Source organism: Curcuma longa, chromosome 4 (assembly GCF_044706935.1).
Source record: "Curcuma longa cultivar G26 ecotype Majalengka, Jawa Barat chromosome 4, ITB_CL_G26_1.1, whole genome shotgun sequence".
In the NCBI taxonomy this organism is placed as follows: Eukaryota; Viridiplantae; Streptophyta; class Magnoliopsida; order Zingiberales; family Zingiberaceae; genus Curcuma; species Curcuma longa.
This window is the reverse complement of record NC_133864.1, coordinates 2,987,086-3,058,427: the sequence shown is the minus strand read 5'-3', so window position 1 is coordinate 3,058,427 and position 71,342 is coordinate 2,987,086. Positions and strand designations below refer to the sequence as shown.

General features: G+C 35.8%; 6 protein-coding genes and 1 pseudogene across 8 annotated transcripts; 4 read left to right on the top strand and 3 right to left on the bottom strand.

Moving 5' to 3' along the window:
• Positions 1-14,659: 14,659 nt before the first annotated feature.
• Positions 14,660-19,936, top strand: LOC141826392 (auxin-responsive protein IAA25-like; annotated as a pseudogene).
• A 348-nt stretch (positions 19,937-20,284) lies between these two features.
• LOC141827516 (uncharacterized) lies at positions 20,285-27,454 on the bottom strand. 2 transcript variants are annotated; one of them, XM_074714782.1, is made up of 8 exons: positions 27,119-27,454; positions 26,908-27,012; positions 26,404-26,579; positions 25,091-25,276; positions 24,885-24,980; positions 24,743-24,814; positions 24,518-24,634; positions 20,285-21,623 (listed from the first exon to the last, which is right to left on the bottom strand). In XM_074714782.1, the coding sequence occupies exons 1-8, from the start codon at positions 27,384-27,386 to the stop codon at positions 20,532-20,534; spliced, it is 2,112 nt and encodes a 703-aa protein (XP_074570883.1). In that variant the 5' UTR covers positions 27,387-27,454; the 3' UTR covers positions 20,285-20,531. The 2 variants fall into 2 exon arrangements, with proteins under 2 accessions (XP_074570883.1, XP_074570884.1); XM_074714783.1 differs by having other exon boundaries at positions 20,285-21,620.
• Positions 27,455-33,101: 5,647 nt separating this feature from the next.
• LOC141826463 (zinc-finger homeodomain protein 2-like) lies at positions 33,102-34,429 on the top strand. Its single transcript, XM_074713711.1, has 2 exons — positions 33,102-33,454; positions 33,523-34,429. The coding sequence occupies exon 2, from the start codon at positions 33,537-33,539 to the stop codon at positions 34,356-34,358; it is 822 nt and encodes a 273-aa protein (XP_074569812.1). The 5' UTR covers positions 33,102-33,454; positions 33,523-33,536; the 3' UTR covers positions 34,359-34,429.
• Positions 34,430-35,687: 1,258 nt separating this feature from the next.
• On the top strand, positions 35,688-40,822 carry LOC141826464 (glutathione S-transferase zeta class-like). The gene is made up of 9 exons (XM_074713712.1): positions 35,688-35,895; positions 35,980-36,036; positions 36,147-36,232; positions 36,328-36,399; positions 37,548-37,601; positions 37,698-37,773; positions 39,270-39,331; positions 40,039-40,098; positions 40,468-40,822. The coding sequence occupies exons 1-9, from the start codon at positions 35,811-35,813 to the stop codon at positions 40,570-40,572; spliced, it is 657 nt and encodes a 218-aa protein (XP_074569813.1). The 5' UTR covers positions 35,688-35,810; the 3' UTR covers positions 40,573-40,822.
• A 530-nt stretch (positions 40,823-41,352) lies between these two features.
• On the top strand, positions 41,353-50,136 carry LOC141826482 (glutathione S-transferase zeta class-like). The gene is made up of 9 exons (XM_074713734.1): positions 41,353-41,513; positions 41,626-41,682; positions 41,797-41,882; positions 41,977-42,048; positions 44,307-44,360; positions 44,457-44,532; positions 48,527-48,588; positions 49,312-49,371; positions 49,759-50,136. The coding sequence occupies exons 1-9, from the start codon at positions 41,429-41,431 to the stop codon at positions 49,861-49,863; spliced, it is 657 nt and encodes a 218-aa protein (XP_074569835.1). The 5' UTR covers positions 41,353-41,428; the 3' UTR covers positions 49,864-50,136.
• Positions 50,137-52,166: 2,030 nt separating this feature from the next.
• Positions 52,167-55,992, bottom strand: LOC141826481 (RAP domain-containing protein, chloroplastic). Its single transcript, XM_074713732.1, has 4 exons — positions 55,847-55,992; positions 53,708-55,526; positions 53,247-53,329; positions 52,167-52,499 (listed from the first exon to the last, which is right to left on the bottom strand). Exons 2-4 carry the CDS (start codon positions 55,518-55,520, stop codon positions 52,407-52,409), a joined length of 1,989 nt encoding a protein of 662 aa, XP_074569833.1. The 5' UTR covers positions 55,521-55,526; positions 55,847-55,992; the 3' UTR covers positions 52,167-52,406.
• A 1,523-nt stretch (positions 55,993-57,515) lies between these two features.
• LOC141827390 (uncharacterized) lies at positions 57,516-64,613 on the bottom strand. Of its 2 annotated transcripts, XM_074714619.1 has the most exons (7): positions 64,188-64,613; positions 62,838-63,035; positions 60,256-60,372; positions 60,001-60,150; positions 59,098-59,150; positions 58,663-58,721; positions 57,610-57,828 (listed from the first exon to the last, which is right to left on the bottom strand). In XM_074714619.1, exons 1-6 carry the CDS (start codon positions 64,407-64,409, stop codon positions 58,709-58,711), a joined length of 753 nt encoding a protein of 250 aa, XP_074570720.1. In that variant the 5' UTR covers positions 64,410-64,613; the 3' UTR covers positions 57,610-57,828; positions 58,663-58,708. The 2 variants fall into 2 exon arrangements, with proteins under 2 accessions (XP_074570719.1, XP_074570720.1); XM_074714618.1 differs by lacking the exon at positions 59,098-59,150 and having other exon boundaries at positions 57,516-57,828.
• Positions 64,614-71,342: the final 6,729 nt, after the last annotated feature.

The window sequence follows — 71,342 nt, the reverse complement described above, 5'->3', positions numbered from 1 at the left end:
AATAAATATATAATAAAATTAAATAAAAGCTCACAAGCGGTACAAAAAATTATCAAACATGTTCGAGTTTGGCTCAATTCGATAATTTCGAATACGAATCAAATATTATTCGAATTGGCTCGACTCCAAGCCGGCTATCTTCAACAACAACACGATTACCTCAATATCCGTATCTGATGATTTGATCACTGCCGTCCATCAACATTGTCAAAAAACACTGAATATACTCAAAACAAAACAAAGAAGACAGATGAGTTACTCGAATTTTCAGTCTGATTTTGCTTGTTCTTAGGAGTAGTTGGTGCAGAAGTAGTTGCGATGGCTAATGACTATTGCTCGTCGAACTCGTCTTTGCCTCTAATTCCAAGGCAGGGAACTGATGAAGAAGTTGTTGCCATGGGCTTGGATGGAACCAGGAAAGCAAAGATATGGCAGAGGAGGAAGGCTTTCTATCTAATTTAAGCGGGCGAAAAAACTATCCGTGAATGGATTCACATGAATCCATCTACTCATTATTTGATGATAACAATGGAAAGCATGAAATAAACAGTGGAAAACTTTCTGCACAACAAACTTTTCTTAATTTTTTCAATATGCTCCTCTAAGTAAACAGAGCATAAGTGTGCATAAATTATGAGGGCAGAATTCTAAAGTGGAAGCAAAATATATGATGCTCTAATATATGTGCAACATTCAATTTTTTGAAATTTACTGTGACATTTGGAAAAGATGAATTCATAATCTCATTTCTCGAATACAAAATCATTTCACTATAGTTTTTCTTTTCTATAAATTGCTTGATGCAATTTATAGAACAACCTAAAGTCATTTAGCATTCCAGAAAATAAAGACATTATTTTCATAATATGTATGAGTAATGACAAAGAGATTATACATTTGAATTTGATCAAATTTGTAAGATCATTGGATGCAGCTTGAAAGTGTGAATAGATGCTTTTGATTTTATTCATCGTTTCATATACTATTTGAGTTAGTGCAATGAAAATAGATACAAATAATAACTTAAAACAAGAATACAAGTACAAAGCAAGCCAATGAAGCTCAATGTTTAATGTGATTTAGTCATCCTGCAAGGACCTCTTACTCTCCACCACTATGATCCATAAAATTAAAGTAGATAACCCCCATAATCCTCTAATCTCTCTTCCTCTCTCGAACATCTTTTAGAGGTAAAAAAATCTCTTACGACACCTATTATTATAACAACAACAAATATATAAATAAATACAATAATTACAAAGTAGTGAACAATTACAAGAATGAAAGTTTTCTTTTGTTCGCTTGTTACTTGCTTGCTTTAACTTTTTTTTTTTTGCTCAAGGTTGTTGTTAGAATGCAGCGACATTCAGAATTAGTCAACAACCTCTTACAAAATCTTTAAGCTCTCCTCTATTTATAAGGAGTTTGCTATTCTAGATTCTTTCCATTAGTCGATTGGTTTGCATCTATCAATGACTGATGTCTTATCAAATTATCATTGTTATGTTGGTTTGCATCTATCAATGACTGATGTCTTATCAAATTATCATTGTTATGCAATTTTTCATTGATAATTCTAGCTCATCATGTTAGTCATCAGCTGACTAGTATTGCTCCCAATCAATTGGTAATAATATCAGTTGATTGGTTGCTTGAAGCTAGGTTTTTACTCATCTTAAGTTTAGTTCTAAGTTGATTTTCTACGTGACTGTAACTATTAATTGATTAATAATTCATTAGGTATGTAACACCCGTATTATTTTCCCTATTTTTAGACTTTGATTAGATTTAGCATAGAAGGAATTTCATTTGGTAATTATGTTATATATGTGGCGAAAAGATTCGTCTCGCGAACACGAATCCAACAAAACTAGTTTGGATCAAATCAGAGGTCGTTTGGTTAGTGAACCAAGCGAACCAAAATTGAACCCGGTTCGCTACAGTAATAGATTCAATTGGTTAATAAACCGAGGTTTTAATTGGGTTAATTGGGTTTAGCCGGTAATTTAGATTTAATCGGGAGGTTACTGTACACTCCTCGTTAATTAAGCCGCGCCGCTCGCTCCTTCCGCGCCCGCGAGACTCCGTCCGCGCGACTGCGCCCGGCCCGCCGCCGCCCGATTCCGCCGACGAAAAACTCAGAACGGAGAGGGCTATAAGAGGAGGCCGAGATCCCAAACCCTAGCCAAACCCTCCGCCGCGCCCTTCGCCGCCGGCCGCGTGGAGAAGCAGAGCAGGGGGAGCAGCCGATGCCGATCCCCTGTTCTGCCCTGCTCGTGTGAGAAGACCCGCGTCATCCCCGGCGCTGCGTGAAGAGAAGCGGAGCCGCCGCCGTCGCCGCCTCCTCTCCGTTTTCCCCTCTACACAATCCGGTCGCGTCCCTCCCTCCGCCGACGCCACTGCCGCTGCTTTCCTTAGCCAGAGAAGAAGGAAGCAACGCCCGATCGCCCTGCTGCTTTGCCCTCTCCTCTGTCGAAGCCACCGCCCGCGCCGTTGTCCACCGCCGACGGCCTCCGCCGGTGCCCAGTCGCGCCCCCGCCCGTGAGCTGCTGCCCTGTCCGCGTGGAGAAGACAAGCGCAGCAACGAATTATTAATTAATTAGGTTAATTAATTAAGGTAAGCTTAATCAATTAAAATTAGTTTGATTAATTAAGGTTTGTTGATTAAACTAGTTTAGTTAGATTATTAATCTGATACTAATCAGTTAATTTGTTAATTATTAGTAAGTAGTTAGTATTTGATTAATCAAAGATGCATATGTTTGATTAATCTAATTGGAAAGGTTCATTGGGTTTAACTAATTAATTAATTTAGTTGGGATTAGGTTATGATTAGATTAAATTCAGATAAGATATAAGATTGGATTGGGGTTTATTAGGTAGGATATGTTACTTAGAAGATGTTTTGTTGCAAAAATTTGACTCGTGGATCTAGTAGTATTTAGAGGTTCGTATTGTAACAATTCATCAATAAGGTAAGTACATCTCTCACCTGCAGTATGAGTAGTTCCGTTGTTTTCCGTATTTTTCCATAAACATGATTTTGTTAAAGCATATGCATGATTTTGTTAAAGCATAGGTAAATGGTAGAATTGCATGATATAAGTACATCTGCATAGTTATGACATGGATGATGTAATATGAAAGAAAGTACTTTATTTTGATGTTGACAAGTACCGGACCGTGAGGTGTCCAAGGGATGGGCTCCATAAGTTGCCCCTAGGCCGCGAGGTGCCTAGTACGCTCTAATCGACTTCGGTGGCTAGCTACCCCGGACCGGTTAGGGATGCGCGCATTGGTACTTTGTCAGGGCCCAAAGGATGGATGTTTAGTATGTTTACTTATTATGAAATAGTATGTTTTGAAAATCCCCTCACATGTTTAGATATGAACATTCATGTTGCATAAATCAGTTATTACGAAGTTTTCTATGGTTTTTGTGAGTTAGATGATGTACTTACTAAGCGTTGCTTATAGTTTGCATTCCTCATATTGCAGATAAATGAAAGGAAAAGTTTAGGAAAGAGGAGGCAGCTGGAGAAGTGTTTGATGTGTGGTGTCGGCGGAACCGCGGAATAAGATCAAGAATTATATAAATGTTTATTTTATGTCCAAGAATTTATATTTATTTCTTTTGCTTCCGCATGTTAAACAGAAAAAGAAAAGTTTATTTGAGTTATTTTATTTAATGAGTAAAAGTTAAGGAAAGTTTAAGTACGTAACGTCTCCCTATTAGTATAAGAAAGAGGGGGGCGTTACAAATGGTATCAGAGCAGGTTCCGCCCTTCCGCCACACTCACATCAAGCATCGATCCTACTGCCTTCCAAGTAATAAGGAATATGTATGTTTTCTCTTCTTTTAGAATAATTGTTAAGTTAGACATGCTTATTATGACTAGCCTGAAGAATGATTCTTAAGTTAGATATGTTTATTATTAGCATAAAGAATGATTATTAAGTTAAGAGAATTTTTGCATGTTTAACAAAATTTCTGCAAAAGAGGTTAAGACTAAGAGAAGAGTTGATTCAACTTCAACTTGCAAGAATAAAGATAGAGTAAAGTTCTTTGTAAGTTGAAAAACTTAAGAAGAAAATGATTCTTCAAGCTAGTAAATGTAATAACCGCTTTTTCCTATACATTTAGGTTTTTGATTTGGGTGAAAGCACTTAAGGAAATAGTAATAGGAAAAAAATTATATTTCTCCTACTAGAATGTAGATTATGTGTAAAATTTAGAAGATAATACTTGAGAAATACGTAACTAATTAACTTGTTGATGGTATTTGATATAGATCTAAGAAAAGGTAAGGGCAGAGTCATGTAAGAGAAACATAAGAAATGTTTGTAAGACATGAAATTATGATTAAATTGTAAGTGATGTTAAATAAACTAATGCAATGGTGTATTTTAGTTTTGATTCGGATGATACATTGGATGGAAGCCGAAACTAGGATTCTAGGTTCATTTAAACCATTTAACTGGTAGAGGACTTGATATTAAACTTGGAATAGTAAGGAATTTTGGGAGAAGATCCATTTTTGAAAGTAAATATGGATGACATGAGTAAACGTTTGAGATTAGTAGACTATTATATGTTGGAAAGATCGAAAATGAGATTTCACTTTAGAGAAATTATTGATGCAAACAACCAATTAAGGTAGCTATTGACGGAATCAAGGATTCAAAGAAGCAACTCAGGAACGTGAAGAAGATATGAGATAAAAATACCCAGGAGTTATTTTAAGTTTCGAGGACGAAACTTTTATAAGGATGGGAGATTGTAACACCCGTATTATTTTCCCTATTTTTAGACTTTGATTAGATTTAGCATAGGAGGAATTTCATTTGGTAATTATGTTATATATGTGGCGAAAAGATTCGTCTCGCGAACACGAATCCAACAAAACTAGTTTGGATCAAATCGGAGGTCGTTTGATTAGTGAACCAAGCGAACCAAAATTTGACCCGGTTCGCTACAGTAATAGATTCAATTGGTTAATAAACCGAGGTTTTAATTGGGTTAATTGGGTTTAGCCGGTAATTTAGATTTAATCGGGAGGTTACTGTACACTCCTCAAAAATTAAGCCGCGACGCTCGCTCCTTCCGCGCCCGCGAGACTCCGTCCGCGCGACTGCGCCCGGCCCACCGCCGCCCGATTCCGCCGGCGAAAAACTCGGAACGGAGAGGGCTATAAGAGGAGGCCGAGATCCCAAACCCTAGCCAAACCCTCCGCCGCGCCCTTCGCCGCCGGCCGCGTGGAGAAGCAGAGCAGGGGGAGCAGCCGACGCTCTGCCGCCGCCGCTCGCCGAGAAGACCCGCGTCATCCCCGGCGCTGCGTGAAGAGAAGCGGCCGCCGCCGTCGCCGCCTCCTCTCCGCCGCCCCCTCTACACAGTCCGGTCGCGTCCCTCCCTCCGCCGACGCCACTGCCGCTGCTTTCCTTAGCCGGAGAAGAAGGAAGCAACGCCCGATCGCCCTGCTGCTTTGCCCTCTCCTCTGTCGAAGCCACCGCCCACGCCGTTGTCCACCGCCGACGGCCTCCGCCGGTGCCCAGCCGCGCCCCCGCCCGTGAGCTGCTGCCCTGTCCGCGTGGAGAAGACAAGCACAGCAAACAGAATTATTAATTAATTAGGTTAATTAATTAAGGTAAGTTTAATTAATTAAAATTAGTTGATTAATTAAGGTTTGTTGATTTTAGTTTAGTTAATTATTAATTGATACTAATCAGTTAATTTGTTAATTATTAGTAAGGAATTAATTAATCAGTTAATTAATTAATTGTTGATTGATTACTTAATAGGTTAATTTGATTAGTTAGAAATAATTATAGTTAGTTATTTGATTAATCAAAGATGCATAATTAATTGATTAATCTATATTAGATAAATGATTGGTTTAGAATCAATTAATTAAGTAGTTGATTATGAGTAGTAGTTGATTAATATAAGATTGGATTGTGGTTTCTTTAGGTATGTTATTAGAAATTTTTGTTGTAGGTCGTCGCGGAAAGGCAGAGCACCTCGGAGAAATCTTCGATTTCACAAACCTTAGCGTTAAAACCCTTTTGAGCAGAGAAGGTAAGTACATCTCTCACCTGCAGTATGAGTAGTTCCGTTGTTTTCCGTATTTTTTCCATAAACATGATTTTGTTAAAGCATATGCATGATTTTGTTAAAGCATATTTAAATGGTAGAATTGCATGTGTAAATTGTACATCTTTCAAGTTATGATATGGATGATAATATGAAAGAAAGTACTTTATTTTGATGTTGACAAGTACCGGACCGTGAGGTGTCCAAGGGATGGGCTCCATAAGTTGCCCCTAGGCCGCGAGGTGCCTAGTACGCTCTAATCGACTTCGGTGGCTAGCTACCCCGGACCGGTTAGGGATGCGCGCATTGGTACTTTGTCAGGGCCCAAAGGATGGATGTTTAGTATGTTTACTTATTATGAAATAGTATGTTTTGAAAATCCCCTCACATGTTTAGATATGAACATTCATGTTGCATAAATCAGTTATTACGAAGTTTTCTATGGTTTTTGTGAGTTAGATGATGTACTTACTAAGCGTTGCTTATAGTTTGCATTCCTCATATTGCAGATAAATAAAAGGAAAAGTTTTAGGAAAGAGGAGGCAGCTGGAGAAGTGTTTGATGTGTGGTGTCGGCGGAACCGCGGAATAAGATCAAGAATTATATAAATGTTTATTTTATGTCCAAGAATTTATATTTATTTCTTTTGCTTCCGCATGTTAAACAGAAAAAGAAAATTTTATTTGAGTTATTTTATTTAATGAGTAAAAGTTAAGGAAAGTTTACAAGTACGTAACATCTCCCTAAAGGTTAGTATAAGAAAGAGGGGTCTTGGTTATCCCTTTGTTATATTAAGTTGACACTTTGATATCACTTATGTGTTTCTGATATACAGTTTCTAGTTATGATGTGCACATTACTGTGTTATAACATGAATTGTCTAGAAACATTATTGTGGACCATTATGAAATTATATGTTCATTTATAGACCTAGTATGATAGAATGCTGGTGTTTGTGGTATATAAAAGGAAGTATGTTATATAATGTACAACCGCTATAACCCACATTTAGTATTTTATTATATTAAGGTAATTATGAGGTCTTAAGAGGATGAGTTCACTACAACAAATTTGACTTTCCGCAGCGCGCAATTAAGTATCCGCAGCGCACATTGCGTGCTGCATAACTCTAAGCTGTTGAAAGTTATAGTATATCCGCAGCGCGCGGGCCGCACGCTGCGGAAAGGTGCATCCGCAGCACGCGGGCCGCGTGCTGCGGAAAGGTGCATCCGCAGCACGCGGGCTGCGCGCTGCGGAAAGATGCACCATTCCGCAGCGCGCGGCCCGCGTGCTGCGAATACACCTTTTCGCAGCACGCAGCCCGCGCGCTGTGGATAGTTATATTTTTAAAATACAATATACCTACTATATATACAAATATATAATACAAATATAAATAATTATAACCTGCTCAAAATTCTAACATTTATAATCCAACATACACATATCAGATAACATTACATTCACAATTATAAAATCAGAGCTCAAATATATCAAAGATAATCATCTACATTTAGTTAGACAAAACAATCCAAGTTCATGTTCATATTTACTACAAACAGTATATGGATTCGTCCAAATCAGTCAGACAAAACTATAAACATTGATGTCCAAGCTACTGTGCTTCCTATTGTATCCTCAAGAAAAAGCATTTATTCGTTTGGTCGAATTAGCTCCACCTTCTTCACTAAAACTCTATCAATCCAAACTTTCCAATAAGATCCACCAAGAGGAACGTGATGTACTTTTACTTTTGGATCTGTGGATGCAATTCGACCTTCTGCAACAGCTCCATCAACAGACCAAGGAAGCAGCTTACATTTAGCATTAACATTGATATCTCCAACAGTCACCTTCTTTAGTTTTGACTATATCACAATAAATAATAATTAATGATTAAATAAATTTTATAATAGAACATGATATAAATAATAAACGAAAGCATAATATTGTGTTAAGATAGTTACCTGAACTACAACATTGTTATCGCCAATAATATAATTTCTATCATCTCTGTGGGATTCCTTTGTCTAACAAGCTAAACATATAACATCTATGATCTAGTTTGAAGGCAAAAGGTAAGAATTAATATTATAAATATGATTTAATCCCATAGAGAAATTTAGCAATTATGCCTTATGCCAGAAGACAAATCACATACGGGATAGATAATGAGTCTCTTTTTGTTTATCTATACACTAAATCTTATCCTTCTCCACCTATAATGAAGAAAGAACAAAAAGCAACTATCGAAAGCTTACGAGTTTTCATTTGTAGAAAAACTTGAAACCAAGTTCCTGCATGCAAAAAGTTAAATTCTTAGTGGTACAAGTTTTAAGAACATAACTATAAACAGTTTAATAGATAATTATTGAATCTTACACTCCCATCTCGTGGCCAGCAGCTAGATGTTGGTGGAGATTCATTAAAAGAATTATAAGAAACATCCCTGAAATAGAAGACCTTATAAGCTTAATGTTTGTCATGCAAAAGATATATAGTTCTTCTAGTCAGATGGATTAGAGATAGAACTGAGAAAAGATTAGGTGCGTCGTAAAAATCATTATTAACAGCACACTATAATTGTGCACTGTTAATGACATGCTGCGGAAAGTCAAATTTGTTGTAGTGGTTTTTTGATGCTTAAAGCTATAATGCATCATACTTAAGGTTTTAATTTTAGACCAAGTGGGAGAATGTTAGATAATTATTATTATCTAATTAATAATTGGTCTTAAAAATTAAAAGAAAATAACGTAAAGCTAAACATAACTTCATGCAATGGAAGTTACTAATTAAGTAAAACTCATCTATATATATTATAATAATTATTATTAGTAACGAATGTAAATAATAATAATTATTATAACCGATGCATGATGGATGCACGGAAATAATAAAAGTATACATATATTGGTCCTCTCTCTGCCTATAAATAGAAGATATTATAATGATCCATCATGAAAAAAATATTGAGTGTCTTCGGAAAGAAAGGAAAGAAGAGAGAAATCAATATATGCAAAATAATTACATTACAATGGCTTCTTCGTCAAGCTCAGGTATGTAAAACATATAGATTTCAAGATCCGTTTCATTAAATAAATATTTAATGATAATTATAAAATTAACACCTCATGCATCCAAGGTTCAAAACTCAAGAAGTGTAAGGAATTCACCGTCTGTATTTGAATTATTAGGACGGTTGGTCATTATGTGGACTGTCAATTGCGTTTTTGGATTTATCCTAGTGGTTTAGTGGTTGATGAAAAATTTTCGTGGGATTAGACTGGTCACCTATAGGATTAATACATGGATTATCAAACAAAGTATTAAATCAAATTATTTTAACTATTATCAGAAACTTACTAAGCCCACGGTGGTGAGAAGTAAGGATGATTCTCATTCAACGAGAATTCAAATCTTACGTTGGGCATTTTCAAAAAGCCCACTGAGCTCGAATCACTAGTGACATTGAGTGTCATGTTATGACTCATTTGCACTTTTTGAATTTACCTGATGGTATGTCTATGGGATCGGACAGTCCACCTCAAAAATTAATTAATCGAATTGCAATAGCTAGATTCCTAGATTAATAAAAAAAACTAAAAAATTAACTTCAATTGGCGAGAGGTCTTGGCATGTCTCTTCCATGAGGTTGAAATAATTTAAATTGCCTTTTGTATTTTCGATTTCAATCCATTAATGAAGGGGATCCCTAGAGTCTAATTTGATGTTACAACTTTTGAAAGTTTTCATCGTATTTTTTACTTAGAATCCATTTTATCTCTATCAAATATGCTATCAGTTCTTTCCCATTGGTAAGTCTTGATCTTCTATATTTTGCCAAATATTTTTTTAATCAAATGTACGAGTTTGAATTTAGTTCTAATCTCAGCGACCCAATCGATCGAGGAAAGGAATGTGTTTGGATCTAACCGACCATCAAAACTAGATGATCCTAATTTGACACAGTGGATATATAGTAGCTATTTTTGGTCTAGTTTCAAAGCTAGTAAAGGACACAAATCTTCAGCCTTATCACTCAGGCATCATTCAATTCATTTCGGGACCAAAACAATGACAAACAAAGGGCCGACTTGAATCTAAAGTGAATATCATTTATTCTTTACTTGTCGTTGAACCAATTATGTTTGTTTAGCTTCACCGCTTAATTTATCGACATTGTGAAGTTACAAATAAGCACACGCGCGCATAGAATGTTGGACCGATTGAGCAAATATAAAATTACAATGTAATATATAGAATTTAAATCAGACTTATCTGGTCTAGGCGGAGAATAGGGATCTTGAGAACAATGATCCAGGTTAGAGAGCTCAAAGAGTCAAGTCGCAAACATGGTCACTAAGCTGATGGAGGCTGAGTTGTTAAACGCCTCAGGAGGTAGTTAGGAGGCCAAATTGCAAGATGACTCAAAAGTCAAGTCAAAGCTTTGTTGAGCACAATCGAGGCGTTGGTAAATACAAACACTCACTCGAATGCCATCATAAGAGAACATGAAGGTGGGGAAAAAAGGGAAAAAGTTGCTTATTGATGAGCAATTGTTGTCTCGGTACGCTCACACATGAGTCAACTGAATTTAGTGCAATTTGAATTTTGGATTTGCAACTCCTTCCTTCGTTCATTCATTCATTCATATCGGAGCCAATTTCATTAATTTTTCATTTATTTTTCCGACATGAAGCACTCCTTTTCTGAACTCGTGTTCCACCAAGTAGTTAAAAGTGAAACATGCAATATATTCCATTTAGCCTTTAATTTTGAGCGACTTTAATTTCTACATTCACTCTTTTACTTTGTTTTGTTTAGTGTCTTTATCCACCATCCCTGCAACTTTCTTCCCCACCGAGTGAGCAAAAGACGGGAGAATAAAGGATAGGTATGTTTAGAGCGGTAAACGAATCAAATTTGATATTGTTCAAATTTGTTTGATAAGATAATTGAGTCAAATTAAGTTGAACCTAATTAAAATGAATCAAATCGTTGAAATAGTTATTCAAGTTTGATTTTATATATATATATAAACTTAGTTCGTTTAAATGTTATTGAGCTCTTATTTGAGTTGGATTGCAAAGGTGCAAACATAGTCCCACATCTAAAGTACATGGAAAAGATCATGGGGTTAAAAGGATGAAAAATATCTCCACAATGGTATGATATTGTCCACTTTGGGCCTAAACCCTCATGGCTTTGTTCTTGGGCTCTCCTCAAAAGGCATCATACCAATGGAGATATTTTCCATCCTTTTAATCCCATGATCTTTTCCATGTACTTTAGATGTGGGACTATGTTTGCACCCTTGCAACCCAACAATCTCCCCCTCAAACAAAGGACCACAGGCCCCCCTCCTCCAACGTCGTTTTGATGTCTGAATCCTCGACCTACCAGGACTTTTTACCCCTCGGTCTTCCCACCTAGAGGACCAGACACCAAGTGAGAAGTCTTAGTAGGTCGGGTGGACCGATGGGCAAAAAGTTTTAGTTGCGACTAGGTGGGAAGTCCTAGTAGGTGGGATGGACCGAGGGGCAAAAAGTCCTAGCTGCGGTTAGGTGGAAAGTCCTAATAGGTCAGGTGGACCGAGGGGCAAAAAGTCTTGGTAAGTCGAGGATTCAGACATCAAAACGACGTTGGGGGGTCTGTGGTCCTTTGTTTGAGGGGAGATTGTTGGATTGCAAGGGTGCAAACATAGTCTCACATCTAAAGTACATGGAAAAGATCATGGGGTTAAAAGGATGGAAAGTATCTCCATTGGTATGAGGCCTTTTGGGGAGAGCCCAAAAACAAAGTCATGAGGGTTTAGGCCCAAAGTGAACAATATCATACCATTGTGGAGATATTTTGATTCCATCGGTACTAACAAGTGTTATCAGAGCGAGACCGCTCTTCACCGGACTAACCGCCGGATGAGCCATGATCCAGATCTAACCATGTGGTTTGAACCTTAAACAAAGGAAGTGGGTGCTCTCGTGTCTGAATCAAGAGAACCAGATACCAGGTGAGAAGTCCTAGTAGGTCGGGTGGATCGAGGGACAAAAAGTCATAGTTGCGACTAGGTGGGAAGTCCTAGTAGGTCGGGTGGACTGAGGGGCAAAAAGTCCTAGCTGCGACTAGGTGGAAAGTCTTAATAGGTCGGGTGGATCGAGGGGCAAAAAGTCCTGATAGGTCGAGGATTCAGACATCAAAACGACGTTGGGGGGCCTGTGGTCCTTTGTTTGAGGGGAAAATTTTTGGGTTGTAAGGGTACAAATTAGTCTCACATCTAAAGTACATGAAAAAGTTCATGGGATTAAAAGGATAGAAAGTATCTCCATTGGTATGAGACCTTTTGGGGAGAGCCCAAGAACAAAGCCATGAGGGTTTAGGCCCAAAGTAGATAATATCATACCATTGTTGAGATATTTTGATTCCATCGATACTAACAGTTTGATTATTTAAATTTTTTATATTTTAAAATCTATTTAATTGGTTAGTAAACTTGATATTAAAAGTTTATTTGTTCTAATAAGAACATGGTTCATAAACTTTATAAGTGAATATTACCCATGCATATTTTCACAAACAGTTAATGAGCATTACTAAGTGTATTTAAGTTTATTCGTTTAGTTTAATAAGTTATTTAACCTTGTTCATTTAATTGACCTTGCATATTGAATAAACATAAATGAGTTCGTCCCGTGACAGTGACAAGGCTTTAGTAGATCACCCATACAACTAGGGTTTGAAACTCAAGGCTAGCAAGGAATTTGCCATCTTGTTCAAAACTTGGGACATGTGGACTTCTGGGCCATTAGGTAGCTTGTGCTTTCGAATTAATCCGATAGGAGAATCAAGAGGAAGGTTCGGATATCTGTGTTATAAAAAAGAACATATAAATAAATTCTTATCAAATTGAACATCAAACTCACTCATGAATGTTTGATTCACTTACTTACGACCCTAATTATCTAGACTCATTATGTGATTTCAAAGTTTCTCAAACATTTTAAAAGAGGGTTTACCAGAAGAGATGAACAATTCTATATATGCTTGGCAAGTTAAAAGGTTGAGTGTGATGATGGTTGTAGGGCAGTTTAGATGACACCCCCTATTGGTGGGTGATCATTACTCTCATCACCTTTGCACTTTGCCACTCATTCATCATCATCATCACTTTCAACCTCCTCTCATCTGTGATCCACACACAACAAAAGGAATATCTCTAAGTGATTCATTCATTAGTTTTGTCATTTCATGAGTTTACATGACAAGCCAAAGCTAAAGGAGAAGACAAAAGGAAAAGGTAACTTCATCTTGAATGCATCAAACATGTCTCTTCAATTCGACTTATGGGGTTTTGTTTCAAGAGATGCATGTACGTACATGCGCACTATAAAAGAATATACTATACATATGAACTAGGAACTAAGGACAAGAAGATGCATACAATTGTGGGGTGATCATCATTTAATTTGTTGCCTATCTTCTTTTTGTTAAGTGTATACATATCACATCATAGTCCTATTTTTTGTGGCTCAAAAAGAAGATTTTATATAGTAATCTTGATGTTGAAGTTGTTTGTTTGTTGTAATATATATTTGTGCATGATTTCAAAACCACTACTCTTTTTGAGTTGGTGGAAATATTAGGCACTTTGATCTCAGGGATAGTTCTTTGTATGTTGGACCTTTTGGTGCTTCTTCAAGGGATTTTTTTCTCCGGGACTACGATGCAACGGTTAGGTCCTTTAGCAAAAAATTTATCATCTCAAATTTGAGTCTCAGTTGCGGTGCATTACAGGAGATTTTTCCTCTAGTAACAAGCGGGTCTAAAATGCTGACCGTTTGGATGGGTCTTCGTGAGCGCTTCACGATTTAATTGGTAGTCAGTAGGAAACTTCCATGGGATCAAATTTGTTTACCTCAAGATTAATAGGTTCTAAAAGCTGGATACCTGGTACTAATTAAAAAAAATATTACGGAAGATGACTTCGGTGTGATTGGAGGTAGTCAACATCTTTACGTGATAAAGAACTCAACGAATGAGAATGGTGATAAAGGCCACCGTGTGGAGAAGGAACAACAAAAACAATCGATAACTTCTTCATCCACAATGAAGAATAAAGTGTTTGCCTAAGGTTGCCAACCCTAGGCCTCTCTTACCATGACAAAGTTTAAGAGAGTGTTGGAAATGTGAATGGAAAAGGAGGTGGATGGAAGGAGGAAACTCTATTATGAGTGGAGTCTTTAATCCCACGTTGGGAGAATTGTGGCAATATGGTTGATTTATATTGATTCATGAAGGTTGAGAATATATACGGGGAGAGGCTCTCTCTCACACACGCTTGTGCAGGGAGGTACAAATCTAGAGTCCGAATTGCACTGAACTAAAGGCAACTCATGTGCAAGCACGACCTATACGGATCGAATGCTAGACCGATTGAAATAAAATTTGCCCAAGCGAATTAACCTATGTTTTGCCACATGAATCATTTTTGCTAACTGTTTAAGTGTATAAAGGATGCATACGATCAAGTGGCTAACATTTCGAGTCAGGCGGATAAAGGAAATAGTAATGGCTTTTATTCAGCCATTGGCTGGTATTTACTGCTACGAAAGGTCAGAGCTCCTATATATGGAGGCTAAGACCTTTGGCAGAAATATAGATACACATTTCGAGAAGCAAAAGCCTTCCATCTTTGTTCCCTATCTTCTCTCAGCCCGTGCACCCACTCGGCTACTCTTCATGATAACGTTCAGATACTAATTCGATTTGCCATGATTAACTAGTGCTTGGTTAAGTACGTGATTGTGCTATTGTATCCTGAAAAATAAACGTTCCACATAATCTCAAAGCACAGTTAAAAGAGAATGAATCTATTTTAAGGGAACTGTGTTGAATACATACCTTGACTTCTTTATTTTTGAGCACTCAAACTCGGGATTATTTCCTAAGCACTTGATTTCTCATCTCGAGCACCTGGACTCCGCGCCTGAACACTTGGCACTGAGGTGCTAGTAGGCAGTGGGGCTACTCAGCATCTTGACTCGACGCTTAGCATCTCCATTTCCTACTCGGACTCGATAGTCAGGCATGTGGTTCTCGACTTAGCCTCGCTTCCCCCACTTAGTGCTTGAGTAGCAACGCATTCTGACTTAGCGATTTGGTCTCCTGACTCGACGCTAAACCCATTCAGACTCGATTGTCAGGCGACACCACTTCCCACTCGGGCTCGATAAAGTTTGGGCTAGATATCTCAACTGCACTTGGGAGAATTCGAATTTGCCAACAACAATCCACTCAAGCTCAAGCAATTCCAAGAGCGATCGTCTCAAGCCAATGTCGATGATATAACAGATCTTCTTATCTATCGTTAGTTTGAGATTATCAACTAAAATCATTTTAACAAACAAGTCTAAAATTAAAATCTTAAAATTTTTAATTCAATAAATTTCTCTTATCTCCGCCAAAGATTGTCCAAAAGAGAGGACATCTCTTCTACTCACATTGCTACGTGTACATATATAGAGTGTACGTACATGCAACTTCTACGAGATAAAACATAAAAACAAAAACTTTAATTCAACAAGGGCAATGGAGAAGCACAAAGACTTCCGTAAATAATAAATCAAACACTAATAAAATAAAATAAAATAAGCATCGACAAGAATAGCTTTATATCACATAATCTATAATATGATCAATCACCAACATGATCTGTCTTCTGTGCAGGAGATTAATTCCATGAGCAATATTGTTACGCCTTGCATGAATTAGGCTTACAATGATACTAATTTCGTTTGTCTGTCAACGGTGAACTATCACTAATGTCATAGTATATATATATAATTGATATCCTGTACTTCTTAAAATATGTAACTGTGTGCGACATCAAAACCGGAGCGTCCGAAATTCTTTCGGACGTCTGGAATAGTAAATAATATTATTTTTTATTTATTTTTTATTTTTTATTTTTTTTACTTATGGTTAAACCATTTAAGATTTTCTTTTTAAGATTTAGGGGTTAAGTTATAGTATTAAACAAAAAAAGTAAAATAAAAATTATTTATTTATTTATTTATTTGGCTTTCTGTTAAATTATTTAAGATTTTTTTCTTTAGGATTTAGAGGTTGAGTTATAGTATTAAATATAAAAAAATTAAAATGAAAATAAAAAATATATTTATTGCTCCAGGCGTCTGGAATTCTTTCAGGCACCCCGATTCTGATGTCGCGCATAGCTAGTCACGTGTTTTAAGATTTAGGGTTGCATTATTGCTATTGTACAAGGAATGCTTCTTCAATCGAGCGATTTCCAACATAAATGACAACAACTACTTGGTGAAATCGCAACAAAGGGAGGGAGAGGAGTAAACCTAGCTATAGGGAAAAAGAACAATATCCTGAAATAAATCCTAACCCTAAGCTCTTTAAATATATAAATATCTTAAAAATTAATCCTGCACCATATTGTGAATTAAAATACAAATTGAACCAAATCTAGATCACTAACTTGGATTCAATTATATTCTAACTTATACAATTTAACTCTCATTCAAATTCAATTCGATTCTAAACAAGTTAATAGACATTCTCTCTCTCTCTTTTATTTTTTATATCAAATATCCAATTTACATTAATTAATCTTACCTCACATTTTGATTATCAGGTAAATTTTAAAAATTTAATGGCTATAAACATGACACCCCAATATCACTAGCTAATTATTTGAACATCACTAGCTAGTTATTTAAACATGCATCGTGTGTGTATATATATTGCATGAGTTTAGTATTTGAAAAAAAATTTATCTTTTATCACTGTTTAACCAACATTCTCGTATATATATATATATATAAAATAAAATATATATATATATATATATATATTTTCTTTAGAGTTTAGAAGTTAGGTTATAGTATTAAATATAAAAAAATTAAATAAAAATAAAAAAATATATATTTACTGTTCTAGGACTCACATTCTTCTGGCATGCACTCTGATTTTGATATCATGCACAAATGTACAGTCATGTATTTTAAGATGTGTAGGATATCACTCCTCTATATATATTATATTTTTCAAAAAAGAAATATTAAAATAATGTCAATCTCTATAACAGTGCATGAAGGATGAAGGAAATCTAGCTTGTCGGTCGATTCACGTGGGTTATTTAAACAGATAAACAAAATCATGAGACTGCTTTTGAGAATAAGAATTTAATCAGATTTAAACCACTGCAAGCGTTGGATTCTCTGCATCATCATCATCAAGCACACACACATGCTTATCTCATGATTAATCTATATATATAACTTAATTAACCACCACGATCAACAATCAAAGCAGACACACCAGCAGATATATATACCATCCAAGATCTGTTCAGCACTGCACAACAACATGCAGCAACAGTGTCTTAAACCTAAAAAAGAGAGAGTTAATCATTAATTGCCATCATCAGCTCCCAGTAATCCATCCATTCATCATCATGAAACAATATATCTGAATGCTAAAAAATGGTGAGGATTCAGAGATTACTTAGCATTTCTGAAAAAAGTAGAGTTTTCACTGTTAACTGTGTGTTTTTTTTTTAATTTGGCTTTGAGGAAATTAAGGGCAGTGCAGACACGAGTACTACACCATCACGCTTCACTCTCTTGACCACGCAAGTTTCAGTCCGTAGCAGCAATGATTACTGCAAAAGATGAACTCTTCTTGTGTTCTTAACCCAACTTAATTTTAGACCCTTTTTTTTAATTATTATTTTTTTTTCAGAGTATACTATTAGTACTTTCACTGTTGCTGTTCTTCTCAAAGCCATCTGATTTCTTGGGTTAATTTTTAGATTAGGTTTAGTTATGAAACTTGCTTTTATTGTTTTATTAGGATTATTACTCTACATATTACTAATTGACGCATAAAAGAGATAGTAGATTTGTTTCTGTCTTTTGTTGAATAATCTTTTCCATGACTAAGTATCTCTTACTTGAGAGGCCGGCATGAATTAGGTGTGGTGCTAAATGTGTTTGTTTTTAGGGAAAAGAATTAAAGGTGAAAAGTCACTTATAATGTTCAAACTAATGCTTTTAAGTTCAACTCGAAAGCTTAAGACTAATCAAAGTTGTAAAATAATACGAACATGCATCCGGTCAAATCAACTTTTTGATCAATTTAATTAATCGACAAAGTAAAGTTTGTGCTTATGGAATATAATGGGAATCCTATAGAGGGGCCTCCATCGAATATATGCAGGGCCACTTATAGGATTCCCCCTTCATGCTTGTGTTCATCCAACAATATCCAACTTTGCCTCTCTCCCTCCTCCCTCTCTCTTTCTCAAGTCGATATATATCGTAAACCATAGCGATCGAAGTCCTCTAGATATATAGCCATTCCTCTAGCATGCACTTGTTCATCTCTCTAGCCGATCGAGATCCACCATGAAGTCTAGTACCCAATTCAAACTTGATCAATATCCTTCGAGGCAAGAGGAGGGAAGCTTAAAATTTAAACTTCTCCCTTCTCAAGCCGATCTCTCACCCGCAAACCATGGCCTCGAACTCAGCCTAAGCATCACTAGTACTACTGCTGCTGCTGCTGCTTCTGCTTCTGGCACAACTACAACCAACTGCAAAGCTACTTGCGAGACATGGACTATTGCCCCATTGCCTGAAACACTGCTCCACAATGGATTCATTCATCCGTGGAGCCTCGCTGCCCGTCAACACAAGGCAGTCTTGGAGCAATTAGCCCACCGAAAGCACAACCACACTACTTCTAGTTCTTTCTCCACCTTCTTCCTCCTCGGCTTCTCTCTTACCAAGGTAAACTAATGTTATTAACAATAGGAATTTAGATTGTTGGTTGATTAACAATAGGCAAGTGTTAGCTAGTTGGCATGGAGGGTTTTAAATATAATTAAGTGAAGGATTATATTCTTTGTTAGCTAATGTAATCATTGTCAACTTCTTCGACCTAGATATATCCCAATCAATAATTCTTGAGATCATGCATGCAATTATTATGATTGTGTATCTTTCAAATTGTGTACCTATTAGGTTTGATGGATCATCCTTGCTTCCGGTGGTCGGTTGGCCGCCTGTGAGAGCTCATAGAAAGAACAACTTAGACAGTACTGTAAACTTGTTGAAGTTTGATCATGAGATGCAAGAAAGCAAAAGTGATGCGAAGAGACTAAAGTCGAAGGAGATGAACAATGAGGCTCAATCAGTGTTTGTAAAAGTGAAGATGGAAGGATACGGTGTCGGTCGAAAGGTCAACCTTAAGGCTCACGATGGCTATCGATCGCTTTCGTGTGCCCTCAGCAAATTGTTCCACAACTTCCTCTCTGGTATATATGTGAGATTAATGCTATATATATGTTATTCACTCATAATTTGTTGCTAGCTAGGTTATGAAATGAGCACTTGAAGTTGATATAAGTGCACATGGTTAACTGACTTATGTATATGCACTGTAAGTAATGAAAAACATTTTTGTTTTCAGTTAATTATTCTAAAAAGTTAGAGGAGCAAAGTGAAGAGGATTTCAGTGATGACTTCATTCTTCTCTACGAGGATAATGAGGGGGATCAGATGCTTGTTGGTGATATCCCTTGGGAGTATGAATATGTTGAAATAGTTTAATCATTTTCAGATTTCAGATAACTTGTAGTAATGCATCCTTGCATTTTGTTTTTTTTTTTTTTGTTTTTGTTTTTGCAGGTTATTCATCACTTCAGCTAAAAAGCTTTTTATTGTTCAAAATTCAAACAAGGCTGTTGCTGCAGGTGAATATTGAACTTTACAGGTTACAGTTACATTAATGCAGGCTGATTGTACATGCTAATTGTTGCAGAAGAGCCAAAAGAACCTTCTTGAACAGTTGATGATCGAACTGATCTATAGGGAGCTTGCAAAGAATTTTTGATGAAGACTGATCGTCACAAATGGATTTGTATCGTTGGTTAATCGATGTTCAAAGTGATTTGCGCTTGTTATATGTATCTATTGTAAGTACTACTAAACATCATCTATCATAAACTCACAAAGATAAGTGAACAATGTTAGGTAGTCAACGAGTAGAAAGAAACATTTACCCTCGGTACACACCAAAGGAGAGAAGGTTACCGAGAATAGGGAGACGAAGCAACGTTTGCCTTCAGTACACACCAAAGTAAACTACATTTGTTCGCAAAGTAGAAAAAACATTAACCTGATACAAGCATATTTTGCATGTTACAAGACAGTCCGACTGGCATTGTAAAAAAGATAGGCTACATGTCCAAGGCAATAGTTTCATACTGAGTATTTAGCACAGTCAAAATGATCTACTCTGAGCATAGTTAACAAGGGAACCGCTTGGCACAGATCCCAGAACATATGTCGAAAAGCTAAAATCATACATATAGCAAGTAAAGATTTAGCAGTAGTATATAATTGCATCAGTGATGAGCACCATATCCAGCCGGCGGAGCAGCTGTTTGATCATAATAACCAGATGGAGTTGCTGACTGCTGAGCATAACCTGGCTGGCCGCTGGCAGCTGGTGGAGCACCATAACCTGAAGCTGCGACGTTACTGCCGTAAGCTGCTTCGGCAGAACCACCATGATACCCATAATTAGTATTACCTAAGGCAGGGTCGCTGTAACCTGGTTGGGGTGTGGGGTACTGTCCATAACCAGAAGGTTGTGAGGCTGTTGGTTGAGGGTATCCTGGTGCCTGCCCATAAGCTGCCGATGTTGGCTGAGCGTACCCATCTACAGGACCATAAGTCTGATTGTAAGCAGGCTCTGGTTGAGAAGCTGCATTGGATCCATAAGGATATTGCTGAGGGGCAGATCCATACGATGGCGGTGCATGACCCTGATAAGTTGGATCTCCAGGTTGGTTTGCTCGTGGTGGCATACCATAAGTAGGTCCCTCTTGAGGGGCACCATAAGTTGGCTTGTTATATTGGCTGTAACCAGCCTGGGGAGCAGTTCCTTGGCCATAGACATTTGATTGAGATCCCATAATCGACTGGTTATAAAATTGCTGCCCTGGTGCTTGAGAATCATATCTGGGGTCATGATATTCTTGACCATAGTTTTGTTGTGTAGGAGCTGGATGTCCATAGGGAGCAGAATGCCCATAATTTGGAGGTTGAGACTGCCCATAGTTCATAGGTGCAGGAGATGCCCCAGACATCGGATTGGGCATTGGTGTTTGTGTTCCTGAACGAGTACCACTGTGGCCATAATAATCATATCCACCAGTTGGAGCATTATGACCAGAGGCTGCTGATCTCTGGTCCCAACCAGCATTATTGTTAAAGCCACCTCGTGGAGCAAACTGCTGCTGCGAGTAGCCACCATAAGGTTGAGGATACCGAACTGACTGTGGTGGTGCGTATGCACCTCGTTGCTGGTAGTCGAGGCCTACAGGTTGTGCTGGAGAATTTGCCCGAGCTCCCCAATGGGGCTGAGCATTTGAACCGCAATGATGATAACTTTGTTGGTTGTAACCTGATAGAGGTGATGGTCTAGGTGCCTGCTGACATCATACTCAGTTAAGATATAAATATTAACAAAAACAAGGTGTGATCCCAATAACCACCAATTTGTATCAGAATTAATAAAAAGAATGTGCTACTTAAGTACTAACAATGTAGGCAATGCCAATGAGTTTACAGACAGTATAGTGCAGATATAATAGGATGAATCAATCTTAAACACTATCAATATGATATAAGATAATGCAATAAGGTGCAGACATAATGGTCAAAGTAAAAAATTCTCAACAAATTATAAATCAACTGAAAATTCATGAATAAGAGATTGCTTAAACGAATGTTTAATCTAACAAATAAACAACTTTTGTGGACAGCATCATCAAGGATACTGAAGATGGTAGAAAGTCAAGGGCTTGCAAAATGCATAGAATCAAATAAATACAAGCATCTAAGATGGTACAGCATAAGCAGCAAGCACTCTAAAATATCTACTTGTGGATACATTGGAGTTAAACACAAAAATAAAACACAGATGTAGCTCAGGCAAATCATACTGCAACTAAAATAAAGTATCTAAACTAATTAGTGGTGATTTCTGTTAATGCTCAGTAAAAATTCAATCAATCTGTAAGCTATGAGGCATAACTCACTCATTTTGGATCAAAATTACAGATCAAAGCCAAAATAAATCTGATATAGAGGAAAAGTACGAATTGAGATAAATAACTGCTCAACACAAGGCATGCATGAACATATGGAAGTTGTTGCAAGCTATAAAATTATTTGAATTATCACTAGAAGGATTGCTATGTTGATAACATAAATGGTTGTGAGAAACTAAAGGCTAAAGAGCAATACAAGAAACAAGTTTCTTCAAGGTAAATTAGCTATCCTTTCTGTGGCGAACATCCATTATCACTTTCTTAGTAAACTATTGTTGAGTGTAGTAATAAGTTTTTTATGGTACTATACCGAATAGATAGGCACACATGAATTATAAATGAGCATAAGCAAGCTAATACACTGAGACAATACCTTCACCAAGTCATAATGTGGAGTAGAAAATACAGCTCCAAAAAAACTGCTAAAAATGATTCAATAAAATAGGTTAAACAATATTCTGTGTAATTTGAAGTCTTCTTCTGTCAATCCAGACTAGTAAAATTTCGTGTTCCATCCGGCCATCAGACTTGGTTCATGAAGTCAACAACTTGGAATATCATACAAACAATAGCTTAATTCCTTAAACAAAATCGACTTTGCACTAAAAATAAACTAACGCATGGACATTTGAGAGATTGAAAAGATTATCAGATTTTTGTAGAATAAACAAGACACTTCCAAGGTTGAACAATTACGCAAAAGGATTTTAGAGCAGCAAGTATTAAAAGTAAACAATGATCACAACTTTAGTTTAAAGTATTCGGAGACGAAATGACAGAATAACATGCTGTCTAAAGGACCTCATTGTGTGTGACTTCCAATAAAAACTATATTTTCATATGAAAAGGAAAATGTGCCATAGCCCTCAATAATCTCAACCGATAACAACTAGAACATGGCAAGGCATACTATGCATAGGATTTATCATTAAAAAAGAAGACAACTATAAACTCTGACTAATGCACAAAAATTGTCAAATAGAATTAATGTACCATATTGCACATTCCAGAAAATCATCTGAATATGGTCATTGGACAATATTCATGTTCATGGAGCAAGATGTGGGTTCCATGTGACCAGGAGAGCAAGATTCTACAACTTTTTCAAGTAATGGACACATTTATATTCTGCATTTTGACCACCATATCTACCACTTATGACTAATAACTTAGGAAGATTTTCATATTTCTATAGTAAATGTGGGAGCATCCATGGTACTAAATAACATCAACATTACGATGATGCTTCTACAATATAAACTGGATCTCAAGTCCAAGCAATCTTACCAACTATAAAGCTTCTTCAATGGAAAAGATTAAAGCCACTTATCTCTCTTCGGTGGATGACAGTGAGAAATGGAAGTTTTTTCTCTACACCAAGAGAGCAATGTAGACCTCAATTGAAAAGCATAGCGAAATCTGCATTATGAAAGCCAACCAATTCCAAATTGGCATCTTCAGCACAATTAAACCATTGCAATTGGCAGCAAGCAGGCTTTACATTGATCATGCAATTGTTAAGACTTTTTTGACAAAAAACTCTCATTTCTCAAATTTCTCAATTAGAGTATAGTTCCAATCTCCATGAAAAAGGAAAGATGTTCTAAAGAGGTGGAGATGTTCAAATAGAATAGCATTTTCCACTTACGAAAGGTAGCAACCAGGGGAAAGAAAATACTCCTAGGCTATTATAAGAAAAAGGCTCTGCATGGATCTCAGGCCTAATATTCATAACATAAAACTACAAACAAACATAAGGGTAAAAGAGTCTTGAGCTTCAATTCAGCAGACCAGAAGGGCACTTGAAAGATTAAGACATTTTCCTAAAGCACTCGATGGCCATTATATGCTTCATTGAACTGCAGTTCTGAATTCCTTATATTATATTCTAGCAATTCAGAGTTTTCTTACTGATATAGAAGTCCAGACAAACAACAATTCCCAAGATAATAAAGTAAGAATTCATGTAAAGTCCTCAACAATTATTCAAATTGAAGTCAAATGGATATATACTCTGGGAGATAAGAAATAACTTAGAAAATAAATAACCACTATCACCAATCCCCGACTCAGAGGGGAAGCCCAGCAAATACAAGTGCAATGTAACTAAATGTATAATAGTCTAGTAAATCAACTGAAAGAGAGAGAATACTGTATAGAAGACTTGATTCATTACTTGATCATTTCTTTGGCAGATTTAATACAGGTGAAATATAACTAGCGTATAGTAGTCTAGTAAATCAACTAAAAGGAAAGAATACTGCATAGCAGACCTGATTCATTACTTCCTTTATCATTTCTTTGGCAGATTCAATTTGTCTTTGGTCTCCAGTTACACGTACAATTCTTTCCTTTGATGCATCACCCTCAGGTAGATGTTGTGGTATTAACTAACAGCAGAAGTAATAGGTAAGAAACAAACCGAACAAGTGATTATCAGTGTGTTAAAATAAACCACTATTAAATTCAAGGGAAATGATTTATTTTAATATCACTACCTGTATTCGAGCACCAGATCTAGTTTGTAGATTCTTAATAGTCTCACCACCCTTGCCTATGATTATACCTACCTATACAATGGAAAACACAAACTAATCAAGAAAAGTTAACAAAAAATAAATGCTTATGGATTACGTGTACCTTCTCATTTGGCACTTTAATTTCAAACTGTTCTCCGCCAGATTGCAAAGTACCAAAACCTCTGGCCACAAGGGATGGTGAACCACCAGCCTCAGCCTAAGAAGAAAAAAGGTGTTGGATGCAATTAGGAAGCAATGCAAGAGTTAGGCATGTAGCTAAATTTATCATGATAATAAAACAGAAGCCAAGATGGATTTGCAAGTAACCTCAGCAATGACATCCTTTATGAGTTTCTCTGCCTTGTTAATGCTGTCCAGGGACCCAATTAGTTCCACTGGCCGACAATTAGAACTTGGATCAGTTTCAGCATCTCTTGTTATCTGAATTTTAGCACCTGAGTTGTACTGCAGGTATCTTATTGTCTCGCCAGATTTCCCGATAAGAACACCAACCTGTATATGATGTTTCATCAATAAATCTCATTCCCAAATAGACGAAATTAGAGAAAGTCATTGCCTTTTCCATGCCAAATCTCCAACTTGATGAAAATCATTGTTATGTAGTATGTTATTATGGAGTAAAAAAAATAAGAAAGAACACCTGTTGCTTTGCAAACCACTAGTCTGCTACAATTGGACAAGCATGCATGTTATGTAGCACATTCAACTTGTCCACTATAAAAAAAATGCTCAGATAAATCAAAAGCAAATAAAAATGATGCTGCTACATATCAGATTCCAATCAATCTATGAATGCATAACATAATTTTTAACATGGGGCACATGATAAAGAGAGAACAAGCAATTACTTTCTGTGCCTGCCACAAATGCAATCAGCTTGACAGGCAATTATGTTATGCAAAGAAAATTTATCTTCACAAATTCATATTGAATATAACTAAAAAAATTAACCAAGAGATGAATAAAGTTACTGCCAAGCATCACACAGCTCAATACAGCTAGAAAACAAGAGGTTATTTTCCACTGTCTGGCACAAATGTAATCAGCTTGACAGGCAATAATGCCACATTTGAATCTAACTAAAATTAGCCAACAGATGGATAAAGTTAATATGGTTTTCTCTCTTCCAGATTCATTATTGTAATGTTGGAGGTAGATGAATTAATTATTAGATTGTTTAGTATAGCAACATGTTCCATTGTTCTTAGGGATGTCCTTGGATTGCATCACTGTTGTTACATTCTAGTTTGTCCTTCTTGTTCAATTAATTTTTCCTTTTACAAGCAACATGGTGTGATAACACTGATATCAACCATCTCAACTTATCAAAGAATATTGCAGGAAATAAGAAAGAAAAAATACCCAAACCTAACCATCCATTCAATTTACAAATAGGATGAAAAGCTAGGTCATTAAACAGTGCAGACGAGAGAACTTCTTTCCAAAACATAAGATGAAGTTATCTACATTGACATAACATGCAAATTGAAGCTCTGCACAAACTCAAACACACAAGAATAAACTACGAGACATGTATTGCAAACATTTGAGATTCAGGAATTTAATTGAAAAAACACAATTTATTGGAGGATATAAAAAAATTACTAGGAAGACAGTACCTTATTGTTAGGTACTTCAATTTTACTAGTTGTTATGGCTGAATCTGCTGAAGGTGCAGCGACACTCTCAACATTTTCTTCAGGCAGAACATTACCATTTTCTTCAGGCAGAACATTACCATTTTCTTCAGGTTTAGTTTCCAATTCTTGTAACTCTTTGCCAGTGTCAGAAGCAACTGAATCAGTTAACAAGTGTCACCAGTTTGACTATCTATATTAAAACCAAACAAAGCTAAAAGCAAACCAAGGAAATCCACCCTCCAATACATGAAAGAATGTAGAAAGAGACCAAACAACCACAAGCAACCATGTCATTAGCTCATCTATCAATCCACGTCACACTCCATGTGAGTAGCGTATATATCCATGATTTCATTATTTCAAACTATACAGTTAAAAAATATTCCAGGCCCAAATAGATTCATGGAACCTTTTCATTAAAATGTCAAACAACCAGACAAAGAAGTCGATCAAAAATTACCAAAAGAAAAGAGGCAAACGAACCATTGATTTCTGCATCTTCACGTTGAATCTGGTCATCGGTTTTCACTTCAGCGGCCTCAGATACCTCTACCTTATGGATGCCATTTTCTGTATGGTCGACATCCGCTGCACAATTAGCGTATCAATGAGATTCAACCCGAAACGAAGAACCACTACGTAATCAATTTACGATAGATCCAAAAACAGAATCCAGAGCCATCCACCGACACACCTTCGGAGACATCTCCCTCACCCGATCTGGGGTCGTCGGCGGCAGCTAGGGCGGGGAAATCGGTTTCGACTTCTTGCTTCTTCAGTGGCGTCTCTTCATCGGCGTCACGGGGCTCCAGATCCTCAATTTTCCGCTTGTGGCTTTCGCCGACAGTTACAGTCTCGTCGGCTGCGGCGCTGGATCCGTCGACTTTCACTCCTGGCGAAGACTTGACTTCTCCTTCTGCGACGGCCTGATCAGCAGCCATCTGCACTTCGTGATCCGCCATGGGAAGAGACGACTGATAGAGGCGGCGATCGAGCAGCGAGACGGGAGAAGGTGCGGAGAGGAACAGGAATAGGGTTTTTGAACGGATCCGAAGTGAGAGCTCCTCACTGCGTTTTTATAGTACGGCGGGCTGGTTGATGGGCTTGTGATCACGCTAGTAAGATGGGCTTTTTAACATCCCACAAAAATTATAACACTTTTAATTATTATAATGATTAAAAAGGCATCCTTTATTTAAAAAAAAATAAAATAATAATATTTCTGATCCTAAAAATCCTTTTGCTATAATATTTAATAGTAATGGTGTTAAAATAAAATGATTACTTGTTTAAAAATATTATCTATTATTTCAAAATATATATATTTATTAACTTAGTCTAATATTATCCAAAATCGTTTTAAAATGACTGTTATAAGAGTGTAGTAGTCATTTAGTGAATACTCAGTTTGACCTTTTTCTTGATGTTGATCAATTTTACACAATATCGACTCAGTTAGTAAATATTTTTTATATAGAAATGTTTTACATATAATATTTTAGACCAAGCTATAGTGTAATGTAATAACTGTTATAATAATATTAGAATAAGAGTATTTTTAATTGATATAAAAATATGGTAAGACGTCTGATACGGTAGAAATATATAACTACCATTTGGCCTACGAGATCTGGAATGATATTGAACTATTAATCAAAATAAAGAAGGATTAAACAAATCATAAAGATCCCAAGACCTCAGCCTTTAATCCGTGGGCCCCAACCTCGATCTCAAACTTCATATCCCGACCTCGGCCTCAAATCTTGGGTTCGAACCTCAACCTTTACTTGGTCTTATGTGTCGACTTCATCTCAGTCTCGAGCGTCAATCTCTACTCGATCTCGAGCTCCTACCTTGGCCCTAAGCCTTGAGTCCCAACTTCGATCTCTATTTAGTCTCATGTGTCGTTCTCATCTCAGGCTCGATCCCGACCTCAACCTCTACTCGATCTCGGATGCCGATCTCATCTCAGTCTCGGGTCTCTCTTTATCCAATTCTAGGTTGAGCTTGTAAGGCCAATTTACCCATAAGATCATGAAATCCTAAGATTGTTTCTCTCAAAAAATTAAAAAAATATTCCAAAAGACATAAACAACAGAAGCATGTATATCAAAATTTGTCATAAATGATAATACGTATTTCAAAACAAACCTTAAACGAAGGCTTATGCTTCAGAGATTGAACACATTGATAATTCTATAAAAGGCTACCCATACTCAGGGGTATATGTATACACACAAAATCCTAATTTTCCCAAGCCTTTATTCTCTTTTTTTTCGTAAAATCCTAACTTGAGCGTTAGAGTGATTTGTCAGGATTCATCCCTGATATCATTCTGACTCTTTTTGGAGTGTTTTTCAAATCTCTTACCTCTTGCGACGACTATATTTGAAGAACATGCATATCAATTTATTCGTTAATCGATAATTTAATTATCCATAGTATTCAATCGGATTCACGTCCTTTTAACTTTTTAAAAACTAAGAACACTTTTTGATGACTCTCATAATCAAGGGTGCTTTTGATTTTTTTCAAAAAAAAACTAAAAGTTGAGTTTTCCTCTTTCATTATTTTCTTAAAGATAAAAAACTTTAATTTTAAATTTTTACTAAAAGTAAATAAAATATAAATCAAAATGTGATAAAATAATTTTAAACTTTGAATGTTGAGTTGGAGTTTCATTGAACATCAACAATAATTTATAAAAATATGATTGAAGACAATTAGCAAGAGAATTTTTCTAATCTTTCATACCTTTTAAATTAAATCTCTAAATTATATTTTTGTAGAACATTTGTTGAAAAGTAATTTGAAAAGTTTTTCATACTGTACTTGTAGTATCGCCATTCTGGGACTTGGCTCGTCATATATTTGTAATTCATCATCTTGTAGTCTAAGAACTTTTTGATTATGAATTTCTTCGAACTTAGTTTTTTTTCACTTTGCATTTCTTGTCTAATTAGTCGAATATAATTTTGTCCATCTTCATCGAATATACACATTTGATAAACCTCCGTCCATCCATTAAAGGATATATCCTTGCAGTAGGGTAATGAGTTAATGACTTGGATTATAACTGTTTGATTAGTTACTACACCCTTTTGGGGATGATTGAGATACCCCTTTGGGGGGTCATCTCTAACATTGATCGATGGCATGACAATGTCATTGGACATAGTTGTAAGTATTAGTGCAATCAATCTATAATTAAGGTTGATCAAGCTAGTCAAAATTGATCATGATCTTGGGTGTTGACGATTGGATATAATCATGTGTTTAATGATTGAAAATGAAGTGTAAGTAGGCCAATATTGATCTGACACTTACATTGAAAAAATCTAAGTGAATTAAGGTTGACTCAACACTTAGTAGTAAGAAGTCTAATAGAAAATTAATAAAGAAAAAATCTAAATAGATCATGAAAACTTGATAATCAAAAGTCTAACAAAGAGTTGATAAACCAGAAATTTAAATGAGTCAAAGTTGCAGGGTACTTAGTAATAGAAAATCTAAATGAGTGAAGTAGACTAAATACAATATTAAAGAAGTTCAATTATGTTTGACAATGAAAATTCTAATACGTGGTAGAAGACTACTAGATGTTGGACATATGAAAGTATAATCCTAACAAATCATGAAGGAACTAGATGTTAGGTATATGGTGGAAAGCTTTAACAAGGATTAAATGTCAAATAGTTGAGGGAAGTATAAGTATATTAAAAGTGATTGAATGCTTAACAGATACTGAAGTCTCAGAAGAGTGTAAACTCTAGACAAATATTGAAGTTCTAAAATAGTGAATTCTAAACAAGATGGAAGCCCTAGAGAGGGAAGGATATGCTTAAAGGGGACAAGGAAGGAGGGAGTAGTAGTCCTATATACAGCAGCCCTTTGGGATTGTGTTCTTGGGACATCAATATCTAGCTATTAAATTTAATATATATACTGCTCCAACCCCCACTTTTCCTCCTCTTGCATGAACATAAATTAATTCTTCACCACATGCTTCTCCCTCCTAATCTCTCTCTCTAGCTCTAGCTCTCTCTCTGTTCTTCCACACACAGACACACACAAAGGCACATCATCTTTATCAGTCACATTAATGTGCAAATTAAACTCAGAAAAAGCTTGTGAGTTTCATTGAATAGACACTACTGTGTTTTTCGCTTTAACCAACTGTTGCATCCTCTCGTGCCGTTACTCATTCAATGCTACTGCTAAGTTTTTCACCATAAATTGTACAAATAATAACGTTGATAGTTAGTTGAACTTATTAAAAACTTAAGTAATGTTCAACGAGGATTTAATTCTCACACAGAACATTATCATATGCCTGCAGTGTTTGAATTACTCATGCTACTAGCTAGGCCACTCTTCGAGATCTATCAACACTTTCCAAATTTATTAAGTGGTCGGTTCGTAGGATCGGATCATCCACTCTAAGATTAGTCAGGCATAAACTTGTATACTTAGCAAAAAAAAAAAAAAACAAATAAACTTGAGTTCGATCCAATTTGATAAAGTCTTTAATAAATAAACTTGAATATTTAATACATATAAAGTCAATTAATAAATTTATAAAATTTGATTCGACTTGACTCGTTTACATTCCTATCAAATTCTCATCTTTATCATAAGGAGTAATCTATCACTGTAGCATAATTAACACACTGATTATGACTTTCAGTCTTCAGGATGATTTGAGAGCTGACAAAAGGAATTACAGAAAGCAGTGGAATTGGAGAATAATCCAAAAACACAAAAAGAGGGAGAGGATGAAGAGTTTGAATAAAGGGGATAATGAAGAATAAAGTGACACAGATGTAAAGATGAAGAAATGAGCAAAAGAAAAATGCACTGATCTCAGGGATTGACAACTCAAACAGTGATGAAATTCCAGCTTAAAAAGTTTCCATGTCCTCTTCTTTCAGACATGGTTTCAACCATTGTCATCTTGTGATAAAGAGAAGTGCATAGTGGTGCAGATCTTTATTTTTTCAGCATTTTGGATAATTTTTTAGGGCACAGAAAGCAGAAGAAGAATAATGAATCTGAGGGACCATATGCATGATAGAGCCCTTCCCCTCTTTATACTGCAAACTAATACCAAAAGATAAACAAGGATTAGTTCTTAGAAATCATGACTTAAATATGAACCTAATTGGTAATCTAGATTTCATGTAGATGGTTTTCATTTTCATTCCAATTTCTCTATCAATAAATTTGAAGTACAATTTATGCATATTCTAAAGCTTAGATCCGATGGAATCCACGTATATCTCCAAAACGGTATGATATTGTCCACTTTTGACGCACGCCCTCATGGTTTTATTTTTGAGTTTTACACAAAAGATCTTCATACCAATATAGATATATCTCCATCTTATAACCTCAAGATCTTTTCTATGTATTTCCAATATGAGACTTTGATTGTATCCCAACAATTTACCCCTCAAACAAAGGATCACTAGGAGCCCCCTTTAACGGTTCTAACAGGACCCCTTACTGGTCCGAGTCCCAATAGACCTGCCCTCTTAACGGTCCCAACGGACCCGCCCCCTTAACAGTCCCAACGAACTCCTTACTAGGAGCTCCCTATCATTCCTTTGTGAGGGTCCCTACATGACACCACATAAACCATGCTCTGATACTACTGTTAGATCCGATGGAATCCATATATATCTTCAAAATTATATGATATTGTCTACTTTGAACCCACGCCCTTATGATTTTATTTTTGGACTTTACCCAAAAGGTCTAATACCAATATAGATATCTCCATTTTATAATCCCAGAATCTTTTTCATATATTTTCAATATAGGACTTTGATTATATCCCAATATATATTAGTTTATTTTTTTAATAATCTAAGTAATTAGGTCTTCAAGTTTTCTCCAATTGATTTTGAAGTAGATGTTCTCCACTCTGAAATCTATTTTTTAATAAACATTTAAAAATTGACCTTTAAAGAATTCATCCTATTTAAAATTTAATCTTTTAAAAAAGAATATTATGTTGAATATCTTACTGTTGCACACCCTTAGGGCTTACATATGAACCTAAGTAATGAGGGAAAACAATAGGTTAGAGTAATCATAAGATGTTTGAAGAAGAAGATGAATTGAGGCAAGTCCCATCACACATCAGTCTTGTATTACTTCCACAAGCTGTCCGTAAGGAGTGTGACTAAACAAACAAGCATTTGAAAATGGAGTAGAGACTCAATTCTCCAACCAAGTTGACAATTCATTGCCCTACGGCATTATAGCTCCTCCTGCCACCTTCTTCTTTTCCTCACATGTGCTACGAAAAGTCAAGCAAAGAAAAAGAAAAAGAAAAGAAATGATCAAACAAGTTTGTTTGTTTGCTTGTTTGTTTATTTGCTTCCATCTCCTCCTACACAAGCAGAGAATTAAGGTGTGGTGTGGGATTTGCAGCAGTAAGCAAAGCAAGCATAAATGCATGCTTCTGCCATTTCATTTCCTACTGAGGAAATTCTGGTACCCAGCTTTCTTCGAGTTCCTCAAATTCAGACTGTGGGGACTGTTCTGTTCCTGTTCCTGCTACTGTTCCTGTTGTGCCTCTCCTCTGACACTACACACACTCTCTACTTCACTGTCTCTCTCTCTCTTTTGAGCTTGATTCCTGATAGTGCAAGCAAAGCAAAGCAAAGCAAACACCCCACACTTTATTTTGTTCTGTGACAACTCCCTAAGCTTTCTTTGTTTTCCTGTCCTGTAAAAATTTTTAGTGCTCTCTCATCTCTTTCCAACCTTTGTGCTCCCTTATTTAGTGTCTCACAACCCCTCTCCATTCCTCCCCAATCTTTCTCCTACTTTTCTCTTCTTCTTCTTCTTCTTCTTCTTCTTCTTGACCACTTGCATGGCTCCGAGTTTCATGGACTCTGCGTGTTGTTTGATAATGAGATGGAGCATTTGAATCGAGCTCTAGGCGCTGCTGCAGGTTCTTGTTGTTTTCGCCATGGATGAAAGCCTAGCTAGCTAGCTAGTCTCCCTGTCTTCTCCTCGAGTAGGGCCTTGATTGATTGTCCATTAGTCTTTGTTTGTTTGTGATTGTGTGGCTTTTGCTTCTGTCAGGAAGAGCACAAGGAATGGAGCTTTCTGGACATGGAGGGGAGATGGCAATCCCAATAAGCAGCGTCCATGACAGTCCTCCTCTGCATCACCACCAGCATCAAGTACTCTCCAATGGCCCTCCTCCACTGCTAGTGCTGCCCGTTGCCAGTGGCGGCACGGAGGAGCAACAGCAGTGCGGCGGTAGGAAAGCGGCGGCCAGGTACAGGGAGTGCCTGAAGAACCACGCGGCGGCCATCGGCGGGAACGCGACGGACGGGTGCGGCGAGTTCATGCCGAGCGGGGAGGAAGGCAGCCTGGAGGCGCTCAAGTGCTCCGCCTGCGGCTGCCACAGGAACTTCCACAGGAAGGAGGCGGAGGGCGAAGAGCAGCTGCCTTCTCCGCTGGAGTACATCCGCCCGCTCAGCCTCAGGGGGAGCGACGCCAGGAAGGTGGCGGCGCCGCACAAGGCGGCCGGGTCTGCCCCCCGCCTCCTCCTCCCCGGCCCCAACCACTACCACCAGCTCCTCCCGCGCGTGGTCCCGCACGGCATGATCATGCCTCTGCAGCAGCAGCAGCAGCAGCAGCAGACGTCGGAGTCGGAGGAGATGGAAGTGGCGCGGCCGGCGCTGATGATGAAGAAGAGGTTCCGGACCAAGTTCACGGCGGAGCAGAAGGAGAAGATGCTGGGGTTTGCGGAGAAGGCCGGGTGGCGGCTGCAGAAGCAGGAGGACAGCGTGGTGCAGCAGTTCTGCCAGGAGATCGGCGTCAAGAGGAGGGTGCTCAAGGTTTGGATGCACAACAACAAGCACAACTTGGCCAAGAAACATCCTCCGCCTCCTCATCTCTCGCCACTCTGAATTAATTAATGACCGCCATTGACGCCGCCACTGCATTGTACCTCCATTAATCCACCTTCTTCTTCTTCAATTCTCAGAGCTTAATTGGTAGATCGATCGAGATTGTCAAGAACTGGATTGCTACGTCGTCGCTCGTGATTTATATAACTCTTATCGAACATATATATTAATCCTACAGGGATCGACCCGATTTTTTTTTTAAAAGTTTTTTTATCAATCTTAAAATAAATCTAAAAGAAGAGAAAAATTAATTTATAGTACATCGGGATCGATCACGAATATCTAACTAATTATGAAAGTATTTTATATGTAATTAAATTGAATTAATTTGATCTTCGCGAGGAGAGTCGAAAATGGAGAGGCTATCCATTTTGTTTCATTCTTTTTTAATTTATTGTATAAAGAAATGCTCATCCTATATATATTTTTTACCTCTAATTTCATCCAAACAATACAATATTATTATTCCTTGCTTTTCTAATCTACCTTGTTATTTTTCCTCATTTATGCATTTATGTTGATGTTTCTCCTCTATTTTGGTATTTGAGTTGGCTTCTCTATTATTCATGTAAAAATATTTTTGAATCTATTCTTATTCTCCATAAAATTGGATTATCTATCACTATTCTATACTCATCTAGTTGTTCCTTTTTTAAAGACTATGAATTTTTGAGATCGAGTTAGAATTCATCAATAATAAATTTAATTAGATGATCCATGTTATATATAAAACAGTTGTAAACCCATAATATTTAAGCTTCATGACCTAGTTACTAAGGAGACCCGAGTTTCATATTAAATACATATAATTATTACTTCTCATTATATGCTTGACGTAAATGAGTCGAGATTTATAGTATTTAACATTGCTTGATAAGGTAATTAAGTCAAGTCCTATTTAAAATGAATCAATTACCTCAATGAATTTGAATTTAATTTGAACGTGATTCAGATGTTATCGAACTTTTAATTCAAACTTATACGATTATTTAAATTTTTTATATTTTAAAATTATTTAATTAATTATTAAATTTAATAATATAAATGTATTTATTTAATTTATTTTTATAATTTTATTTGATTATTCAATATATTAATAAAAATTTTATTGATTCATATTGTCCATAAATATTGAATGTGTTCAAACTATTGAACGAACAGTTCTCAAAAGATCTTCGGATTCGGCCAGACGTATCATCAAATTTCTAATAAAATTATAAAAGGATTAGAAGAATCTTAGAACATGAGCAGATAAAAGCTCCTTTATCGTGAATACTTGGTCGAGAATATCGATTTCGAGACTGTTCTCAGAATTGATTGCAATAGCCGCCCAGTTTTGTCTCTTTCTGTGATTTATTTTATTTTAATTGATGTTCCTGTTCGTTTTTGCGATCGTCCCTCTTTGACCCAAAATCCATTCAGTATTTTCCCTCGATTCTTCTTTCGCCGGCAATGGCGGAGACCGGGAAGTTGACGCTGTACTCCTACTGGCGGAGCACATGCTCGCAGCGAGTTCGTATAGCCCTTAATCTCAAAGGTAAAGTGTTCACCGATTGACCTTTTTTTTAAAATTTTTCTTGGGCGGTCGGAATCGGCGATATCGTCTTTATTCTCTTGATAGGGTTGGACTATGAGTACAAGGCTGTCAATCTGTTGAAAGGAGAACACTTTGATCCAGGTTAGGGATTCAATTCCTCCTCTAGCGATCTCACAGCAACTCAGTTGCTGCGCTGTTCGAGTGATTCCTTTTCTCTCTCTCGCGCATTGATTGTTCGTGTTTGACCTTAGAATTTGAGAAGCTAAATCCAGTTAGGTATGTTCCGGCACTGGTAGATGGGGATTTTGTTCTTGCTGATTCATTTGCCATAATTTTGGTGAGACAGAAGTTGATTCCTTTGCCCTGTTTAATTTCTTGTCAAGTTAGGTTTATTTTCACTCCAAATCTCATCTTTTTGTTGGTTTTATGAAGTATTTAGAAGACAAATACCCTCAGCATCCCCTGCTTCCGCAAGACCTGAAAATGAAAGCACTCAACATCCAGGTGAGTCACAAATGGGGATGTTATGAGTCTTGGTGCATTATGATATCTGATTCGAATCTGCTTGTCCCAACACCTAAGTAGCAGGATATTAAGTGGATTTATCTGTAAAACCAATCTGAGGTTTTTTTTTTTTTGGTTATAAAGTATTCTTTTCTTGCTCTGTTTCTGAATATTTTATTCTTAATTTTCAGTGTGCACTTTCAGAGTTTGAGTTTTTTTGGTAATTGAGTTGGATTACACATTCACATTTGAAGTAGTTTGAGACCTATCTCTACAATAACCAAGTGCCGATAGTGCAATGACAAATTGTTTTCTGTAAAAAAGAAAAGTCAGTTCGTGCTAAATGCTGTGTGCAAATGACCTTTTTCTTTGTTTTAAAGTTTATATGAACTATCGTTCGTATCATGGTACATTTCATATTACCATGTCATCGACTTGCTTGCCCCCTTTTATGTTTGTATTATTCATGCCTGTACTTGTATTGGTTTATTATAAATGATTAAAACATAAAGATAAATAGACTGACCATCCCTTGGCCTTCCGAGATCTCAGTTTCAATTGAATACACAATTGTGTATAATCACAATGGAAACTAAAAAAATGCTTTACAAACCAAAGGCATTCTATCGATTAATTTTTTGGAAACCTTAAGAACCTCCCTAATTAGTAATCCCATGAAGGTTTCAAGGACTCTGCTCAAAATGAGTATATAAAATTGTTCATGTCATACAACTAGTACAATTCATCATTCCTTCTTTTTTAATGGGTAAGTGGAATCAGTCAGGTCTATCATGGGTGGATTCATTCACTTTCTTATAACAAGTATCAAATCTAGATTTCTCTATCAAGGAGACAATCATCAACTAACACTTCAATTAAACTGTTTAGGTCCAGCATAAAAAAATTTATTCTGCACGTCTAATATCCATGTGTTATGTTTCAACTATTATACTTAATATTCAAATCTTAAAAAATTTCTTGAATGTGTTACCTACACTTGAGGTTAAGGTATGAGACAAGACGGCTCTTGTTCAGTTTGAACTTTGCTTTTTTGTTTGTTTGTGTGGAAAATACACACAGATTTGGAACTATCCTAGTTCATGCTTATACTTGCTCTGGTTAATACCATTTGATCTTTTTTTCCACAGATTGCAAATATTGTTAGTTCAAGCATTCAGCCACTCCAAAATACTAATGTGATAGTAAGTAAAGCGTTGTGCCTGCCCATTGGAAGATACCAAGTTAGTAAGACTCAACTCTACATATAGATAGGTTTTAACTCCACCATGAACTTGCAGAACTATATTGAAGAAAAAATTGATTCTGAAGCAAAACTTGCATGGGTGCAGCTATATATCAACAATGGATTTGCAGGTTGTCTTTGAAAACTAATAATGCTTCCATTGATATGATTTAATCCCTAGAATGATATGCTTTCTTGGAGTTTATGTGAAAAAAAAATTCATAGTTTCCTAATATCTATGGTGTGTTGCAATCACATAGCAAATAAGTCCTTACATAATTGATAATTAAAGTGGGTAATTATTATTATTTTTTTCTGATAAGCACATAGTCCATATGTAAAGGATAATTCTAGTTTCCTAATATCTATGGTGCTTTACAACTACAAAGCAAGTCCATATGTAATTTTTAATTGAAGCGAGTAATTATTATTATTATTATTCTTATAAGCAGATAGTCAATTATATAATTGATAATTGAAGCGAGTAACTAATAAGCATATTGCCCATCATATAATTGATAATTGTAGTTCCTAATATCTTGATAAGTTACAAGCACAAAGCCAGTCCATAAAAAGTTGATAATTGAAGTGAGTATTATTATTTTTCCAATAAGCGATAATCCATATATAATTGATAATTGAAGTGAGTAATTATTATTATTATTATTCTAATAAGCATAGTGATCTGTACAGTCTATTATAGTTGGATATTTCCAGTTTGCTCTCCTCAATTACTATCCCGAGTTCACTACACTTCCAATGAAGTGCCAATTCCAAGCACAACTTTTTAGCTCTATCATTTAGGCATCTATGGGCAACAAGTGAACAAACAGTTTGAATTTCGTGGACAATTTGCATTTGGTTCATGAGATGTGAAATCCCTTGATGACATCACATCACTAGACATGTGATTCTTAGCATTTATTTTTATTTTTTTATATATAGATAGACTAGTTTGTTTTCAAATGAATCTATAATTGAATTGACTGGTATCCAATATATTTCATGCTTAATTTTGTAAAATAGGAGTTTGGAAATATTTAACACTACTTTGTAATGTTCCTTTTCCTTACTAGTGAATAAGATTAACATTTTTCAGTATGAGGTTAAGTTAATATGTGAATTAAATTAACTTAATATTTCTTGCTGGAAGGTTAATATGTGAATAAAAGGAAATCAATTTGCTTCATCAGGATAGTTTTCTTGCACAATACAAGTTAAATATATTTTTATTGACACCCACATATAAATAATGCATCTGCTATTCTTTGAAGTGGAAAGGAATTCTTATTATTACTACGAAAATTAGGATTGTTGAACATGAACAATCCAAGATTCTGATTTGGTTCTTTTCTCCATATACAAAATTCTGTCAGATACAGAGTCAACTTGCACATTTTGTTGCCTTTATATTGAAACTTGAAAGTACTTTAAAATAAAATGGAGACAACTGCCTCAACTGACACATAGTTGTGTAACATAATGAACCACAATAAGCTGATGGAAAAATATGTATTTATGTAGCATGGTAATTTTTTCTCGATGCTGATAACTATGGGTGTTTGTTCATGTTTGATATTTTAATTCCTTTACCGTATGAACCTGTACTTAAGTTTGTTTTCTTCAGCAATTGAGAAACTGATAAAGGAAACTGCTGGCAAATATGCTACTGGAGATGAGGTCTATCTGGTTAGTCCAATATGATTTTCTTATATTGTTCTGTTGAAAAATTTTAACCGATTGTTTATAGCCATTTAAAGTGCTTAAGTATCAAACCTTTGGTGTAAGGCCAAATGTCCAAAATGCTGATAAAAACACAAACACTAATTATAAACTGAAGTTTTATATTCTTTTAAGTCATGGAATTACTTAACATCCTAAATAGCAACTTGAGGTCGAACCAATGTGGTTAAGAGCCCTTTAATTATTATTTTTCTCCCCAGAAACAAATTATATTCTTGTCCAAATGCAAGTCATATTTAATTTTTCCGGCATCCTTGGCTATGTTTATTTTACTTTTTTATAATTTGACATGTTTCAGCCTAGATGTTGTTCATGTCTTTAACTGTTAATCCTAAAAGCTTAAACTAGTAGGAGATGACCCACTTCATAAATTTGGATTGTTGAAGGCTACATGGGCAGGTGGATTGGTCTAAATTGGCACATCTTAACGCTTAACACATAAACTCATTTTTCACTATAATATATTAGTAACAATAGGAGGATTTGAACACATTTATTTTTGCTATGATACCTTTTAAGCTATGCCTCTGGTGAGCAATTATCCCAAATCTTAAGCCAATAAGAAAAGGTTCATTATTATGATTGCAATTGTAATCGGTCAGATATTCTAAAGTAAAATACAAGTGACGCTGCCTGATCTTTGTTACCTGCAGGCTGATTTGTTTTTGGCACCCCAGATATATTCAGGAACATCACGTTTCCAAATAGACATGGTAATTCTAGTCGGATAGTTTGTTTTTTTTCCTTCTTAATTTAGAATTACTGAAGATTTGTTATAACTCCAATTATCAAGCATGCTAGGAGGTATAAACAATTGATATCTGAAGGATCTAAATTTGGAGGTTATATGTATTTGTTTATGGTGGTTCTTTCATAACAACCAAAACATACATCATAAAACCCTCACTCTAGTGAAATATGTAGCTGAAACCAATAGAAACATAAACAAATAGGCCCAGAAATCTAGAGCCTACTTCCGAACAACTTTCGTAATTGGATTGAACCATTTTGTTGAGATTTGCATCAGCACCTGCATTTCATTTGATTCTTAACCTTTCTATTGTTTTGTTTTTTGGGTGAAGTCACTTTACCCTACATTAGCGAGAGTGAGCCAAGCATATGATGAGCACCCTGCCTTTCAAGCTGCCCACCCACTTAAGCAGCCAGACGCGCCGTCGCAATCCTGAGGAAAGCTCTGTTGCTAAATGGTATCAGATTGAGATCAAGACTGAAAATAAAGCTATCGATGGTCTGATTTACTTCCTAAAACAAAAACTATTTTGTAAGTTGAGCAAGAAAGGATGTATGCATCAAGAATTTGCAGTCTTGTTGGATAATATAAATACTTGTCGGTAGTAGTCGTAGAATGTTAATCTCCTATCGTTCTTCAACTGCACTACAAATGGTAATAGATCTATGAACTGTTTTAAACTGTCATACACCTCATTTCTTGTGGATCAATGCTTGTTCTTTAGTACTTGTGCCTGTTTTCAGAGCTATTTGAAATCTTTGGAAAAAGAGTCTGTCTTTTCTTGCAAATCTTAGATTTTATTTCAATTTTGATCAGATTTATATCATTTTTCACTTGCTGGATATTTGATTTACAGAATTAATATTCTGTCAAAATGATCTTTTGCTTATAAGATCCTTAGCTCATAGAAATAGCTACTCCTTTTATAATTGATATAATAGTTATTCATGCATTTGATTACAAAACAATTATTGCTCTCAATCAATATCAAATAATAAATTTAATCAAATTTCTAATAAAATTATAAAAGAACTAGAACAATCCTAAAAGCTCCCTTATTATATTTTTAATAAGAAAAATAATGTCGAAACAATTAATAATTTTGTTCTAAGAATTGATGATAATAATTTTGTTAACTCCATCCAATTTTAATTGTTGAAGTAGCCGCCGCACTTTTGTTTCTTTCTGTGATATCTATTTATTTATTTTATTTTAATTGATGTGTCTCTCCGTTTTCTGCTTCCGTCTTAGACCGCTCTCTCTGAGTCAAATCGATTCTTCTTTCTCCGGCGATGGCGGAGACGGGGAAGATCGCGCTGTATTCCTACTGGTTGAGCTCATGCTCGCAGCGAGTTCGTATAGCCCTTAATCTCAAAGGTTCGTGTGTTACTTCTTCACAATTGACTTCCTTTGAAGCTTCGGTTTTACTCCAGGTTAAATTTTTCTTGGGCGGTCGGAATCGGTGATATCGTTTTTATTCTCTTGGTAGGGTTGGACTATGAGTACAAGGCTGTCGATCTGTTGAAAGGAGAACACTTTGATCCAGGTTAGGGATTCAATTCCTGCTCTAGCGATCTCACAGCAACTCAGTTGCTGCGCTGTTCGAATGATTCCTTTTTTTTTTTTCTCTTGCGCATTGATTGTTCGTGTTTGACCTTAGAATTTGAGAAGCTGAATCCAGTTAGGTATGTTCCGGCACTGGTAGATGGGGATTTTGTTCTTGCTGATTCCTTTGCCATAATTTTGGTGAGACAGAAGTTGATTCCTTGTCATGTTTAATTCCTTGTCAAGTTAGGTTTATTTTCACTCCAAATCTCATCTTTTTGTTGGTTTTATAAAGTATTTAGAAGACAAATACCCTCAGCATCCCCTGCTTCCGCAAGACCTGAACAAGAAAGCACTCAACATCCAGGTGAGTCACAAATGGGGATGTTGTGAGTCTTTGTGCATTATGGCTCTGATTGCATGCATCCTTCTGTTCACTGCCGCACTATGATAAGCCTGCGAATCTACTTGTCCCAACATTTGAGTAGCAGGATATTTAGAGGATTTATCTATAAAACAAATTTAGATTTATGCCTGAAAGTTGGACGATAGAGTTATACATCTTCTTAGATAACAACTGATTGAAAAGTATTAGAAAAAGAAGCAATCTTATACATGGTATTCATTGACCTAGAAAAAGTGTATGATAAAGTTCCGATGGAAATTATGTGAAAATTCTAAAAAAGAAAGATGTTAGCGTAGTGTATATTGAAACAATCAAAGATGTGTATGAGGATGTAATGATAAAAGTGAAGACTCTATATGGATTAATTAAAGTGTTTCTTATAAAAATAAAATTACATTATGGATCAACTCTAAGTTCATATCTTTTTACACTAGTCATAAATGAACACACTGGACACTTCTAAGATATGCTGCTATAGTGCATGGTATTTGCAAGTGACATTATTTTAGTCAATGAAACACATAAAAGAGTAAATGTTAAACTCAAATTTTGACTAGAAACACTGGAAGTAAATAATTTTTGACTTAGTATAATAAATACAGAATATATGGAATTTAAATTTAGTAGTGTTAGACATTGCAAGACAATTTTTAAGATAGAAGATGGCGAGTTACCTATAATTAAGAACTTTAAGTACTTAGGATTGTTTTTGCAAAAGGATGGAGAGGTTGATAGAGATATTTTATATAATATACAAGCATGATGGTTGAAATATAAGAGAACATTAGGTGTTTTTTATGATTGTAAAGTACCTCTAAAATTTAAAGAGAAGTTTTATAAAACAATGGTTATATTTGTTATGTTGTATGAAGCTGAATGTTGGACTATAAAGTGAGCACATAAGCAAAAGTTGAGAGTCGCAGAGATGTGAATTTTAAGGTGAGTGTGCAGTTATGTGAGGATGGACAAAATAAGAAATGAGAATATTATAGAAAAAGTTGAGTTGTACCTATTGCGGGAAAACTCTAAAAGACACATTTAAGATGTTATGAACATGTACTTGAGCGATCAATAAATATCCCAATTAGGCGATGTGAGACTAGCACAAATACACACATTAGCAAGGAAGAGACATACCAAAGAAGACTTGGTTAACAACAATAAAATAAGATAAAATTCACTTAAATATAGATAAGGATATAGTAGGGGATTGAGTCCAATGGCGTGAGAGGATCCATATATTCGGCCTCATTTAGTGGGATAAACGCTTGATTGTTATTATTGTTTGAGTGTGTACTTTCAATGTTTATGGAGTTTTTTGGTGATTGAGTATGATTACATTCACAGTTGAAGTAGTTTGAGACGTATCTCTACAATAACCAAATGGCAATAGTGCAATGACAAATTGTTGTCTTTAAAAAAGAAAAGTCAGTTCTTGCTAAATGCTGTGTGCAACTAGCTTGTTTCTTTGTTTCAAGGTTTATATGAACTCTAGTTTGTATCATGGTACGCTTCATATTACCATGTCATAGACTTGCATGCCCCCTTTTATGTTTTGTATTGTTCATTGCCTGTACTTGCATTGATTTATTGGAAATGATTGAAACAATAGATAAATAAACTGACCATCCCTTGGCCTTCTGAGATTTTAGTTTCAGTTGAATCACACAATCATGTATAATCACGATGGAAACTAAAAAAATGCTTTACAAACCAAAGGCAAACTATCAATCTTCCTGTCACATGGAATTGATTTTTTGGAAACCTTAAGAACCTCCTTAATTAGTAATTCCATGAACGTCACAAGGACTCTGCTCAAAATGTGTATATAAAATTTATAGTGGTATACAACTAGGACAATTCATCATTCCTTCCTTTTTAATGGATGAGTGGAAATAGCCACGTCTATCATGGGTGGATTCACTCAACTAACACTTCAATTAAACTGTTTAGGTCCAGCATAAAAAATTTATTCTGCATGTCTTATCTATGTGTTATATTTCAACTATTATACTTAATATTCCACTTACAACAATTTCTTGAACTGTTATATCTTGAATGTTTCCTATACTTGAGGTTAAGCTATGAGACAAGATGGCTCTTGTTCAGTTTCAACTATTTTTTTGTATGTGTGGAAAATACGAACAGATTTGGAACTATATTAGTTCATGCTTGTTGTTGCTCTGGTTAATACCATTTGATCTTTTTTTTTCTCACAGATTGCAAGTATTGTCACTTCAAGCATTCAGCCACTCCAGAATAGTAGTGTGATAGTAAGTAAAGAGTTGTGCCTGCCTATTGGAAGATACCAAGTTAGTAAGGCTCAACTCTACATATAGACAGGTTGTAACTCCACAATGAACTTGCAGAAATATATCGAAGAAAAAATTGATTCTGAAGCAAAACTTGCATGGGTGCAGCTATATATCAACAATGGATTTGCAGGTTGTCTTTGAAAACTAATAATGCTTCCATTGATATGATTTAATCCCTAGAATGATATGCTTTCCTTGGAGTTTCTGTGAAAATAATTTCATAGTTTTCTAATATCTATGGTGTGTTACAACCACGTAGCAAATAAGTCCTTATATAATTGATAATTAAAGTGAGTAATTGTTATTATTTTTCTGATAAGCACATAGTTCATATATAATCAATAATTGCAGTTTCCTAATTGGCAAGTCCGTATGTAATTTATAATTGAAGCATTTAATTATCATTATTGTTTTAATAAGCACATGGTCAATTATATAATTGATAATTGAAGTGAGTAACTAATGATCACATTATCCATTATATAATTGATAATTGTAGTTCGTAATATCTTTGATGCGTTACAACCACAAAGCAAGTCCTTATATAATTGATAATTGAAGTGAGTTATTATTATTTTTCTAATAAGTATTGTCTATGTATAATTAATAATTGAAGCGTGTAATTATTATTATTTTTCTAATAAGCACGAAGACCTGTACAGTCTATTATAGCGGACCATTTTCAATTTGATCTCCTCAATTAGTGTCCCAAGCCCACTTGCTTCCAATGTAGGAAATCATTGATTATATGGTTCTTGCTGGAAGGTTAATATGTGAATAGAAGAAAATCAATTTGTTTCATCAGGAATATCAAATGATTTTCTTGCACAATACAAGTTAAATATATTTTTATTGCCACCCACATATAAAAATGCATCTACTATTCTTATTCTTACTACAAAAATTAGGTGCCCATGCAAGCATATGTTCTATAATGGTGAGACAGCCACCTGGTATGGAGCAAAAGTAGTAGTCAATTATCACTAATGTGAAAGAAGAGTCAGAGAACCCACAAAGGAGTGATATAGCATCACTTTTCTCATGCCCAAAGATAATATTCCTTCGTAGATTTGACAACATTACATGAAACTCAACTTTCTTTATTTGAACTATTGGGTGTATCCTCCTGTAAACCTTGTCTTTTAGTTTTGGATTAGAAGCATTTAGATGGATCAGTTAAATATTATCTAGTTGGCACCTTCAGCACAGGAGGTTGGGAAAGTTAGCAAGCCACTTGAACCAAAATAGATTAGGGTAAGATGTTCTATGAAGTGAATATATGTCTGAAAGGATACATTTAATTATCAGAGAATGAGAGAATGATGAATTAACATGATTGGCAAAATTGGTATCAACCTCAGATAGTTAAAAGCAAACCCTATTACAATTGGTAGCAGATTGATATTATAAGTGCAATCAGAATAAATGGAGAAAAAAATAAAATAATTTCAAGCATGGTATAGGAAAAGAAATCCAAAATTGGATCCATGTTAATAACTGGATCTTAATTATTATCTATAATATAATAACAAATAATAGAATTAATAAAACTAAATTGGAGCTCATTTCCTAATATGAGATTATCTGTTATTGTCAGATTTGTATTTCAAGCTAATATTGTTTAATAGAATTGCTAAATAATATATGATATACATGCTATATCCATTAGACTATTAATAGATTATAAAGTTGTTAAATCATATTATTGTTTAATGCTAGGTTTAGCAATAATCCTACATTATTAATAAAATCATATTGTGTATTGCTCCATGGGATAAATTCAGTTGTGATTTTAATTGTAAAGAGGGTGTTTGGAAAGGGTATTAATCAAGGTAAATAACGCAGTTTATTTTTTCAAAGAAAAATTGCTTTAAGTTTTAGTTGTTTTAAAGTTCTATATTTGTTTAACTTTTTCATAAAATTGTTTAGATTTTTTAGAAAGTTTGTTGTAAATTTGCTAAAACTTCTCTGTGAATACTCACAAGATTCCCAATTTTTCTAGTCTCGATCTAACTCAACTGATTCATATTGGTATTAGGGTTTTGACAATCATTAAAGTAAATGATTTACAATCCTTATATATATATATAGAGGTTCTAAATAATCATTCTCTAGTGCAAGGCTCAAAATCTCGAGTCGTGTCGAAGTTTTGATCTTTAGTTGGAATTCAATTTCATATCGACGTTTCGATGCATAGTGTCAGTGACGGATTGAAGGTGGAAGGAGGAAGAAGATGAAACATAAGAATGGGACATTGATGTTAGGATCGGTTGGTTCATAATTTAAGCTAGAGGGGGGCTAATTTGGAAGATTTGCTGCCAACGAATAGTGTTAGGATCGTTTCTCGAATTTTTCTTTTTCTTGATCTTTCTCTGCACAGAGATTAGCGGAAGCAAAAATATAAAAGAGAAAACAAGAGATCAACGCTAACCCGGTTTGTTTACTTGGTATCCACCTCCGCAGAGGTGACTAATCCAAGGATCCACACGCACGCACACACCCGATGCACTATGAATCTTCTCCTTCTCGAAAACCCTCGAAGGCGGAGAAACCTTTACAACTCTTTTGATCTCCTCAAAATGATATGAAATAGTGTTTGAGAGGAGAGGAAGAAAGCAGAGAATGGAGAACAAACAAGTTCTCAGAAGAAGCACAAAGTAATAAAAGAATAGCGAAAAAGATGAGTTGTTCTCGTGCAGGCTTCTTTTATATCTCTGCAACATCAGTCGACTGCTGGCAGGGCCAGTCGACTGATGCCTTCAATCGGCAACAAAATCTTGCATTAAAGTGCATTAAATGCTTGCCAATTTTCTGCAACGTTCAAATCACAGTCGACTGTCCAAGACCAGTCGACTGGCAACAGTCGACTCACCATAACACCAGTCGACTGCCCAGTCGACTCCTGTCTTCCTCTGGCTCGACTGATTTTTCTGTGTGCGTCTGATTTATGAGCAGTCGACTGCTGGCAGGGCCAGTCGACTGGTGAAGCTGAAAAATCACATTTCAGCTTCTCTTGACCTAGACCTCGGCCTTCAAACATCTCCCACAGCCTCATGCCTTCCCTGCACTAGCTTGAGATGCTTCCATCAGCTTCGTCATGTCAAGTCCTTGCCAAGACTACCCACTTGGACTTTTCCTTGCCAAGACTACCCACTTGGACTTTTCCTTGCCAAGACTTCCCACTTGGACTTTTGCTTGCCAAGACTTCCCACTTGGACTTTTCCTTGCCAAGACTTCCCACTTGGACTTTTCCTTGCCTTTTGCCAAGACTACCCACTTGGACTTTTGCTTTGCCAAGACTACCCACTTGGACTTTTCTTTGCCAAGACTACTCACTTGGACTTTTGCTTTGCCAAGACTACGCTTGGACTTTCCTGCAAACTTGCATCACACATGTTAGATCACAAGTATTGCCTAACTTCAAACATGGTTTAGCCAAACATTGAAACTCAATGCACTTGGGGCAAAGATTGCACCAACATCAAGGTCATAATGAAATTCATATTGGACTACTTTGTTGAAAGATTACCAGGATTACCAATTTTCCATGAGTGGCATGCAAGAGAATTTTGGAATAGTTCTCTTTTTCAGCTTTAAACACACTTAAATTTCCAGAAAACTTATCATTATTTTGTTTCATTCTGTTTTTTAGTAAAATATCTGTCATGTTATCTCTCTATTTCACACACACACAAACCACATTCAATTAGTCTTTCACTGAGACACTAAAAACAACCACATGTAAGATATTTTTATTTTTATTTTTATTTGTTTCTTGAAGAGTTTATGTGCTTCTTGTTTTCGCTCTTTCTCCAAGATTCTGATTTGGTTCTCTTTTCTAACACCATATACAAAATTCTGTGAGATACAGAGTCAACTTGCACATTTTGTTGCCAATATATTGAAACTTGAAAGTACTTTAAAATAAAATGGAGACAACTGCCTCAATTGACACATAGTTGTGTAACGTAATGAACCACAATAAGCTGATGGAAAAATATGTATTTATGTAGTTGCTGTTGCATGGTAGTTTTTTCTTGATGCTGATAACTATGGGTATTTGTTCATGTTTGGTATTTTAGTTCCTTTACAGTATAAGCTGTACTTAGCTTTGTTTTCTTCAGCAATTGAGAAACTGATAAAGGAGACTGCTGGCAAATACGCTACTGGAGATGAGGTCTATCTGGTTAGTCCAATATGATTTTCTTATATTCTTCTTTTGAAAAGTTTCAACTGATTGTTTATATTCATTTAAAGTGCTTAAGTATCATAACTTTGGTGTACGACCATTTGCCCAAAATACAGATAAAAGCACAAACATTAATTTTAAACTGAAATTTTATATCCTTTGGAGTCATGAAATTACTTAGATATCCTAAATATACCAACTTGAGGTTGAACCAATGTGGTTACGGGCCCTTAATTATTATTTTTCTCCTCGCATGCACATTATATGCCTGTCCAAATGCAAATCGTATTTAATTTTTCAGGCATCCTTGGTTATGTTTATTTACTTTCCTATAATTTGACATGTTTCAGCCTAGACGTTGTTCATGTCTTTAACTGAGTGACTGTGAATCCTAAAAGCTTAAACTAATTGGAGATGACCCAATTGATAAATTTGGATTCTTGATGCCCCTTCACACACATGAGCAGGTGGATTGGTCTAAATTGGCACGTCTTAATGCTTAACACGCAAACTCATTTTTCACTATAATATATTATTAAAAATAGGAGGATTTGAATACATTTATTCTTGCTAGATATCTATTAAGCTATGCCTCTGGTGAGCAATTATCCCAAATCTTAAGCTAATAGGAAAAGGTTCGTTATTATGATTGCAATTGTACTTGTTCGGATATTCTAAAGCAAAATACAAGTGACGCTGCATGATCTTTGTTACCTGCAGGCTGATTTGTTTTTGGCACCCCAGATATATGTAGCAACATCACGTTTCCAAATAGACATGGTAATTCTAGTCGGATAGTTTTTTTTTCCCCTTCTTAATTTAGAATTACTGAAGATTTGTTATAACTACAATTATCAAGCATGCTAGTAGGTATAAACAATTGATATCTGAAGGATCTAAATTTGGAGGTCATAGTTATTTGTTCAATGGATGTTGTCTTTCCCCACCTCTCATTTCATAACAACCAAAACATACATCTTAAAACCCTCACTCTAGTGAAATATGTAGCTGAAACCAATAGAAACATAAACAAATAGGCCCAGAAATCTAGAGCTTACTTCCGAACAACTTTCGTAATTGGATTGAACCATTTTGTTGAGATTTGCATCAGCAACTGCATTTCATTGGATTTTTAACCTTTCTATTTTGTCTTTTTTTTTTGTGAAGTCACTTTACCCTACATTAGTGAGATTGAGCCAAGCATATGATCAGCACCCTGCCTTTCAAGCTGCCCACCCACTTAAGCAGCCAGACGCACAGTCGCAATCCTGAGGAAAGTTCTATTTCTAAATGGTATCAGATTGAGATCAAGACTGAAAATAAAGCTATCGATGGTCTGATTTATTTCCTAAAACAAAAACTGTTTTGTAAGTTGAGCAAGAAAGGATGTATGCATCAAGAATTTGCAGTCTTGTTGGATAATATAAATACTTGTCAGTAGTAGTCGTAGAATGCGAATCTACTATCGTTCTTCAACTGCACTACAAGTGGGAATAGATCTATGAACTGTTTAAAACCATCATAAACCTCATTTTAGTACTTGTTTCTCGAGGTCACTTGCTATTTGAAATCTTTGGAAAAGAGTATCTTTGGTTAGATTTTTACAGAATTATTATTCTGTCAAAATGATCTTTGCTTATAAGATCCTTAGTTCATAGACACAGCTACTTTATTAGCTATTCCATTTATGATTGAGATATTAGTTATTTATGCATTTGATTTCTTTTTTTTTTTTTGCCATCTTCTTTTATTGATGTTTTGTTTGCCTAATCATAATTTTTACATTCAAATGTCATTCCAAAATTGTCAAATGTGATATATTAATCGAATTATGTTTCCTTTGCCTTGTATTATTTTTCACTAGTCTTATGCCCTGTATGATATGCATCCTCATCCATGTAGACATTGTCATTGACATCAGAGGAAGAGGCTGTTAGGAGAGTCAAAGTAGTTGTCCGATAGTTTAAATATGTTTCTATAACTATGTTGGGTCAAACATTTAATAGAAGCTGTTAATCATCAAATCAAACTTCATAAGAAAAAAAATGATTAAAATCAAATGAGAGTGTTCTTTTTCATTGGAATCGTCGGAAGAGTATTTTTTTCATTTATTATTGAAATATTATTTCATCCCGTCTTAACATATTTTTATTTTTGACATTGTTGTAACAATTGTGAGATTATATTTGTTATAATATGAACATTTTAATTTTGATCAATATTAATAATATTATATTATAGCAGTTATAATTCATAATTGTTACAATATAGATATTTCATTTCTGATCAATATTGTATGATAGCAATTACGAATTACAATCGTTAAACATAAACACTTTCTTTATGATGAACACTAATCAATATTTATTATAGTAATTATAGTATCATAGTTACTATACAGTTCTAACAATCATCTAAAATCAATATTATATTATAGCAGTTATGATTTTTAATTGCTAAAAAATAAATAGTTTATTTATTATCAACACTTATTAGTATTATGTTATATTATCTATAGGATCATAGCTATTTTAATTGTGTGGTTGTAGCAATTATGAAATTATAATTATTATAATTATGTAATAATTATGGATTATAACTATTATAATATTATTGGAAATAAAATTATTTTTTAAAATAAAAATAAATTGAGGTGGATGCAATAATAATAAATGAAAAAGAAGCGCATTGTATGATTCTAATAAAAAGATATCTTTTTAATTTTTACCCCTAAAAATTACACAATAACCAAAAATATAAATATATTGATACAAATGAACCTATGGAGATAATTCATTTTAATCAATATTAATAATTCTTATATTATTTAATTTTTTAGAAACTTTAGTTAATATTATACCTTAAATTTGTTTTTTTGAGTTGAATGTCATGATTTATTTATGACATGATTAACACAATCTTAAAAAGATTGTTGCCCCCTCCTCACTTATTGGGTATGTTCGATTCTTTGTTTAGTTCATTTGTCATTCATTTGACTCGTCTGGTCTTTAACAGATCTTGAACAACTAGACCCGCACAACCCACTTGACCCTTCTAATCCACTTGATTCACCCAACACATCCAGTTGAGCTTATCATTTCAATCTAACTGGTTTTTGTTTGTCCGACCCATCTGCCCCCTGGGATTGTTGCAGCGATCAAGCACTCCAACGATTAACCAAACACCTAAGCAAACAATCATTAGCGCTTTCTGATTTACTTGATGGTGAGATTGGACCATCCATCTCTGGATTAGTTATTTGACAAAAACTGAATACCCGATTTTAAAAATAAAAAATAAAAAATTTATGGCTCCCAACTGTTCACCCAACTTTCCCTATTGATTCATTCCATCATACCCTTCTAACCTACACAACTCATATATTTCATTAGAGTGGTGATACACAACATAAAATGGTAGCATGACATTCACACATACAGTGGGACCCACTGTATGCAATTGTGAGTGTCATGCTACAATTTCACGCTACCATTTATCATTTCTCATTTCATTATTTTCAATTTAAAATGATAGATAGCATTAATATTCCACAAGCAAAGAAAATATTTCACCTCTTTGAAAAAGATCATTCAATTTCACCTCAAATTGTATTGTCCAAACGTAGAAAAAAAATATATCATCAAGGATACATTCAATTCCATTTCGCCCTACTAATGGTTGATTCTTCAACCAGATGGGAACAGATGGGAACAGATGTTACAAGTGCCACTCTCAATGTTTTTGCCTTCAGTGAACATCACTGCTAGCATCAAGGTATGTATTATCTACACAGCTGGTTCTCTTTCACGTCGAAACTAAGTTGGCACTTGAAGACCATCGTTCGTGTCGATGCCCAGAATCTTCCTGAGGTATTCTAGCTGCTCAAAAGATCCTTGAAGTTCCTCCCACTGCAAGGCAAGAACGGCTCCAGTTATTACCCAACAATTCTAAGACAAGGGCATGGTGTCAAGAACAGGAACAAATATAATCAGGCAAGAAACTCCTGTGAAGTGAACAAAATATAAACCACAGCACGAGCGATCAATTGACTATGTTTCCAGTTCTTCAGAATGTTTTTCCAGTGCGAGTGATTAATAGAATATTTTGCAGACAGCGTAGAGATTCCCCGAACTATTGTCTACATCACCTCAAACCCTGAAGGCAAGAACTTAAAAGGTAATGATGTATGATTTTAAGAACCCTAGCTGATTTTGCATTATAGCTTTTGTGACATAACATGATCAAAATTTTACAGCAAAAAGACTACATCTATGTGGTGCATTCTTCTCTTAAAGCAATGGATATTGGCTTTTAGAACCCCATCAAAATAACTCCTTATATACGACGAAAAGAGGTCTGACTACCACAACTTCTTTTCAACCGTCAGTAAGAAGAAACAAATGTACTCATTCAGAAAGCAGCACGCCATTTTGGATGAGATAACTATTGCACATTACATATAAAGGCACTTAATCTCAACAAAAACGTCATTGAAATGTAGGAAGGTTGATGCTCCTAGTCTATGGAGGAACCCATTCATAAACTTCCTCCAAATCAATCTCTCACTATATATTTTACAGTCTGAATACATGATTACAAATGTGTATAAAACAATATTAAATTTTCATCGAAAAACAATATCAGGAAAATTTTACCTCTTGGAAAGAAAGAGAAACAAGCTTCCAACCAGCAGCAACAATATATCGACGCTTCAGTATAGTGTGGCCTAGAGGAGTACCTGTTGAACAACATAGACAAGTTAAATTTTCAGTGCAATCAACAAATCACACCTTTCATATTCATATTCTGAATTTACCTAAAAGCAGAATATTTTTCTTTATCAAAAAATTATTCCCTTAAATTCAAAACATGCATTTTAAGATATTCACATTCTAATGGTGTCTAAATAACTTACTTTGGACCAAACAATGGACAATAAACTGATCTTGAAATCAGCTTGTGGCAACATTTTCAGTTGATATCTTATATGTGGTTGGGTAGATAGAAACTTGAAATACAAGGGTATAATCAGAAAGAAAAGAGAGTATTTTTTTGGTAAAAAAAAAGAATATGAGGTGTTTTTTTTTGGTAAATTCAGAATGTGATTGCTACATGCCTAAGTTTCTGGAAAAATGTGTCGGTCCATCAATCTCAAATGCAAGCTTTCTGTCGACAAGTACTGCATCTAGTGTGTATCCATCCACCACATACTCTTTCACCCAGTCAAGACCTGTACTTACGAGAAGCCTAGCAACCTCGTTTTGGAATGAGGAAGTAGTTTTCTCATTGAATCGCTTAGTCTTCCCTGCTCTCGATATTTTCTCCTCTAGATCACTTCTCAGTGACAGGCCAAGATTCAAATACTGAAGTTTCAAACACTGGTTGGCCAGATGAACCTGTGTAGCAAACATGATATCTTCCCTATATTGTTCTGAGATCCTTCCCTCTTCAAACTTGCTTAAAGAAGTCCAGACACAGGAAAAGAATGGGCGATCCATTCGGTTAAGTACAGCATAAGACCAGGCTATATTTCCGAGCTGACCTCTGTTAAATCTCAATGTAGATGAATCCAAATGGTTGCTCACAATACTTTCAGCATGGTCACTTGCCTCAGTCTTGGCATTTAAAATTTCTGGCTGACGTGAGTTTTCTACTTCCACAAAATATTTCCAACTGCCTGCATCTGTGAAGGCCTCATCGAGTGAGTCAAGAAAAAGATCAGCACACTCATTTAAAGAAGCAAATGCCCACAAGAACTGAGCAAGCTCTTGCTCCCTGAAAGTATGAACTATTTCAGATGCCCTTTTAGATAGGGCGAAAAAGAGATCTGGTGCAGAATGTTGCATCAATGCAAATGCACCAGCAGTGTTAGCAACATTCTGCGAATTGAAATCGCCAATCTTCAAAAGTGCCACCTCAGCAATTCTATCCATTTCTGACAAATAGAGAAGGTCACCACCAACCTTTGACAAGGCCCAGGCTATGTTTGATATCCCTTGCACCGAGCACTCTGGTAGCACAGTCATTGCAATACCAATGAGCATTGACATCTCTCTTTGACGGGCAATTGACAACCTATGAGTTCTACTCATGGAAACCTTTTCCATGTTCTTAGCAATGCGGTGGAGAGCTGTAGCAATATTTCGTGGAGTAAGTGGTGAAGGTTTCAAGCCTTTTGCCACTGCTGAGATAGCCTCAGAAGCTATTTCCAAGACCTCATCAGCAGTCTGTGCCTCCACAATGGCTTTGTTCAAAGCAATCTCTTTCTTTCTATCTGAGGCTCCTGTAAACTGTGATAACTTCTCAATGAATTCCTCCCTCGAATTTATCCGCCTTTTCTCGAACATCCCATCTGCAACCGTATTGATTTTCTCTCTAAGACCACTGAAGCCACTTTTCAAATTCAATTCATCCAAATCAATTTCCTCAGAGACTACAGTAGAACCATGGTCATCATCATCCTCCAGATCATCCAAGAAGGCATCTTTACCACTAATCTCCTTTTCTTTTTTGCTAGATTTGGCTTTTTTCTTCCTATTTCTTTTCTTTGGAACCACCATTTTCTCCATTGAACTAGTCAAGCCCCTCACCTCAATTGCTCTCAATGCGATCTTCCTTGCCTTGACGCACCAATCCATGTTCTCTGCATCATTCAGCAGACTTGATCTTTCCCTGGCCTTCTTCAAAGGCATTTGAGTCTTTGATGAAGGAATCTCTCCTAGGAACTCCAATTGCCACTGTGAATTAACCTCATTTTGGTCATCCACACCATTCTTGTCTGCCAAATCACTTCCCAGTCTACAAGAACAGATCTTTCTATTCAGAGACATCGGCTTGAGCATGAAAGGGGAGGTCTGCATGCTTTTTGCAGAAATCTGCGGTGGAGCAAGGCATTGCCTTGCCAGAAGTGTGGTGAATTGCGACTCCATTTAAACCTTCATATATAGAAATGCAAAATCTTAGGCCATCCAGAGACCAATGCCAAGAAACCAACTACTAGTATGCTACAAAGAAATATCATGTGCAATCAACTAAACAATTTGCATTCCATGTCAAGGTTTTGAGAGCTACAATAATCCCTACTATCCGGATAATCGGGCTGCAACATCTAATCTATTGAAAATCTGTTATTAATTTAAGGTAACGAGAACAAGTCCGACGAGATGGACTCGTCTTCCTCAGACGGAAATCGGACGCAAGAGGGGAAGAAAAAAAGGAAGTAAAAGAGGAAGAAGAATTGGAGGAGGAAACTGACTTGGACGAGGAAGGGGAAGCGACGATGCGAGGCAAAATTTCCTGCCTTCGTCAGAGGAGGTCGGCCGGCGACTCCGTTCCGAGGCCACAAGCTGACGGCCGACGGCGAGGAGAAGGCGGCGCTAAGCAACGAAGCCACCGAAGGATAAGATAATTAAATTATGCGAAGGGCCGCCGGTCAATTAGCCAGGACACCAAAATAAATATGGGAAATTTCAAAATGCTCCTTCAGTTTGGGAAATAAAATTTTAAAAAATTTTAAATTCTAAATTTTAAAATCTAAAATCAAAATTTTAAAATCTTAAATCCTAAATAGCATGAAAAAATTAAAAAAAAAAATTCTGAGAGACGAAAGAAACATCGTTCCATCCAATTTAAATGAATAAAATAATATTAAAAAAAATAATCCACAGATGATTTTTTAAATCCACGTATTCATTATTTTATAATAGAGATCCACAATCATTAAAAAGTACAGAGTCTATTGCCACATACTTATTATAACAACATATCTCTTTCATCCACATTTCTTTTAACATTAACATTCATTATTTATGAGTCTCAATCATCCATTCAATCATCTTAAAATAGCTATTAAAAAATTAACCATTTTATTTAATTTTTAATTTTAAAATTTATAATTTTTTAATAAAAATTAAAACTAACCGTTAATAACGGTTAAAATTAATCGTTTAATAAATCTATTTAAAAAATAAAAAAAATACATGCGGTGTGGACCAGGCTGGCCCACCCCGTAGCACTTGAACGCGTTCAAGTGCTTTAAACCCCTACATTGGCATGGGATGTTATAACACCCCCGATGAACGCGCGTCGGAGGTGCTCTTAGTCATAAACGTTGAAAAATTTTCCTCAAAAAGTCTTAATTTTTATTTCCATCCTTTGAAGTAAACAGGAGATTAAGGAAGGCATCTGCCTTTCCATGGCTGTATGGATTTGTTGTATCGTTTCACTCAGAACCTGAGGTTTCATGGTAGCTAGCGTTCCTTCTTTGTTCTCTATTAGCATAACTCTAATACAATTTAACATTTTGAGTAGACAAAAGTTCATTTCAGTTCTTTCCGTAAAGATATGCCCTCCCTAACGACACCGAATTATATCGTCGATAACCTATATAACTTAACAAGTCGATAATGATGCTCGAACTCGAATCACTCATTTAAGTAATACTTTACTTTCAGTATGCTTTGCAACTTAAGATTTGATCTCCATTTTACTCGGTATGGATTCTTCTAATATCATAACAACACCAACCAAATTAGATTTGTATCGGACCGATGAGTTACCTAAGACTCGTATTCATGGCGATCCTACTAGTTACGACAGGTTTGAGTTATTTTGGAAACAAAAGAAATCTCGATGAAAACATTTGGACTACTCGACTCAAACCTTTGCATCGAATTTGAGCTCCTTCAGCAAAGAACTCCTGTCGAGTCCATCCCACCTACTGTTGTAACTCGACCACACCACGACACAGTTTCCGATTAGATCTGCGCGTAAACTAGTCGAAATCAGGGCAGGTTTAGAATGATCAAGAATAACTGCTGAAAGAAACATTTACCTCCTGAAGAGCATCTCATTAGTTGCTAATTCTGCTGTGCAAAATTCAGAGACAGTATTCGATACCGTGTGTATTCGATACCGACACATCGTTTCCTTGACGACTCATTTTTTCTACTAAGAATGAAAAGCAACAAGTAATTCCTTTTGCGCCGAAAAGAACCAACTACCTATTAAACACTGGAGTAGGAAGAAAAAAGAAGAATTGAATGACTCTCATCTGCCATCCTATAGACAGTATATACTAAAATGTGTTCCGACCATGGAGATCAATCGAGATAAAATAGAGTCACAATTTTTCGGAGTTTCTTGGCTTCTTGGCATGTTTCCATGAGCAATTTGCTGTCGTGAAATGCAAAGCATATCACTTGTTGTACCTTTGATAAGATATCCATATTGCACAGCCTGTTGTTGAAATAAACAAAAACATTAGAACAATTCCATTTCTGGACAAGAAATTATCATACAATCTAAGTCAGTCGCCTTTCGGTTTTGCAAATGGAATCGATTAACAGAAGCATCAGTACCAATGCATTTTTCTTTGAGAGATACGAAAAAGAAAATTACAATTTATGCGCTATCGAGTTAGTTATTTAGGTTTCTGGTATCTCAACTGAACAATGGATTTTGCAAGATAAAAAACAAAAGTGAAAATTTGAGATTCGATGCATTGTCTGATTATGCAAAATCTTCTCACCCTATTGATGTGCATCTTTTACTATAACCTAATCAATGTAACACTCCGACGAACAACACAAACAAAAAAGCTAATTTACCATTACATACCAAGTATTAACAAATATGCTTTTAGCATATCCAATTGTACAGGCTTAAAAAATTAATCTAAATGAGATACGAATAGCACCAGTGATAGAGTCTTTGGTTAAGACCTGATATGCTATAGAGTAGATGTAGTATATTCCTGTCAATATACGACGGCACTGATCTGAATTAATATTGTCAATGCTATAGAATAATCTACAGGAATTTGTACTGTTAATATTTTCACAACAGAAATATGACCATTTTCAGCAAATGTAGCGGAATGTGAATCAATCGGTTGGTTTAACGATTTGGCAAAAAGGGAATCAGACTGCAATTTTTTTGGTTCGTATTAAAATGATCTGTATTTGTGAATTGTTACTAAATTTCCTGAATCAGTGCAATCAACAAAAAACTTAAAAAAATAAAGGGCAGGTTAATGAAATGTTTATGTAAGGAAACATAGTCGAGACAAACCTGCTAGCTTCAATTAATGGCAACTGATCATTTTCAGGTTTCTCGATCAGATTTTGAACCTAAAAAATATTGAATAAATACAATAATAATATCAACGTCAATATTCAATCAAACAATAAATGTAAGAAGCTGCAAAAAAAAATCGCTTAAGCAGTAAAATATGTTCAAAATGATTCAGTAGAAATATTTCCAGCACTTAAATTATGCTCTGTCATGATATACCATGTTATTTTGACATGGAAGATAAGGGTGCTGATTAATCTATTTACTTGAATTTGTAATTAACTTAATAAACTGTATCAATAATTTAAGTGCCACATCACTTCAAGCAATGCATTAAGTTACCAAAAATAGAAAACAAAACAATTTACAGACTTGGTTATGTAGAATCAAAAAGACTTAGGAGAAAGGTTGAAGAGAATGCCTAAAATATACCTGCATTTCAGGAAGGGCGGGCTACCATAAAAGTGCTTACAAGTCGTCACATCCTAAAACGGACTATGGATTAATGTATATTGCTCATAGAGGAAGTTAGAGTATGAAACAAATTAATAGTAATGCAGCAAAGATGCTACAATGCATCTAATGAACTTTTATTGTGTGTAACTTCCTATTCTTGGAAATGAGAAGGAAAGAGACAAAGTTACTGGTATGCTAACTGAAGATCTGTAGCGTGGTAGAAGATAGGCCAGCACTAAGTTTAGCTAAAAATCAAAGTAGATGCATTTATGAATTAAAAGGAAAGAAAAATTATCAACTTAGTCAAGATGATTGTAGGAGTGCCATAATGTAATACAACATTCTTTTCCAAATTCTCTTGGAGCGACACAATGTTTGTCGAATTACCAGGTCATATTCCATGCAAAACAGAAGGGAGGTGTAAGAGTATTTCTATATAAAAAGAAAACTAAGTTGAATCCATTCCTAATGGTCTAATCTTAAGGAATATGTAGAAACCTAACCAAATTTGAAACTTGTCAATGAAATTCAATCCAATTAAGACGAACATTTTCTAAATTTTATACTTGCAGAAGTCATTTGCGTTGCCGTTGTGCTAAACAATAAGGTAAATATACCAAATTAGAACTCCTTATACAATAAAGATAGAGTTTATTATCTTAATCAAACAGCAAGATAGATTGTAAAAACTAAGATTGACAAAAACTGAAAAGTTTATATTTGCCACATTTTGATAGCGAATCCTTTTACAAGTTACAAAAACAATTAGGAACTTTGCAAGAAATGCAAACATATTGGGAAGGCACAAAAAGCATGCAGGGAGAAACAAGAAAATATAAGAATGATACATGAGTGAAAAATGAGCATCTCACGCCTTACCTTAGCTAACAACTCCTGACTGTCAGGTGATTGCATTTTCAGGCTCTGGGGCAAGATCACAGTGAGCAACTCTGGCCTCTCTGCTCTTAAAGCACCCCTGATAACAGCTGCATTAGTCCCAGAAGCTCCTGAAGTAAAAATGTGGTTCTTCTGCAGTGGAATTATAAAGTTCAGGAATTAATAGATCACTTGAGTGACATGAAATTTGGAGAAAACCTGAGATAGCACGAAACAGCAGTCATGAGAAGACCTTACAGTTATAACCATGGCATAGCTGAGAATCTCAATAAGCTGCTGATGCATGAACCCCATATTACGTGTCCCAAAGAATCCGATTGGTCTGGGTCCTTGCTGTTGAATAGCCAAAAGCTCCTAGAAAACATTATCAACATTAGAATGCAAAACCATAACATTTTATTTTCCCTCAACTCCATGATAGGATGGCAAGAACATGCATGGCAAAAATTCAGCTAGGACCTGTAAGCTACTAAGCTTCCTCCAATTCAACAGTCTGTATTCAATGTATGAATCTAGTCGACAATGGCATAGAGGAATAACCTATAGCTTGTCATTGTTTCCACTTTCAGAATTACACAATTAATGATCTATATCATATGATATATTACAATTCATATAGTAAAACAATATGAACTTTACATATGAACCGTAACTGAAAACACTAAAGAGACAGGACAATTCGATTTGATTCTATACAATTTGATACAAATTTTTTTATTTATACGATTCTGAACATTAAATGAAAACTCATTAGAGGTTAAATCTAATCTATTAAAGGTAAAATATAAGCTAATAAGAAATTAAATTAAAATCAATACATTAAAAAATTAAATCAAAATCATAAAATAATGGATGAATTTCATGTTATAGGATAAAAGTATAAAGATTGGAGAGTTAAGACTCAAAGTCAAGATGTATAGCAAAAGAAAATTTTGTAACATAGTATTGGACAAAATGACCACAAAGACTATTAGAATAGCAAAAGTTGTCAAAAATGCATTGTGCATACTGAAACTTGTCTTTGTCTATAGTAATGATAGCAACTTCTTTTGATTGTAGAACATAGTAAATTTTGGTAAAGTGGCAACCCTTTTGGAATGTCAGCAGTCATTCTCATTGACGTTGATCTCTATATAAAGAGAGGAATGTAATGCAAAGGAACAAATTAGAAGTTCCAATTAATCTGTTACTAATTCATTTCTTTCTTCCTTCATTTCTGCCATTTTGTCAATTTGTATTCTTGCTTCTCTCCCTAAATCCTCTAAATTTACATAGTATCATAGTCTTAAATTGTGGGAGAGAAAAGATAATTGACCGTGGATAATGAAAAAAGATCCTCAATTCTCCTTTCCCATTATTTCTCAATTTGCCAACGAACCTTGAAGTCATTTTAGTTCGTGTCTCCATGATGGGTTTAGAGGAGAATACTCCGGAGTATGAGGTGTGATCTTGTAATGCTCTCGTGGTTGCATGGATGTCCAACTCTGTGAAGGAAAGACTCCATAAGAGTATTTCCTATCCTTATGGAGGTGGAAATATTATGGGACAATCTGAAGGAGAATTCCTCCCAAGGTAACATTCTTTGAGTCCACCAGAAGAAGGCCATCATCACCACTCTAAGACGAGATGACGGCGATGACAGATTATAACTCCAAGCTAAAGGAGTTGTGGGATAAGCCAAAGAACTACTCTAATGTCCCTGTGGATACGAAGCTGCTACTAAGTATGCTAAGGAATGTTAGACAAAGAAGCTGCATAAACTTTTTATGTGTTTAAACATAGCTGCATCATAGGCTGCTTTGTCCTATGAAGGTGAATTCCCTTCATCAGATGATTGAGAATGAATCCCAAACGAACCATTGGTTTTTCGCAACAAGAAAAGGTGAAATCGCACAGTTTAGTCATCAGCCATCTGGTGGTCAGTCTCCTTTCTTATATCTATCCATTGCCTAGAATGCTTATGTATTTGAATCACTAGAAGGAGAGGAAGGTAAGCACATTTCATTTGGAAAGAACAACTACAGAGTAAAAGCCCTTTCTGGTTCATTTTTTTACCTTACTCGCTCCTCGAGTCACTACACTTCCATCTAATATCATAGTCTAAGTCGAATACTTATTCAACTAATAACCAATTTTGGAAGAAAAAAAGATAATCGAGCATTGCCTATCCATAATTCAAACGAAACATCACACGCTAGAGATTGTGAATCCCATATAAGGCTAGAAAAGAAATTCACTTTCGAGAACATTAAAAACAAGATTCGTTAGTTCTGCATCGGAGTCACTTTAGTAATCTGTTTACAAGCCCTTAAGTTCTTAGAGATGTGATGATTGCATGGCCATGAGACATTTTTTTAATTAAACTTATTAAGTTTCAGTAGCAGTCAATCTTTTCCTTTAATCCAACTTTTAACTCTAAAAAAATTGACAAGACACACTAAGCACAGCAATTCTAACAAATGGTCAATCAAATTTTATTCAACCTTATAGAATTGCTCGTTTTTGTTTGATTTATGGAAGAAAATTTATAATTTTGCTATTTTTGGTCCTATCACTGAATTAAAACTATACTGCATAAATAGAATTCTTTCTTAATATTTTATATTTTTAATATGAACTTTATGATTCTATACAATTCACAAGACGGGCCTTGATTTGACAGCCTTGAAAATTAGATACATGATTAAAGTTTAATGTAGAGTTGACCATCCAAAAACTAGATATATTGAAGTAAAACATTAAGCATAAAAAACAGATAATCTTTAGAGATATATTGTTGTTTTAAAGTAATCAAAGTTTCGACTTGTTTAAGGCACTACCATTAGATAATCAATATCTGGAGTTGATTTGTACTCCGAAACAACCACTGTGGCTGAACCTTCAACAAGAGTCTGCGCTTGAGTTGGAATTTGGAGACCACTTTCTTCAGATGACCCAGATGAAAATAAACCATCTCTCTGTTCAATACTCCAATTATCTCCATCATCATTATCTCCTGTAGTAAAACCACAATGTTCCTATACGGTCAAACAAAGAGGAGAAAAATGTCCAGTTAGTAAACAATTAGTGAATGGCAAAGAATTTTTCTTTTTTTACTTAAGAATATGAAAGGATAGACATGTTAGACTTAAGAGGTATAAATGTATATATTCAAGCAACATTTGGAGAAAGAGTTATAAATCATCTTTTATAAATCAAAGTTATTGTTGCACCACAGAGAAAAAAGGGTTATTTTACCATGTGAATCCATTACCAGACTAATAATCCACCATTGACCCTCCTCCATTACATGCTTCCAACAATCAGTTTATGTTAATGTAAAAAAGAGGATTGGGCCAATTAACTTATAAATGTTATTCAAATTTTTCATCCATTTAAATAAACAAGGATCAACAATTCAACAAGCATAACTAACAAATATCAGTACCATCTCTGAAGAATAGTAGTCCATTCACCGGGATAGCTAGAATGCTGGGCCAATAGATAGCTAGAATGCTCGGCCAGCTCGGTCCAGCAAGAAGCTTCCCAGCAGCGCCTGACAAAGCTGGCTCATCTACAACCAAGCAGACTTAAAATCCTATTTATGAAGTTTCTTCCAGTGGAAATTTGTTTGCATGTAAGTTGTAACAAGTTGGCTATAGATTTTGTAGTCACCTTGGGTGCATTCTATAACCTAAAGCATGTCTTCAAGTGTGTATAGTGACTGTGGGATACCAAATTGCTTGTAGAGAGGAGGATTTTCTTCTCAAGGGGAGAGCTTGTGTTGTCCAGAGAGGACTGGAGGTGAGATTTTCCATTGATGTTGAGAGAAAGTCTAAGGGAGGATTTACAGATCTCTCATATTATATAGACATAATTTCTCTCGATTGGAGTAAGCTTGGACTGAACATATTATATTGCTCTCTTGTGTGTATTTTTCTACAACGGGACTATCGGGCGGTTCATAGTGCAGGTAATTTTGCATTCTAAATGCACTAAATTCGGATCTACAAAGGGCGGTTTGACATGTACTTTATTGGGGTCGATGCTACCAGAACAATCCAAATCAGTTTATCAAAAAGATTTTCCTAGATAACATATCCCGAGGACGATCAATCCATCTACAAGTAAAACAACTAACGAAAAAGGCATTTGAAACAAAATTTTCGATTCGCGAGCTAAGAGATTACAATATTTCTTCCAGGACGGAGAGCTCCATATGAACGAGTCGACCTTTCGATTCCAACCCATGACGAATCGAGAGAAGCACGGACGGACGGCTTGGAAAACATAGGGATTCGAGAAGAACCGCCCAATCCGCCGAGTCCGGGGGCGAGCGCCGGCGGAGGCAGACAAATACCCGGGTTCGGAGCCTTGAAGATGAAACCCAAGGGAGGGGAAGACGAAACCATCGCTCCTCCTCCTCCGTTCGCCAATCCTCAACCCAAAGCCGCCTCGCACCGTCGCCTCTGGGCTCGCGAGCGAGCGCTCCTCCTCCTCCGTTCGCCAATCCTCAACCCAAAGCCGCCTCGCACCGTCGCCTCTGGGCTCGCTCGCTCGCTCGCTCACGAGAGGAGAGGCTCGAGAAGCGAAGTGATAGGCGTGGTGTGGTCAAGGAGAGGAAGAGCTCCACACGGATCTTTTCTATTCTTCATCGGCTATATATTTGTGCACGAATCATAAAGCAGCAGGATGCAATTGAAAATGTAATTATTATTATTTTTTACTTTACACCTTTTCGGTTTCGAATATAACGAAAGGTCCCTAAAAATAAGATTTATCTTGCAATATACACACAATTGATAGGTCCCTAAAAATAAGATTTATCTTGCAATATACACAAATAATTCAAGAATATGTATTCGTAGGTAGTGCGATCAAACGGATCAAACATGACTTACGGGATAGGTCAACCAATCAGAAATTTATTATATGATAGGCGGGCAGGTTAGCCCGCTATCTTGGGTGAATTAGGAAATCTCCAACCCACCTAATTCAAGTCGAGTTGTGGATTAGACGGGCTAACCTATAAGCCTACAAAATAAATAAATAAATAAGGTTGAAATTTTTATATTTCGGTTACGGATTAGATGGATTAAGCCACGAACCCATTTAATTTTCTATTTTTATTTTAAATTTTAGAAGAAAAAAAAATCTATGAGCCAACCCAATCTCACCACGGGCTGACCCGCACAGGTCGCGGACTAAGCGGGCAACTTAGATTCATCTTAAAATTAGTTGATAAAATACCAATCTAATCTACTTAAATTATTTGACGAGTGGACTAATACAACATGTCTAACTCAAATTAACGACTGCTAGATTGCTAGTGTGCCACATGTAATGCAACACTAATAAGATGATTTTACTTGGTTTGAAATCTCACTTCTATTTTACATGATAATTTAGATATTCAATTTTTACAATCTGATTAATTTTAAAGATAATTGATTTGATCTCACATAAAATTTTCTTTGATTATCAAGATCCTCACTTCTATTTTACATGAAATTTTTATTCAACTTTTACAATCCGATTAATTTTAAAGATAAATCTCACATAAATTTTTATTTGATTATCAAGATAAATCGAAAAGTACAAATGAATCCTGACGGACGGTCTAGCATCATAAATTTTTTAAATTTTCTAAATGTAATACACCTTAAGTGAGATTTAAATCATCATTATTTAATGAGCCCGTCCCATCTTCTTACCAATCATAACCCGTGGCGTTGCTTCTATTTCATTTCATGATCTATCAATGTTAAAAGATGAATCACTTTTGCAATTCCAGAGTCTCTCTTAACTAGGAGCTCGAATCAGTTTTGCTCTTAAAAGATATACAAATAAGAACAAAAAAGAGAAGAGTTAGAGTTTGTTGAGAGAAAGCGTTCACTTCGATTAGTAAGACCTTCATATTGTTTAGATTGAGTGCTTAGTCGCTAAAATTTCATAAATAATTACGTGCACTCGTAATAAATCAAACAACTTTTGAATACAACAAAACATGATTTCGTTCACGTCAAGCAATACAGTATCGTCGGCTACACTGCAAAATACAGATAGGTAAATCAAATACACAATAAACCCTCAGGAGAGAGATCATACTTCAAGACAATGAAATCCCTGAGAATTAACCCGTGTCTAATCCGACCTGTCTACCTCCTCGGAATCAACTATGCTATGCTCTAGGGGCATCAAACAACCTTCAAAGCTTATATAGAACATGCTCCATATATAGAACATGCTCCAATTGCTCGTGGAAAAGTAATTTATTGGGTAGCCAATGGCTCTATATGCAATTGTCCAAAATTTTATTTAAGTAATTGCTCATATTTCTAATCAATTGGATTATAGATCTAGTCGATTGAAGAGATCCAATCGACTTAAGAGCCTTCTCCTTAGCCATGTAAGCCGTATTATAAGAAATATCGATCCAGGTCTGGTCTCATATTTTGCCCACCAAGTAAATTTAGAAAGCGTGATGACTCTTATGTGACGACTTAATATCACTAGTAGTTCAATCGTCGTAGGTGTATCTTATGTGAGAATTGAACTCTGATTATTTGAGAATGCATCCTACCTTTTACCATCCCACTAAGCCCTGGGAGACCCCTAGCCGTCATTTTAGGCTTCTAGGTGTGGTTGCTAACAAACATACTAATAGAAGTGAATTGCCAATCATCAAACATAAATTCATCTACGAGACAGACTTATTGAAGTGGACAAGGATCGAATCTTGAAGAAGTCGAGGCAATGCCCTCCCCGTAGTGGCCAGCTGCAGCTTTTTGATTTACCTCCTCACAGATGATCGTGGGACTGATCGTGTGGGACCACTGGAGTGGTGGATTCTACCTTTTAAAGTGAGATCTATGCTCATAAATCCAGCGCAACAAGTTTATTTTGGGAATTAGTCAAAACTAGAAAATGAGAGCATAGAACGACTTTAAAACTCCAGTGATCACAAGAGAAGATTTATTTTGGAAATTTGACGGATTTAGATCCACATATCAAGTTTAGTCATGACTGTTATATGGCCTCTTAATAATACAGACAAGAGCATATAATAACAGAGTATTTATTTTTAAAAATTATCTAGTTTAGATCCATGTAATAGTTTTGAATTATAATAGAGTGTTTATTTGTGAATTTTGAATAATATAATTTTAAATAACAATTTTGGTCAAACTTTTAGTGGACCTAAAGAAGTTTCAAAAAAAATATTCGGGTCAATACAGTGGTAAAATATTTAAAAAATAATTAAAAACATTAAAATTCAAATATTCCTAATAAAAATAAATATTTTGAACGTATATAAATTATGTTTCGAATTTATTCGATTGGTGAATTAGGAGAAGATAGTCTTGTTGGAAATGTGAATGAAAATAAGAGAATGGAAGGAAGGAGAAGATCCTCATATGGCGGAGTTTCATCCCATATTAGTAGTTGAGGAGTAACTTAGTTGGTTTATAATGTATTACAAACATTGATATTGTGAACAAATGCATAGAGAGAGACTTTCTCTCACGTGTGGTATGTAGGTGTGCAAATCCAGGATCTGGATTGCACTAACTGCAAGGTGACTCGTGTGCGAGTGCGACCTGCGTGCATCGAATGTATGTTGGTCGGGGCATAATTTGTCCAAGCAGATCAACCAACATTTTACCATCCTATTCCATTTTTGTAACGGTGACTGTGGTGAAACGGACGAGAGTTAATTACTTGATGTTGATTATATAATTAATGGGAGATATGTTTCAAGGTTATAAAAGAGGCAGCGATGTGAGAAAAAGAATCATTGTTTTTCTTTTCTCAATCGTTGCTTTCCTTTCCTCTGCTTCCCCTCTCCGGTGGTGATAGCCTTTGGGTGTAATCAGTTCGTCAGGAATGATCTGTGCTTGATCGTTTCTCCGATTTTGTCGTTGTATCCTAGGAAATAGTCGTCCATCACCTTCTAAAGCACTTAAGAGGGGACAAATATATTTTAAGAAAATTGCGTTGAACACAGGTCTCGACATCATCAGAGACAGAGCCATGCAAGGGCTATCCTGGGCTATAGCCCAGCCTGCATGACTCCATCTACATTGCATGACTTAAATTTTAAATTAATAAAAATAATTAAATAATATAATATTGAATTCTAATCTAATATTGTTCATTAAAATTATTTTTTTTAAATTTTCATAAATATTTTATTCTTAACTATTAATCAAATATTATACTTCAAATTTAATTGGATTAAATTGGTTCGATTAATTTAAAATGAGTTAAGAAATTTTTAAGAAAAATTCTCTTTTTTTTCTTTTTATTCTCTTCCACGTACGCAATCTCACTCCCACTATTTCATGCACAAGCCTCCACACGCCAACTTCTTCTGATCTTTTCCTTCCTTCTTAGGGATGGATGCACGTATGGGCTATCCAGAGTTATACTTCAACCTTTTTTATTATTATCTATATAATTATCGGTAAATTAATACTGGTAAATTAATTTAATAATTTCATAAATAAAGAAAAAATTCATTCAATAAAAATTTAAAAATAGATAAAATATGGGAAAAAGTGAGATGATAACATGCTTGCATGAAATGAACTTGGACCTCTTGACGGGCTCGGCCAACTTGAGATCAACCCAACCCACCTCTCATTCCTAGATCCGTCCTTGGACATCATCCTGTCGCCCATTCGACGTCTCGGCCACTCGGCGTCTCAGTCATTCGGCGTTTCGGTACTCGATGTCTTAGCACTCGGCTACTCGGCGTCTCAGCACTCGATGTCTCGGTCACTCAGTGACTCGATCACTGGACGCTCTCGACAAAGATTGTCCAACAAGTCTATCTATTTTTAAAATAAAAGGTTTATTTGTGAAGTTTGATTAATATATATCAATAAATCAATTTTGGTCAAACTTTTAGATGAACCTGAAAGTTTTAAAAGAAAAATCTAAATGACAATCAGAAAGGTCTAAAAAAGCTAGTTTTTTTAAAATTATTTTTATAGGTTTAGGTGAGTCCAAAATAACTTTGACATGAATGCTAAGACAACAATTACAAATGCTTGAAAATTGAGAGGAGACAAAAATATAAATATTTGAAGAATAATGATAGTGCAGGCGGAGAAAAAATGACAGAAAACTGAATGAACCATACTGATTTATGTATTAAACAGGATGATTGGATTTTTAAATTATGGAGAGATTCATAGCATACAATAATAAATGTGAAAAATTATAAACCGAACTTGAATCTAAAGATGTCATCATGATTTTAAGTTCGGATGCCCTAGACAATGAAGATGCCGCGACAATAGGAGAGATCTTCCATTGGCATTACGACAGGAGTGTCTGTAGTTTCTCTCGGATGAGATGAGATGAGATTCCCTCTTTCACCTTAATTCAGCAAGGATCACACCCATTGTATACCTTAGATTTGAAATCCATTAACAATCCATCATCATTAAGGGTATTTATTAGGACCCGTGCGAGGTTAGAGGGGGGGGGGGGGGGGGGGGGGGGGGGGGGGGGGGGGGGGGATTGAATAGTTTCGATCGGTTCTCGTCTTGATCTTGTGGTCGTCATTTGATTGTGCAACGGACTTCTTGAATCAACTTTGATGTCACATGCACAATACTTTGGTTTATTTTATATTCATTTTCTTGAGGCTAAATTCTCTTACTCCTAATATGTCATATTCACTAGGTGGTGTGATATCACCATCAGTGACATCAATCCCTAGTGATGCTAATAACCCAGTCAAAATGTGACAGTAGGGCATATGAACCCTCCTGCTGGTGGTAACTGAGGATACAAAAATAATGGTATTAAACATATGGAGACCAATGTCTATATCTAGTCTATGTATGAATACATAAAGCAGAAAAGTGTGGAACGGTCGCATCACAACGATGCCCCTAGTGGTTAGTGATAGAATGCAATTAACTATCATCCTATACATGACATAGTCTTGTACCCTAAGTCTAACGAAGGAGAACTGGACCACAGTGGGAACATGCTCTTCCTAAGCAATATATGTGCATGAGATCTTATGTAATGTGGGAGTAGGGATCCCCAAAAGTACATCTCTGGATGGGTAACATAGAAATGAGCACTGGGATGGGTGGAGTCCTAGCTAGAAAAGTACTAATGACGGTGGGTGATATGATAATGTCCATCCCTCTAACTCGGGTGGAGTAGGTCAGGTCATCAACCTGAACTAGGTTATTGTACAACTCGACACACATACCCGTGTTAATCAGAGTAGTACAATAAACTAGTTGATGAAGGTCATAATGCTCTACGACCTCAACCGAGGGAATGCATGATCGAGCAAAAAATGTCCTATCGATGTACTAGAGTGCAATGGAACAAATGACAGTAAGTCAAATCTAATCCTAAGTTCCTCTGTAGGAAACTTACGGTCAGTACTGGGGTCCTAGAGGGGCCAACCTCACGTCCTCTTTTCTTATATCTAAAGCATAAAAAATTAGAATTTTAACAACTAAATGTTTGGATCGTCCCGGTGTAATGTGCATGTTTACACGTTTCACAAACGTGCACAGCGGAAATAAATAAATAATGAAGACTAATTATTACACAACACACACATGCAAAGAAGGAAATAACATGTACAAGGCATGACAGAAAATTAAAATTTGTAGAATAATAAGTTATTCTAAATGGGTACCTTGCGGATGATGACGTTGAGCCGTGTTGACATCAATCAAGCGGTCTTTGTCGGAGTCCCGTCTCTACTAGTGATCCACGCTAAGCTCTCATCTAGACGGCTTTGGAAGCCATGAGTCACGTTATCTTCTTCGGTACTAGTCGATGATCGATGATGAAACGTTTGGGATCGTTCCGGGGCTTTCTAACTATCACCAGAAATCGTATTCCCGATGTAGTTTTTTAGTGGTCAATCATTGACCGCCGATATAGGACAAATAGTCGGAAACATTTCCAACGTCAATGGAAAATTCTTCGAAAGCTTTACAAGCTTACGAGAAGATGGTATACGATCGTCAGATGACCGAGGTAGGTTGATAGCATTCGGATAGCCTATCCAATGACCGGAAACAATTTTCGAGATTGTGCGATTAGGGTTGATAGCGTTCGATCTCCCTCAATACTCACCTTTTCCCTTGATCTCTGGCGGTGGACGAGCGATTTCATGGAAGAAATGCGATTAGGGCAGAGGACAGCCAACTCACGATCAAGATTGGGCTTCCTCTATTTTTATCGCGCGGAAGGGAGGATGCAGGATGTGGCTACGGGCGTAAACCAGAGGTAGAAGAATTAGGGTTTGGGCTGAACCAGATTTAATCCAAAATACTATAGCAAACCGGTACTGC

Excerpts from the sequence above, each read along its gene's own strand:
- LOC141826464 (XM_074713712.1), top strand. The coding sequence starts at position 35,811 with ATGGCGGAGACCGGGAAGTTGACGCTGTACTCCTACTGGCGGAGCACA. Across the intron at positions 36,400-37,547 it reads TGAAAGCACTCAACATCCAG|ATTGCAAATATTGTTAGTTC; the intron begins GTGAGTCACAAA and ends TTTTTTCCACAG. Across the intron at positions 37,602-37,697 it reads TCCAAAATACTAATGTGATA|AACTATATTGAAGAAAAAAT; the intron begins GTAAGTAAAGCG and ends ATGAACTTGCAG.
- LOC141826482 (XM_074713734.1), top strand. The coding sequence starts at position 41,429 with ATGGCGGAGACGGGGAAGATCGCGCTGTATTCCTACTGGTTGAGCTCA. Across the intron at positions 44,361-44,456 it reads TCCAGAATAGTAGTGTGATA|AAATATATCGAAGAAAAAAT; the intron begins GTAAGTAAAGAG and ends ATGAACTTGCAG. Across the intron at positions 44,533-48,526 it reads TATCAACAATGGATTTGCAG|CAATTGAGAAACTGATAAAG; the intron begins GTTGTCTTTGAA and ends TGTTTTCTTCAG.
- LOC141827516 (XM_074714782.1), bottom strand. The coding sequence starts at position 27,386 with ATGGCGGATCACGAAGTGCAGATGGCTGCTGATCAGGCCGTCGCAGAA. Across the intron at positions 24,981-25,090 it reads TAAAGGATGTCATTGCTGAG|GCTGAGGCTGGTGGTTCACC; the intron begins GTTACTTGCAAA and ends TTTTCTTCTTAG. Across the intron at positions 24,815-24,884 it reads TTAAAGTGCCAAATGAGAAG|GTAGGTATAATCATAGGCAA; the intron begins GTACACGTAATC and ends TCCATTGTATAG.
- LOC141826463 (XM_074713711.1), top strand. The coding sequence starts at position 33,537 with ATGGAGCTTTCTGGACATGGAGGGGAGATGGCAATCCCAATAAGCAGC.
- LOC141827390 (XM_074714618.1), bottom strand. The coding sequence starts at position 64,409 with ATGGTTTCGTCTTCCCCTCCCTTGGGTTTCATCTTCAAGGCTCCGAAC. Across the intron at positions 60,151-60,255 it reads GCTATGCCATGGTTATAACT|AAGAACCACATTTTTACTTC; the intron begins GTAAGGTCTTCT and ends ATTCCACTGCAG. Across the intron at positions 58,722-60,000 it reads GTCAGGAGTTGTTAGCTAAG|GTTCAAAATCTGATCGAGAA; the intron begins GTAAGGCGTGAG and ends AATATTTTTTAG.
- LOC141826481 (XM_074713732.1), bottom strand. The coding sequence starts at position 55,520 with ATGGAGTCGCAATTCACCACACTTCTGGCAAGGCAATGCCTTGCTCCA. Across the intron at positions 53,330-53,707 it reads ACATTTTTCCAGAAACTTAG|GTACTCCTCTAGGCCACACT; the intron begins GCATGTAGCAAT and ends GTTGTTCAACAG. Across the intron at positions 52,500-53,246 it reads TTTCTCTTTCTTTCCAAGAG|TGGGAGGAACTTCAAGGATC; the intron begins GTAAAATTTTCC and ends CTTGCCTTGCAG.